The sequence below is a fragment of the Hordeum vulgare genome, chromosome 5H, assembly GCF_904849725.1.
Source record: "Hordeum vulgare subsp. vulgare chromosome 5H, MorexV3_pseudomolecules_assembly, whole genome shotgun sequence".
Taxonomy (NCBI): Eukaryota; Viridiplantae; Streptophyta; class Magnoliopsida; order Poales; family Poaceae; genus Hordeum; species Hordeum vulgare.
In genome coordinates, this window is record NC_058522.1 from 355309687 (window position 1) to 355381775 (window position 72089).

A 72089-nucleotide genomic window follows, 5' to 3' on the forward strand; every position below is an offset into this window, starting at 1 on the left:
CGTTTGCGATACGGAGGCGCCGCCACATCCCGTTCTTCATCTGGAGGACAGATCTGGAGTCCGTTTTGGGCTCCGGAGAGGGGAAATCGTCGCCATCGTCATCATCAACCTTCTTCCCTCTCCAATTCCATGAAGCTCTTCATCATTCGTGAGTAATCTATTCGTAGGCTCGCTGGGCGGTGATGAGTAGGATGAGATCTATCATGTAATCGAGTTAGTTTTGATGGGGATTGATCCCTAGTATCCACTATGTTCTGAGATTGATGTTGCTACTACTTTGCCATGCTTAATGCTTGTCACTAGGGCCCGAGTGCCATGATTTTAGATCTGAAATTATTATGTTGTCACCAATATATGTGTGTTTTAGATTCGATCTTGCAAGTTGTAGTTACCTACTATGTGTTATGACCCGGCAACCCCGGAGTGACAATAACCGGAACCACTCCCGGTGATGATCATAGTTTGAGGAGTTCATGTGTTCACCAAGTGCTAATGCGTTGTTCCGGTTCTTTATTAAAAGTAGAACCTTAATATCCCGTAGTATCCTTTTGGACCCCGCTGCCATGGGTGGGATGGACAATAGATATCATGCAAGTTCTTTTCCCTAAGCACGTATGACTACACACGGAATGCATGCCTACATCACATTGACGAACGAGAGCTAGCCACATATCTCTCTGTGTTATAACTGTTGCATCATGAATATCATCCAAACGAATCACCGACCCATTCCCTACGAGTTTGTCCCACTGCTACTGTTACTATTGTGGCTGCTACTGTTACTTGCTGCTGCTATTACTTGCTTTGCTCGCTGTTGTTACTACTGTTGCTACTTGCTACTGCTTCTGTTACTACTGTTGCTACTTGCTACTGCTGTCACTACTGCTGTTCCTTACCACTTCTATTACTCGTTACACTGCTGCTACCTGTTACAATTTTGATTCGCTGGTCGTTGACGGGAACAGACAATTTCCGTCAACGGGCAACTTCGGGCGCCATTGATACAAGAGTTAGGAATAGTCTGCCGTCAACAAATCGTTTCTGACACCGTTGTTATCATACTACTTTGCTGCTGCCTCTTTGCTTGTAGATACTAATCTTTCAGGTGTGGTTGAATCTGATAAATTCAGCTGCTAATACTCGAGAGTATCCTCTCACCTCCTTTTGGCGTATCAACAAATTTGGGTCGAATACTCTACCCTCAAAAACTGTTGCGATCCCACGCGCTGGTGGCCCGTCAACAACATTCTTCTAGTTTCGTTGCCGGGGAGTGCTAGCAGCATTCTTCTGGTGCCGTTGCAGGGGAAGGTCTGTTGGCACGGAGTCAGCATTTTTCTGGCGCCGTTGCCGGGGAGGTATTGCTATATTCTCTGAGTCACTTGGGATTTTTATCTGCTAATCACTATGAAGAATCTAAAAGATCCAAAAACCAAAGTCTTGCCCTCAACTACAAGGGGAGGTAAAGAACTGCCATCTAGCTCTGCACTTGATTCACCTTCAGTTATGAGTAAGTTTGCGACATCACCTCCTGCTAGAAATCTTGATATGTCGCCTGTGCTTGATGATGCTTATGATGTTACTGCTAGAGATGCTATGATTGATACTATGCCTGATACTACTAGAGATGCTATGCCCGATACTGCTAGAGATGCTATGCCTGATACTGCTAGAGATGTTATGCCTGATACTGCTTTGCCTGATGATGCTAGAGATGCTATTTTGCCTGATGATGCTATGCTTAATACTGCTAGAGATACTACTTTGCCGGATGTGCCACTAGGGGTGTTCCTTGATGCTCATATTGCTAGAGTTACTGCCAATGCTCGTGATGCTTCTGAAACTGCCGATACTATTGAGATAGAACCTACTTTTGCTCCTGTTAGATCTAGCTCTCCTAGATATGAATTGCCTGATATACCTGAGGGTTACGTTATGGAGGGAGAGATAGCTGAGGATTTTCTTGCGTCTAAGGATGCCTATGACGCTGAGAAATTACTACTCAAGTGGAAGGAAAAATCTCTGAAAGCTAGGATGAAATACGACCCGAAGTTTGCCACTTCACCTATCTTTATCACCGATAAGGATTATGAATTCTCTGTCGACCCTGAGATAATCTCTCTAGTCGAATCTGATCCTTTTCATGGTTATGAGTCTGAGACGGTCGTAGCCCATCTTACCAAACTACACGATATAGCCACCCTTTTCACTAGTGAGGAGAAGATCCGCCACTACTATATCCTTAAGCTGTTTCCTTTCTCTCTAAAGGATGACTCTAAAGCCTGGTTCACTTCTCTTGCTCCTGGATGTGTGAGTAGTCCCCAAGATATGAGCTATTACTTCTGCGAGAAATATTTCCCTGCCCATAAGAAGCAAGCTGCCTTGCAGGAAATATACAACTTTGCTCAACTCAAAGAAGAGAGTCTCCCACAAGCTTGGGGGAGGCTCGTCCAGCTACAAAATGCTTTGCCTGATCACCCTCTTAAGAAGAACGAGATACTTGATATCTTCTATAACGGACTTACCGATGCCTCTAGAGACCACCTAGATAGTTGTGCCGGTTGTGTTTTTAGGGAATGAACTGTAGAACAAGCTGAGAGTCTACTGAATAACATCTTGATTAATGATAATGCTTGGACTATTCCCGAACCACCTCCTAAGCCAACTCCGAAGAAAAGAGGTATTCTATTCCTCAGTCCTGAAGATATGCAAGAAGACAAGAAATCTATGCAAGAGAAAGGCATTAGATCTGAAGATGTCAAAAATCTACCACCTATCGAAGAGATCCATGGTCTCGATAACCCGATACAGGTAGTGGAAGTAAATTCTCTGTGTAGGTTTGATGAGAGTGATATTCCTTTTGATAAACATGCTAGCTTATGCTTTGATGAATTTGACAACTTTGTTGCCAAACAACAGAGTTTCAATGATTATGTTAGCAGACATTTGGAACAAATCACTCGTATGCTTAGCCATTTAAGTGCTTGTGTAGACAGAAATGTCAACGATCTGAAGCTTCTGAGTAAACATGCCTCTATGATTACTACTCAGGTAGAACAAGTACTTAAAGCTCAGAAGGACCCGCTCAATGAACTAAATGAGAACTCTGTCAGAGTCATTACTAGAGGAGGCAAAATGACTCAGGAACCTTTGTATCCTGAAGGTCATTGCTACTGCAACAAAAGACCTTCCAACGGCGCCAGAAACGTGCTACGACACCAGGAATCCTTCTGTTACGGCTATGCCTTAAGGGACTTCCTAGGCAAATATGCAAAGGATTTCCCCCGTGACCTTGGAGCCTTGCGTTGGTGTTCCCTCGAAGCGGAAAGGGTGATGTAGCGCAGCGGTGGTAAGTATTTCCCTCAGTTTGAGAACCAAGGTATCGATCCAGTGAAGGAGTATCACAAGTGCCTGCACAAACACAAAAAGCTTGCTCCTAACGCTATGAAGGGGTTGTCAATCCCTTATAGATTGTTCGCCAAGTGAGAACTGAAAGCAACAAAGTAACAAAGCAAAGTAAAAGTGGAAACGATAGGTGTGAATAGACCCGGGGGCCGTAGTGTTTACTAGTGGCTTCTCTCATGAAAGCAAGTAGACGGTGGGTGAAAATTACTTTTGAGCAATTGATAGAACCATGCAAAGTCGTGACGTCATCTATGGCAATGATTATATCTATAGGCATCACTTCCAAAACTAGTAGACCGATACTTTCTGCATCTACTACTATTACTCCACACGTCGACCGCTATCCAGCATGCATCTAGTGTATTAAGTCCAAAAGAACAGAGTAACGCCTTAAGCAAGATGACATGATGTTGATGGACAATCTCATATCTACGACAAAGCCCACCTTGTTACCCTTGATGGCAACTACATGATGTGTGCCTTGCTGCCCCTACTGTCACTAGGAAACGTCACCACACGGTAAGAACCCAAAACCAAGCACTTCTCCCATTGCAAGGATCATAGATCTAGTTGGCCAAACAAAACACAAGACTCGGAAGATTTACAAGGATATCAAATCATGCATATAAGAAATCAGCAAAGACTCAAATATATATCATAGATAATCTGATCACAAATCAACAATTCGTCGGATCTCGACAAACACACCGCCAAAGAGGATTACATCGGATAGATCTCCATGAAGATCATGGAGAACTTTGTATTGAAGATCCAAGAGAGAGAAGAAGCCATCTAGCTACTAACTACGGACCCGTAGTTCTGAAGTGAACTACTCATGAGTCATTGGAGGGGCAATGATATTGATGTAGAAGCCCTCCAACTCCAAAGTCCCCTCCGGCAGGGCACCGGAAGGGTCTCCAGATGAGATCTCGCGGAAACGGAAGATTGCGGCGGCGGAAAAGTATTTTCGTGGATCCCTTGATTTATTTCTGTATTTTAGGGAATATATAGGCGAAGGAGCTAGGTCACGGGGGCGCCAGGGAGGCCACAAGCCTGCTGGCCGCTATCCCCTGGTGGCGGATAGGGGGCTTGTGGACCCCATGTAGCCCTCCTGGCTTGGCCCTCAAGCCCCCTGATCTTCTTCCGTTCAGGAAAAATTTATTTCGGGGATTTTATTCTGTTTGGACTCCGTTCCAAAATCAGATCTGAAAAGAGCCGAAAACACAGAAAAAACAGGAATTGGCACTTGGCACTGAATTAATAAGTTAGTCCCAAAAAAGATATAAAAGGTACATAAAACATCCAAAGATGACAAGATAACAACATGAAACCATAAAAAATCATATATACGTTTGAGACGTATCAGTCATCCTAAGAGAATTGATCAAGATTCTCAAGGAATCAATGCAGATGCACCCAGTCATCCTAAGGAGAAGAAGAAGGATGATAGAAACCTGCATGTTAGTTCACCAAATACTGTCACACCTGAAGAACCAAATGATATTTCTGCGTCTGATTCAGAAACACAATCTGGTGATGAACATGAACCTGGTGACAATGCGGACATCGATGTTCATAATGATGCTCAACCTAGCAATGATGAGGATGTGGAGATTGAACCTACGGTTAATCCTGATGACCCACAACCTAAGAGATACGATAAGAATGACTTCACTGCTAGGAAGCATGGTAAAGAAAGAGAGCCATGGGTTCAGAGACCTATGCCCTTTCCTCCTAAGCCATCCAAGAAAAAGGATAATGAGGATTTTGAGCGCTTTATTGAAATGATAAGACCCGTCTTTCTGCAGATGCGGTTAGTTGATATGCTCAAAATGTCTCCACATGCCAAGTACATGAAATATATCGTGACCAATAAACGGAAGATACTAGATCTTGAGATCTCCACCATGCTTGCCAATTACACTTTCAAAGGTGGAACTCCTAAGAAACTTGGTGATCCAGGAGTGCCCACTATGTTGGGGAACGTCGCACGGGAAACAAAAATTTTCCTACGCACACGAAGACCTATCATGGTGATGTCCATCTACGAGAGGGGATGAGTGATCTACGTACCCTTGTAGACCGTACAACAGAAGCGTTAGTGAACGCGGTTGATGTAGTGGAACGTCTTCACGTCCCTCGATCCGCCCCGCGAACTATCCCGCGAACAGTCCCACGATCTAGTGCCGAACGGACGGCACCTCCGCGTTCAGCACACGTACAGCTCGACGATGATCTCGTCCTTCTTGATCCAGCAAGAGAGACGGAGAGGTAGAAGAGTTCTCCGGCAGCGTGACGGCGCTCCGGAGGTTGGTGATGATCTTGTCTCAGCAGGGCTCCGCCCGAGCTCCGCAGAAACGCGATCTAGAGGTGAAACCGTGGAGATATGTGGTCGGGCTGCCGTGGCAAAGTTGTGTCAAATCAGCCCTAAAACCCCACTATATATAGGAGGAGGAGGGGGGAGACTTGCCTTGGGGTCCAAGGACTCCCAAGGGAGTCGGACGAGCCAAGGGGGAAGGCCTCCCCCTCCCAAACAGAAATCCACTTGGTTTGGAAGGTGGAGTCCTTCTTCCCTTTCCCACCTCCTTCTTTTTTTTCCTTTCCTCTTTGATTTACTTTCCTATGCGCATAGGCCTCTCTTGGGCTGTCTCACCAGCCCACTAAGGGCTGGTGCGGCACTCCAAACACCCATGGGCTTCCCCGGGGTGGGTGGGCCCCCCCGGTGAACTCCCGGAACCCATTCATCATTCCCGGTACATTCCCGGTAACTCCGAAAACCTTCCGGTAATCAAATGAGGTCATCCTATATATCAATCTTCGTTTCCGGACTATTCCGGAAACCCTCGTGACGTCCGTGATCTCATTCGGGACTCCGAACAACATTCGGTAACCAACCATATAACTCAAATACGCATAAAACAACGTCGAACCTTAAGTGTGCAGACCCTACGGGTTCGAGAACTATGTAGACATGACCCGAGAGACTCCTCGGTCAATATCCAATAGCGGGACCTGGATGCCCATATTGGATCCTAAATATTCTATGAAGATCTTATCGTTTGAACCTCAGTGCCAAGGATTCATATAATCCCGTATGTCATTCCCTTTGTCCTTCGGTATGTTACTTGCCCGAGATTCGATCGTCAGTATCCGCATACCTATTTCAATCTCGTTTACCGGCAAGTCTCTTTACTCGTTCCGTAATACAAGATCCCGCAACTTACACTAAGTCACATTGCTTGCAAGGCTTGTGTGTGATGTTGTATTACCGAGTGGGCCCCGAGATACCTCTCCGTCACACGGAGTGACAAATCCCAGTCTCGATCCATACTAACTTAACGAACACCTTCGGAGATACCTGTAGAGCATCTTTATAGTCACCCAGTTACGTTGCGACGTTTGATACACACAAAGTATTCCTCCGGTGTTAGTAAGTTATATGATCTCATGGTCATAGGAATAAATACTTGACACGCAGAAAACAGTAGCAATAAAATGACACGATCAACATGCTACGTCTATTAGTTTGGGTCTAGTCCATCACGTGATTCTCCTAATGACGTGATCCAGTTATCAAGGAACAACACCTTGTTCATAATCAGAAGACACTGACTATCGTTGATCAACTGGCTAGCCAACTAGAGGCTTGCTAGGGACAGTGTTTTGTCTATGTATCCACACATGTAAATGAGTCTTTATTCAATACAATTATAGCATGGATAATAAACGATTATCTTGATACAGGAATTATAATAACAACTATATTTATTATTGCCTCTAGGGCATAATTCCAACAGTCTCCCACTTGCACTAGAGTCAATAATCTAGCCCTCACATCATCATGCGAATTACATTGTAAAAGATCTAACACCCATACAGTTCTGGTGTTGATCATGCTTTGCCCGTGGAAGAGGTTTAGTCAGCGGGTCTGCTACATTCAGATCCGTGTGCACTTTGCATATATTTACGTCCTCTCCTTCGACGTAGTCGCGGATGAGGTTGAAGCGTCGTTTGATGTGTCTGGACTTCTTGTGAAACCGTGGTTCCTTTGCTAAGGCAATGGCACCCGTGTTGTCACAGAACAAGGTTATTGGATTCAGTGCGCTTTGCACCACTCCAAGATCCGTCATGAACTGCTTCATCCAGACACCCTCCTTAGCCGCCTCCGAGGCAGCCATGTACTCCGCTTCACATGTAGAATCTGCTACGACGCTTTGCTTGGAACTGCACCAGCTTACCGCACCCCCATTAAGAATAAATACGTATCCGGTTTGCGACTTAGAGTCGTCCGGATTTGTGTCAAAGCTTGCATCAACGTAACCTTTTACGGCGAGCTCTTCGTCGCCTCCATACACGAGAAACATCTCCTTAGTCCTTTTCAGGTACTTCAGGATATTCTTGACCGCTGTCCAGTGATCCACTCCTGGATTACTCTGGAACCTACCTGCCATACTTATGGCCAGGCTAACGTCCGGTCTACTGCACAGCATTGCATACATGATAGAACCTATGGCTGAAGCATAGGGGACGAAGCGCATATGCTCTCTATCTTCATCAGTTGCTGGGCACTGAGTCTTACTCAATCTCGTACCTTGTAAAACTGGCAAGAACCCCTTCTTGGACTGTTCCATTTTGAACCTCTTCAAAACTTTATCAAGGTATGTGCTTTGTGAAAGTCATATCAGGCGTTTTGATCTATCCCTATAGATCTTAATGCCTAGAATGTAAGAAGCTTCTCCTAGGTCCTTCATAGAGAAACTTTTATTCAAGTAATCCTCTATGCTCTCCAAAAACTCTACATTGTTTCCAATCAGCAATATGTCATCCACATATAATATTAGAAACGCCACAGAGCTCCCACTCACTTTCTTGTAAATACAAGATTCTCCAACCACTTGTATAAACCCAAATGCTTTGATCACCTCATCAAAGCGTTTGTTCCAACTCCGAGATGCTTGCACCAGTCCATAAATGGATCGCTGGAGCTTGCACACCTTGTTAGCATTCTTAGGATCGACAAAACCTTCGGGTTGCATCATATACAATTCTTCCTTAAGGAAACCGTTAAGGAACGCCGTTTTGACATCCATCTGCCAGATTTCGTAATCGAAAAATGCAGCTATTGCTAACATGATTCTGACGGACTTAAGCATCGCTACGGGTGAGAATGTCTCATCGTAGTCAACTCCTTGAACTTGTGAAAAACCCTTCGCCACAAGTCGATCTTTATAAACGGTCACATTGCCGTCAGCGTCCGTCTTCCTCTTAAAGATCCATTTGTTCTGAATAGCCTTGCGGCCCTCAGGCAGTACCTCCAAAGTCCACACTTTGTTCTCATACATGGATCCTATCTCGGACTTCATGGCTTCTAGCCATTTGTTGGAATCTGGGCCCACCATTGCTTCTTCATAATTTGCAGGTTCATTGTTGTCCAACAACATGATTGATAAGACGGGATTACCGTACCACTCTGGAGCAGCACGTGGTCTCGTCGACCTGCGTGGTTCGACAGAAACTTGAACTGGAGTTTCATGATCATCATCATTAACTTCCTCCTCAACCGGCGTCGCAACGACAGAGGTTTCCCCTTGCCCTGCGCCACCATCCAGAGGGATGAGAGGTTCGACAACCTCGTCAAGTTCTATCTTCCTCCCACACAAATCTCTCGAGAGAAACTCCTTCTCGAGAAAAGCTACGTTTTTAGCAACAAACACTTTGCCCTCGGATCTGAGATAGAAGGTGTACCCAACTGTCTCTTTTGGGTAACCTATGAAGATGCACTTTTCCGCTTTGGGTTCCAGCTTTTCAGGCTGAAGCTTTTTGACATAAGCATCACATCCCCAAACTTTAAGAAACGAGAACTTTGGCCTTTTGCCATACCACAGATCGTATGGTGTCGTCTCAACGGATTTTGATGGTGCCCTATTTAAAGTGAATGCAGCTGTTTCTAATGCATAACCCCAAAATGATAATGGCAAATCGGTAAGAGACATCATAGATCGCACCATCTCTAATAAAGTACGATTACGACGTTCGGACACACCATTACGCTGTGGTGTTCCAGGCGGTGTTAACTGTGAAACAATTCCACATTGTCTTAAGTGAGCACCAAACTCGAAACTCAGATATTCACCCCCACAATCAGACCGTAGGAACTTGATCTTCTTGTTACGATGGTTTTCAACTTCACTCTGAAATTGCTTGAACTTTTCAAATGTTTCAGACTTGTGTTTCATTAAGTGGACATAACCATATCTACTCAAATCGTCAGTGAAGGTGAGAAAATAACGATATCCGCCGCGTGCCTCTACGCTCATCGAACCACACACATCAGCATGTATGATTTCCAACTAGTCACTTGCACGCTCCATTGTTCCGGAGAACGGAGTTTTAGTCATCTTGCCCATGAGGCATGGTTCGCATGTGTCAAGTGAATCAAAGTGAAGTGACTCCAAAAGTCCATCGGCATGGAGTTTCTTCATGCGCTTTACACCAATATGACCTAAGCGGCAGTGCCACAAAAATATGGCGCTATCATTGTTAACTCTAACTCTTTTGGTCTCAATGTTATGTATGTGTGTATCACTATCAAGATTCAATATGAACAATCCTCTCACATTGGGTGCATGACCATAAAAGATGTTACTCATAGAAATAGAACAACCATTATTCTCTGACTTAAAAGAGTAACCGTCTCTCAATAAACAAGATCCAGATATAATGTTCATGCTTAACGCAGGCACTAAATAACAATGATTTAAGTTCATAACTAATCCTGACAGTAACTGAAGTGAGACTGTGCCGACGGCGATTGCATCAACCTTGGAACCATTTCCCACGCGCATCGTCACTTCATCTTTCGCCAGCCTTCGTCTATTCCGCAGTTCCTGTTTCGAGTTGCAAATATGAGCAACAGAACCGGTATCAAATACCCAGGCACTACTACGAGAGCCGGTTAAGTACACATCAATAACATGTATATCAAATATACCTGATTTTTCTTTGGCCGCCTTCTTATCAGCCAGATACTTGGGGCAATTGCGCTTCCAGTGACCCATACCCTTGCAATAGTAACACTCCGTTACAGGCTTAGGTCCAGCTTTGGGTTTCTTCGTCGGATTGGCAACAGGCTTGCCGCTCTTCTTCGAATTACCCTTCTTGCCTTTGCCGTTTCTCTTGAAACTAGTGGTCTTATTCACCATCAACACTTGATGCTCTTTACGGAGTTCAGACTCCGCGACTTTCAGCATCGCAAACAACTCGCCGGGAGACTTGTTCATCCCTTGCATGTTGTAGTTCAACACAAAGCCTTTATAGCTTGGCGGCAGTGATTGAAGGATTCTGTCAGTGATAGCTTCTTGCGGGAGTTCAATCCCCAGCTCAGCTAGACGGTTTGAGTACCCAGACATTTTGAGCACATGTTCACTGACAGACGAGTTCTCCTCCATCTTGCAAGCATAGAATTTATCGGAGGTCTCATACCTCTCGATCCAGGCGTTCTTCTGAAAGATAAACTTCAACTCCTGGAACATCTCAAATGCTCCATGACGCTCAAAGCATCGTTGAAGTCCCGGTTCTAAGCCATACAAGACTGCACATTGAACTATTGAGTAGTCCTCCTTACGTGCTAACCAAGCGTTCTTGACATCCTGATCAGCCGTAGCGGGTGGTTCATCTCCTAGCGCAGCATTAAGGACATAATCCTTCTTCCTAGCTTGTAAGATTAGCTTAAGATTACGAGCCCAGTCTACAAAGTTGCTTCCATCATCTTTCAACTTAGCTTTCTCTAGGAACGTATTAAAATTCAGGATGACTGTAGCGTGAGCCATGATCTACAACACAAATATATTCAAAGTGGACTTAGACTATGTTCAAGATAATTAGAGTTTAACTTAATCAAATTATTCGCTAAACTCCCACTCAAAAAGAACATCTCTCTAGTCATTCGAGTGGTTCATGATCCACTTACACTATCTCAAGTCCGATCATCACGTGAGTTGAGTATAGTTTCAGTGGTAAGCATCCCTATGCTAATCATATCATCTATATGATTCATGATCGACCTTTCGGTCTCATGTGGTCCGAGGCCATGTCTGCACATGCTAGGCTCGTCAAGCTTAACCCGAGTGTTCCGCGTGCGCAACTGTTTTGCACCCGTTGTATGTGAACGTTGAGTCTATCACACCCGATCATCACATGGTGTCTCGAAACGATGAACTGTAGCAACGGTGCACAGTCGGGGAGAACACAATTTCGTCTTGAAATTTTAGTGAGAGATCACCTCATAATGCTACCGTCGTTCTAAGCAAAGTAAGGTGCATGAAAGGATTAACATCACATGCAATTCATAAGTGACATGATATGGCCATCATCACGTGCTCCTTGATCTCCATCACGAAAGCACCGGCACGATCTTCTTGTCACCGGCGCCACACCATGATCTCCATCGACGTGTCGCCATCGGGGTTGTCGTGCTACTCATGCTATTACTACTAAAGCTACATCCTAGCAAAATAGTAAACGCATCTGCAAGCACAAACATTAGTATAAAGACAACCCTATGGCTCCTGCCGGTTGCCGTACCATCGACGTGCAAGTCGATATTATCTATTACAACATGATCATATCATACATCCAATATATCACATCACATCGTTTGACCATATCACATCACAAGCATACCCTGCAAAAACAAGTTAGACGTCCTCTAATTTTGTTGTTGCATGTTTTACGTGGTGACCATGGGTATCTAGTAGGATCGCATCTTACTTACGCAAACACCACAACGAAGATATATGAGTTGCTATTTAACCTCATCCAAGGACCTCCTCGGTCAAATCCGATTCAACTAAAGTTGGAGAAACTGAAACCCCCAGTCATCTTTGAGCAACGGAGTTACTCGTAGCGATGAAACCAGTCTCTCGTAAGCGTACGAGTAATGTCAGTCCGAGCCGCTTCGATCCAACAATACCGCGGAATCAAGAAAAGACTAAGGAGGGCAGAAAAACGCACATCACCGCCCACAAAAACTTTTGTGTTCTACTCGAGAAGACATCTACGCATGAACCTAGCTCATGATGCCACTGTTGGGGAACGTCGCATGGGAAACAAAATTTTTCCTACGCACACGAAGACCTATCATGGTGATGTCCATCTACGAGAGGGGATGAGTGATCTACGTACCCTTGTAGACCGTACAGCAGAAGCGTTAGTGAACGCGGTTGATGTAGTGGAACGTCTTCACGTCCCTCGATCCGCCCCGCGAACTATCCCGCGAACAGTCCCATGATCTAGTGCCGAACGGACGGCACCTCCGCGTTCAGCACACGTACAACTCGACGATGATCTCGTCCTTCTTGATCCAGCAAGAGAGACGGAGAGGTAGAAGAGTTCTCCGGCAGCGTGACGACGCTCCGGAGGTTGGTGATGATCTTGTCTCAGTAGGGCTCCGCCCGAGCTCCGCAGAAACGCGATCTAGAGGTGAAACCGTGGAGATATGTGGTCGGGCTGCCGTGGCAAAGTTGTGTCAAATCAGCCCTAAACCCCCACTATATATAGGAGGAGGAGGGGGGAGACTTGCCTTGGGGTCCAAGGACTCCCAAGGGAGTCGGCCGAGCCAAGGGGGAAGGCCTCCGCCTCCCAAACCGAAATCCACTTGGTTTGGAAGGTGGAGTCCTTCTTCCCTTTCCCACCTCCTTCTTTTTTTTCTTTCCTCTTTGATTTTCTTTCCTATGCACATAGGCCTCTCTTGGGCTGTCTCACCAGCCCACTAAGGGATGGTGCGGCACCCCAAACACCCATGGGCTTCCCCGGGGTGGGTGGGCCCCCCCGGTGAACTCCCGGAACCCATTCGTCATTCCCGGTACATTCCCGGTAACTCCGAAAACCTTCCGGTAATCAAATGAGGTCATCCTATATATCAATCTTCGTTTCCGGACTATTCCGGAAACCCTCGTGACGTCCGTGATCTCATCCGGGACTCCGAAAAACATTCGGTAACCAACCATATAACTCAAATACGCATAAAACAACGTCGAACCTTAAGTGTGCAGACCCTGCGGGTTCGAGAACTATGTAGACATGACCCGAGAGACTCCTCGGTCAATATCCAATAGAGGGACCTGGATGCCCATATTGGATCCTACATATTCTACGAAGATCTTATCGTTTGAACCTCAGTGCCAAGGATTCATATAATCCCGTATGTCATTCCCTTTGTCCTTCGGTATGTTACTTGCCCGAGATTTGATCGTCAGTATCCGCATACCTATTTCAATCTCGTTTACCGGCAAGTCTCTTTACTCGTTCCGTAATACAAGATCCCGCAACTTACACTAAGTCACATTGCTTGCAAGCCAGTTGTCAGATGTTGTATTACCGAGTGGGCCCCGAGATACCTCTCCGTCACACGGAGTGACAAATCCCAGTCTCGATCCATACTAACTTAACGAACACCTTCGGAGATACCTGTAGAGCATCTTTATAGTCACCCAGTTACGTTGCGACGTTTGATACACACAAAGTATTCCTCCGGTGTTAGTAAGTTATATGATCTCATGGTCATAGGAATAAATACTTGACACGCAGAAAACAGTAGCAATAAAATGACACGATCAACATGCTACGTCTATTAGTTTGGGTCTAGTCCATCACGTGATTCTCCTAATGACGTGATCCAGTTATCAAGGAACAACACCTTGTTCATAATCAGAAGACACTGACTATCGTTGATCAACTGGCTAGCCAACTAGAGGCTTGCTAGGGACAGTGTTTTGTCTATGTATCCACACATGTAAATGAGTCTTTATTCAATACAATTATAGCATGGATAATAAACGATTATCTTGATACAGGAATTATAATAACAACTATATTTATTATTGCCTCTAGGGCATAATTCCAACAGTCTCCCACTTGCACTAGAGTCAATAATCTAGCCCTCACATCATCATGCGAATTACATTGTAAAAGATCTAACACCCATACAGTTCTGGTGTTGATCATGCTTTGCCCGTGGAAGAGGTTTAGTCAGCGGGTCTGCTACATTCAGATCCGTGTGCACTTTGCATATATTTACGTCCTCTCCTTCGACGTAGTCGCGGATGAGGTTGAAGCGTCGTTTGATGTGTCTGGACTTCTTGTGAAACCGTGGTTCCTTTGCTAAGGCAATGGCACCCGTGTTGTCACAGAACAAGGTTATTGGATTCAGTGCGCTTTGCACCACTCCAAGATCCGTCATGAACTGCTTCATCCAGACACCCTCCTTAGCCGCCTCCGAGGCAGCCATGTACTCCGCTTCACATGTAGAATCTGCTACGACGCTTTGCTTGGAACTGCACCAGCTTACCGCACCCCCATTAAGAATAAATACGTATCCGGTTTGCGACTTAGAGTCGTCCGGATTTGTGTCAAAGCTTGCATCAACGTAACCTTTTACGGCGAGCTCTTCGTCGCCTCCATACACGAGAAACATCTCCTTAGTCCTTTTCAGGTACTTCAGGATATTCTTGACCGCTGTCCAGTGATCCACTCCTGGATTACTCTGGAACCTACCTGCCATACTTATGGCCAGGCTAACGTCCGGTCTACTGCACAGCATTGCATACATGATAGAACCTATGGCTGAAGCATAGGGGACGAAGCGCATATGCTCTCTATCTTCATCAGTTGCTGGGCACTGAGTCTTACTCAATCTCGTACCTTGTAAAACTGGCAAGAACCCCTTCTTGGACTGTTCCATTTTGAACCTCTTCAAAACTTTATCAAGGTATGTGCTTTGTGAAAGTCATATCAGGCGTTTTGATCTATCCCTATAGATCTTAATGCCTAGAATGTAAGAAGCTTCTCCTAGGTCCTTCATAGAGAAACTTTTATTCAAGTAATCCTCTATGCTCTCCAAAAACTCTACATTGTTTCCAATCAGCAATATGTCATCCACATATAATATTAGAAACGCCACAGAGCTCCCACTCACTTTCTTGTAAATACAAGATTCTCCAACCACTTGTATAAACCCAAATGCTTTGATCACCTCATCAAAGCGTTTGTTCCAACTCCGAGATGCTTGCACCAGTCCATAAATGGATCGCTGGAGCTTGCACACCTTGTTAGCATTCTTAGGATCGACAAAACCTTCGGGTTGCATCATATACAATTCTTCCTTAAGGAAACCGTTAAGGAACGCCGTTTTGACATCCATCTGCCAGATTTCGTAATCGAAAAATGCAGCTATTGCTAACATGATTCTGACGGACTTAAGCATCGCTACGGGTGAGAATGTCTCATCGTAGTCAACTCCTTGAACTTGTGAAAAACCCTTCGCCACAAGTCGATCTTTATAAACGGTCACATTGCCGTCAGCGTCCGTCTTCCTCTTAAAGATCCATTTGTTCTGAATAGCCTTGCGGCCCTCAGGCAGTACCTCCAAAGTCCACACTTTGTTCTCATACATGGATCCTATCTCGGACTTCATGGCTTCTAGCCATTTGTTGGAATCTGGGCCCACCATTGCTTCTTCATAATTTGCAGGTTCATTGTTGTCCAACAACATGATTGATAAGACGGGATTACCGTACCACTCTGGAGCAGCACGTGGTCTCGTCGACCTGCGTGGTTCGACAGAAACTTGAACTGGAGTTTCATGATCATCATCATTAACTTCCTCCTCAACCGGCGTCGCAACGACAGAGGTTTCCCCTTGCCCTGCGCCACCATCCAGAGGGATGAGAGGTTCGACAACCTCGTCAAGTTCTATCTTCCTCCCACACAAATCTCTCGAGAGAAACTCCTTCTCGAGAAAAGCTACGTTTTTAGCAACAAACACTTTGCCCTCGGATCTGAGATAGAAGGTGTACCCAACTGTCTCTTTTGGGTAACCTATGAAGATGCACTTTTCCGCTTTGGGTTCCAGCTTTTCAGGCTGAAGCTTTTTGACATAAGCATCACATCCCCAAACTTTAAGAAACGAGAACTTTGGCCTTTTGCCATACCACAGATCGTATGGTGTCGTCTCAACGGATTTTGATGGTGCCCTATTTAAAGTGAATGCAGCTGTTTCTAATGCATAACCCCAAAATGATAATGGCAAATCGGTAAGAGACATCATAGATCGCACCATCTCTAATAAAGTACGATTACGACGTTCGGACACACCATTACGCTGTGGTGTTCCAGGCGGTGTTAACTGTGAAACAATTCCACATTGTCTTAAGTGAGCACCAAACTCGAAACTCAGATATTCACCCCCACAATCAGACCGTAGGAACTTGATCTTCTTGTTACGATGGTTTTCAACTTCACTCTGAAATTGCTTGAACTTTTCAAATGTTTCAGACTTGTGTTTCATTAAGTGGACATAACCATATCTACTCAAATCGTCAGTGAAGGTGAGAAAATAACGATATCCGCCGCGTGCCTCTACGCTCATCGAACCACACACATCAGCATGTATGATTTCCAACTAGTCACTTGCACGCTCCATTGTTCCGGAGAACGGAGTTTTAGTCATCTTGCCCATGAGGCATGGTTCGCATGTGTCAAGTGAATCAAAGTGAAGTGACTCCAAAAGTCCATCGGCATGGAGTTTCTTCATGCGCTTTACACCAATATGACCTAAGCGGCAGTGCCACAAAAATATGGCGCTATCATTGTTAACTCTAACTCTTTTGGTCTCAATGTTATGTATGTGTGTATCACTATCAAGATTCAATATGAACAATCCTCTCACATTGGGTGCATGACCATAAAAGATGTTACTCATAGAAATAGAACAACCATTATTCTCTGACTTAAAAGAGTAACCGTCTCTCAATAAACAAGATCCAGATATAATGTTCATGCTTAACGCAGGCACTAAATAACAATGATTTAAGTTCATAACTAATCCTGACAGTAACTGAAGTGAGACTGTGCCGACGGCGATTGCATCAACCTTGGAACCATTTCCCACGCGCATCGTCACTTCATCTTTCGCCAGCCTTCGTCTATTCCGCAGTTCCTGTTTCGAGTTGCAAATATGAGCAACAGAACCGGTATCAAATACCCAGGCACTACTACGAGAGCCGGTTAAGTACACATCAATAACATGTATATCAAATATACCTGATTTTTCTTTGGCCGCCTTCTTATCAGCCAGATACTTGGGGCAATTGCGCTTCCAGTGACCCATACCCTTGCAATAGTAACACTCCGTTACAGGCTTAGGTCCAGCTTTGGGTTTCTTCGTCGGATTGGCAACAGGCTTGCCGCTCTTCTTCGAATTACCCTTCTTGCCTTTGCCGTTTCTCTTGAAACTAGTGGTCTTATTCACCATCAACACTTGATGCTCTTTACGGAGTTCAGACTCCGCGACTTTCAGCATCGCAAACAACTCGCCGGGAGACTTGTTCATCCCTTGCATGTTGTAGTTCAACACAAAGCCTTTATAGCTTGGCGGCAGTGATTGAAGGATTCTGTCAGTGATAGCTTCTTGCGGGAGTTCAATCCCCAGCTCAGCTAGACGGTTTGAGTACCCAGACATTTTGAGCACATGTTCACTGACAGACGAGTTCTCCTCCATCTTGCAAGCATAGAATTTATCGGAGGTCTCATACCTCTCGATCCAGGCGTTCTTCTGAAAGATAAACTTCAACTCCTGGAACATCTCAAATGCTCCATGACGCTCAAAGCATCGTTGAAGTCCCGGTTCTAAGCCATACAAGACTGCACATTGAACTATTGAGTAGTCCTCCTTACGTGCTAACCAAGCGTTCTTGACATCCTGATCAGCCGTAGCGGGTGGTTCATCTCCTAGCGCAGCATTAAGGACATAATCCTTCTTCCTAGCTTGTAAGATTAGCTTAAGATTACGAGCCCAGTCTACAAAGTTGCTTCCATCATCTTTCAACTTAGCTTTCTCTAGGAACGTATTAAAATTCAGGATGACTGTAGCGTGAGCCATGATCTACAACACAAATATATTCAAAGTGGACTTAGACTATGTTCAAGATAATTAGAGTTTAACTTAATCAAATTATTCGCTAAACTCCCACTCAAAAAGAACATCTCTCTAGTCATTCGAGTGGTTCATGATCCACTTACACTATCTCAAGTCCGATCATCACGTGAGTTGAGTATAGTTTCAGTGGTAAGCATCCCTATGCTAATCATATCATCTATATGATTCATGATCGACCTTTCGGTCTCATGTGGTCCGAGGCCATGTCTGCACATGCTAGGCTCGTCAAGCTTAACCCGAGTGTTCCGCGTGCGCAACTGTTTTGCACCCGTTGTATGTGAACGTTGAGTCTATCACACCCGATCATCACATGGTGTCTCGAAACGATGAACTGTAGCAACGGTGCACAGTCGGGGAGAACACAATTTCGTCTTGAAATTTTAGTGAGAGATCACCTCATAATGCTACCGTCGTTCTAAGCAAAGTAAGGTGCATGAAAGGATTAACATCACATGCAATTCATAAGTGACATGATATGGCCATCATCACGTGCTCCTTGATCTCCATCACGAAAGCACCGGCACGATCTTCTTGTCACCGGCGCCACACCATGATCTCCATCGACGTGTCGCCATCGGGGTTGTCGTGCTACTCATGCTATTACTACTAAAGCTACATCCTAGCAAAATAGTAAACGCATCTGCAAGCACAAACATTAGTATAAAGACAACCCTATGGCTCCTGCCGGTTGCCGTACCATCGACGTGCAAGTCGATATTATCTATTACAACATGATCATATCATACATCCAATATATCACATCACATCGTTTGACCATATCACATCACAAGCATACCCTGCAAAAACAAGTTAGACGTCCTCTAATTTTGTTGTTGCATGTTTTACGTGGTGACCATGGGTATCTAGTAGGATCGCATCTTACTTACGCAAACACCACAACGAAGATATATGAGTTGCTATTTAACCTCATCCAAGGACCTCCTCGGTCAAATCCGATTCAACTAAAGTTGGAGAAACTGAAACCCCCAGTCATCTTTGAGCAACGGAGTTACTCGTAGCGATGAAACCAGTCTCTCGTAAGCGTACGAGTAATGTCAGTCCGAGCCGCTTCGATCCAACAATACCGCGGAATCAAGAAAAGACTAAGGAGGGCAGAAAAACGCACATCACCGCCCACAAAAACTTTTGTGTTCTACTCGAGAAGACATCTACGCATGAACCTAGCTCATGATGCCACTGTTGGGGAACGTCGCATGGGAAACAAAATTTTTCCTACGCACACGAAGACCTATCATGGTGATGTCCATCTACGAGAGGGGATGAGTGATCTACGTACCCTTGTAGACCGTACAGCAGAAGCGTTAGTGAACGCGGTTGATGTAGTGGAACGTCTTCACGTCCCTCGATCCGCCCCGCGAACTATCCCGCGAACAGTCCCATGATCTAGTGCCGAACGGACGGCACCTCCGCGTTCAGCACACGTACAACTCGACGATGATCTCGTCCTTCTTGATCCAGCAAGAGAGACGGAGAGGTAGAAGAGTTCTCCGGCAGCGTGACGACGCTCCGGAGGTTGGTGATGATCTTGTCTCAGTAGGGCTCCGCCCGAGCTCCGCAGAAACGCGATCTAGAGGTGAAACCGTGGAGATATGTGGTCGGGCTGCCGTGGCAAAGTTGTGTCAAATCAGCCCTAAACCCCCACTATATATAGGAGGAGGAGGGGGGAGACTTGCCTTGGGGTCCAAGGACTCCCAAGGGAGTCGGCCGAGCCAAGGGGGAAGGCCTCCGCCTCCCAAACCGAAATCCACTTGGTTTGGAAGGTGGAGTCCTTCTTCCCTTTCCCACCTCCTTCTTTTTTTTCTTTCCTCTTTGATTTTCTTTCCTATGCACATAGGCCTCTCTTGGGCTGTCTCACCAGCCCACTAAGGGATGGTGCGGCACCCCAAACACCCATGGGCTTCCCCGGGGTGGGTGGGCCCCCCCGGTGAACTCCCGGAACCCATTCGTCATTCCCGGTACATTCCCGGTAACTCCGAAAACCTTCCGGTAATCAAATGAGGTCATCCTATATATCAATCTTCGTTTCCGGACTATTCCGGAAACCCTCGTGACGTCCGTGATCTCATCCGGGACTCCGAAAAACATTCGGTAACCAACCATATAACTCAAATACGCATAAAACAACGTCGAACCTTAAGTGTGCAGACCCTGCGGGTTCGAGAACTATGTAGACATGACCCGAGAGACTCCTCGGTCAATATCCAATAGAGGGACCTGGATGCCCATATTGGATCCTACATATTCTACGAAGATCTTATCGTTTGAACCTCAGTGCCAAGGATTCATATAATCCCGTATGTCATTCCCTTTGTCCTTCGGTATGTTACTTGCCCGAGATTTGATCGTCAGTATCCGCATACCTATTTCAATCTCGTTTACCGGCAAGTCTCTTTACTCGTTCCGTAATACAAGATCCCGCAACTTACACTAAGTCACATTGCTTGCAAGCCAGTTGTCAGATGTTGTATTACCGAGTGGGCCCCGAGATACCTCTCCGTCACACGGAGTGACAAATCCCAGTCTCGATCCATACTAACTTAACGAACACCTTCGGAGATACCTGTAGAGCATCTTTATAGTCACCCAGTTACGTTGCGACGTTTGATACACACAAAGTATTCCTCCGGTGTTAGTAAGTTATATGATCTCATGGTCATAGGAATAAATACTTGACACGCAGAAAACAGTAGCAATAAAATGACACGATCAACATGCTACGTCTATTAGTTTGGGTCTAGTCCATCACGTGATTCTCCTAATGACGTGATCCAGTTATCAAGGAACAACACCTTATTCATAATCAGAAGACACTGACTATCGTTGATCAACTGGCTAGCCAACTAGAGGCTTGCTAGGGACAGTGTTTTGTCTATGTATCCACACATGTAAATGAGTCTTTATTCAATACAATTATAGCATGGATAATAAACGATTATCTTGATACAGGAATTATAATAACAACTATATTTATTATTGCCTCTAGGGCATAATTCCAACAAACTATACCTTGATCCATTAAAGGAAACTACGTAAGAACTGCCTTATGTGACCTCGGAGCCGGAGTTAGTATTATGCCTCTCTCTCTTTATCGTAGACTTGAACTGGATAAGTTGACACCCACTAAAATCTCTCTGCAAATGGCCGACAAATCAACTGCTTTCCCTGTTGGCATTTGCGAGGATGTGTCTGTTGTGGTTGCTAATACCAGTATCTTAATAGACTTTGTTATCTTGGATATTCCCGAGGACGATGCCGTGGCGGTCATCCTCGGAAGACCCTTTTTAAACACTTCAGGGGCTGTTATAGATTGCAACAAAGGCAATGTCACTTTCCACATCAACGGTAATGAGCATACCGTGCACTTTCCAAAGAAACGATATCCAGTATATTGCATCAATGCTATCGGAAAAACTTCATCGATTCTTATTGGGAGCTTTGAATGCCCTATTCCTCGTTTCAAGATGAAGTATTATTTGCTTGTTGGGGAGATTCATATCCCCATTGAGGTGACTTAGTGACTATCCGAGAATTCTCCGTTCTCTCTTGCGATTCGAGAAAGTTTTGTCATAAGGATTTGATCAACCCCATTGACAGATTTCTTTTGATGACCATGAAATGGATGAATCAAAGAGTCACATACCTCTGTTTTAAGCTTTCACTTTCTTTTTCTTAGAAGAAAAATGATAGGTTTAGTTTAGTTTTCCCTGTTTTCTATTTTAGCGTCCCGGAGAAAAATACCTCGAAAATAAAAGTTCTCCGATGGTCCTGAAAATCTAGTATGATTTTTTCTGGAATATTTGAAAAATACTAGGACAGAGAGCTGGCCTGGGGGCCACCCCAGTGGGTCACAAGCCCTGTCACCGCGGGGTACCCCTTGGCCGCGGGGAGCAAGCTTGTGGGGCCCACAGGCCCCCCTCCACTCATTCCAGCTCCCATCCTCTTCTTCTTCCTCCAAAAAAAATTGTTTCGCATCTCAAACCCGTGTTCTTGCTCATTCGGCTGTGACTTTCGATCTCCTTGCTCAAAGCATCATTCTCCGAACCGTTTTGGGGAAATTGCTCCTTGGTAAGTGACTCCTCCATTGGTCCAATTAGTTTTTGCTCTAGTGCTTTATCCTTCGCGTATTCTTGCTACCTTGGTGACCCTGTTCTTGAGCTTGAAATGTTGATTTTAGCTGGTCCCAAGTAGTTTTAGCGCGTGATAGGGTCTCTAGGCACTAGTAGGAGTAGTTGCTAGTAGTTGGGTTAATCCTTACTCACTTTTCTTTCGAAGTCTCTAAAAATTTCAGAATTTTTCAGAGCTAGAAAAGGAAAAAAGATGAGGAGGTTCTTGAGAGGATCTTCAAGCCGTAACCCCAAGGAGAATGAGAAGAACCTCCCCAAGTACGTCGTTCCTCGAGTCACGGAAGTTCGAGCATGCGAGTGGCAAGTGATGAATTTTTGCGCGCCGCCAGGCTTTATGAAGACTTTTATCACTTGGTGGAGAACGCAGGTCTTACTGCGTTCGTTGAAGATAAGTGCTCACAATACCTCCTCCTCACCAATATTTTCGTTCAAAGCTTCAACTTTTATCCGAGGAAGAATCCTCTCATGGTTGAGTTCATGTTGTATGATATCCCCCAGTGCATGACACTACAGGATTTTTGCAATGCATGCAAATTACCTTATGTTGGGGATATTCATGATCCTCGTCCACGGGACTTGGAGGATTTCATAGGTACTATTGCTGTTGGAGAGGAGAGAGGAGTGTCTCGCGCTAGAATTGCTAGCATACATTTCCCTGTGCTTCGGTACTTATCATTATTTGTGGGAAAATGTTTGATTGGCCGTGGGGAGACTGGATCACTTAGTTCTCCAGACCTTGTGGTTTTGCACGAAGGCCTTTATAGCACTAAGACTTATAGCCTAGGTGCTATAGTAGCTCAGCGGTTGAACACTAACCGTTCCAAAGGTGTCGTCTATGGAGGTATCTATGCTACTTGTCTCGCTAGACACTTTGAGATACCCATTAGACTTCGCGAGGAAGAAGAGATGCTTCTTCCTGAGAAATATCTGGATTATGACAGCATGGTTCGCCATGATTTTCTGGATAGAGATGCTAGTAGACGGATGATTTATAACCTGGTATTTAGTCAGGGTACTCGAGAGACTATTACTTTGCCTACTCCTTCTTTGTTCGATCTTCATGCAGGCGGGTACAATATTATGCCCTCGGACATCTACGCATATTGGGGCTTAACCCAACCACAGGTGCCCGTGCCCGAGCCGCCAGTCGAGTACCAGACGCCAGTTTATCAGTGGGAGCCAGAGGAGCTCACACAGCAGTGGCATCCACAGTCCGCTCCAGAGTATCCCGGAGCTGGTTATTTCCCGCCTTGGGAGTAGACCAAGCTAGGCCAAAAGCCTAAGTTTGGGGGAGTACGTGTTCTCACCGATCTTGCATTCATGCTTATGCTTTTACTTTGTTCGTCGGTGTTTACACTTTGCCACTGTATTATCCATGCTAGTTTATTTTTGTTTTCTTGTTTTTTGTCCTTTTGAGAAAACCCAAAAATATTTTCCTTTCTTCTTTTTGCTTGTTGGGAGCTTTCCCGTGTAAATAGTTTTCTTTTTCTTTGGGTCAAGGTAGAAGATATTGGTTACAATGTTTAGTGGCTCTTACATGCATACCTGTTTAGCTTTCAAAGAGCCATATTACTTTGTATTCTCCTTTGTGTTTGCCTGCAGATGCAGCTTAGTCCAATGCACGAGCACTCTTATTATTGTTCACATCGTTCGATTGTGCAAGTGAAAGGCAATAATGATGATATATGATGAAGTGACTGAGACTAGAAAAGCTGGTATGAACTCTATCTATTTTGTTTTTGTAAATATGACTAGCTTGTCGTCCTAGATTCAACTTTGTTGTGAGAGAACCATGTTTGCAATGAAAATTTAGAGATCATAGTTTCTGATGCCATGCTTATTTAGCTAGGAGCTTATAATGGTTTGTCTTGAATGCCAACATAGATTTTGAGATGACTATGACGTAGTATGATAGGATGGTATTCTCCTTTGAATGATTCAAGTGGCGTGACTTGGCGCATGTTCATGCATGTAGTTGAAACAAAATCAACATAGCCTCTATGATGTTCGTGCTCATGGTGATTTATATCCTGTTCATGCTTGCACTCCAGGTTAGTCAAACTCATTGCATCCTGATGACCGTTGTCGCTCTCTAGTTGGTCGCTTCCCAGTCTTTTGCTAGCCTTCACTTGTACTAAGCGGAATAATGCTTGTGCATCCAATTCCATAAACCCAAAAGTTTTTTCTATGAGAGTCCACCATACCTACCTATTTGCGGTATTTACCTGCCGTTCCAAGTAAATTTGCATGTGCCATTCTCTAAACCTTCTAGAACTATTCTGTTTTGCATGCCCGAACCGCTCATGTGGTGACAAAGAGCTATTGGTATCTTCCATGTTAGGCGTGCTATCCTCGACATGTGTTTATTCACTGTCATTCACGAGAAAGGGGCCGGTAATTGGAATGCCCAGTCCCACGCTTAAATTGAAAACATAACTGTAAAACAATACTCTCGCTGGATTGATGTTAGTATGGACGGTACCCGAGGATTCGGCTAGCCGTGGAGTGTGATTGACTGGTTGTGGGGGAGTTAAAACATTACTTTTCTGTTTGGGAACCACCTATAGCATGAGTGGCATGGAAGATATTGAGAACTCTTGGTCATTGCGCTGACAATGAAAGCATGGCACCCAAAATTATTATCTCTGTTTTCAAAGCTTGAGCTCTGGCACCTCTGCAAATCAATGCTTCCCTCTGCGAAGGGTCTGCCTGTTTATTTTCCTGTTGAGTCATCCTCTTCTTATATTAGCACCAATTAGATAGAACGTGTGTCATTTTTATGCTTTGCTTTTGATTGATATTGAGTATGACTATGACTGGATCTTCGTTGCTATGAATTACAATGTTTAGTCAGCACTTGATCTTTGAAAGTGCTCTGCATTTATGTTTTGCGGTCTCAGAAAGAGCTAGCGAGATACCGCCTATTCATATTGCTTCATGCTTGTTTTGATTGAATTGTTGGTATCTAAAACTCATTATTATTTGCTCGCTAGCTGATTATGCCATTGATATTAGTTTACCGTGAGACCTTTGTGTCACTTGCTTATGTGGTTAACTTGTGATCTTGCTGAAATTCTGGTTATGAGTTAGACATAGTTGCAACAACAAGATCAAACAGAGTTTGTCAAAGTTTTTTTTCTTTCTCTCTCAGTTTGTCAACTGAGTTGCTTGAGGACAAGCAAGGTTTTAAGCTTGGGGGAGTTTGATACGTCTCCATCGTATCTACTTTTCCAAACTCTTTTGCCCTTGTTTTGGACTCTAATTTGCATGATTTGAATGGAACTAACCCGGACTAACGCTGTTTTCAGCAGAATTGCCATGGTGTTGTTTTTGTGCAGAAATGAAAGTTCTCAGAACGTCATGAAAATTTACGGAGAATTTTTCTGGAAAATATGAAAAATACCTGCGCAAAGATCCACCAGAGGGGGTGGGCCAGTGGGCCACAAGCCCTGTTTCCGTGGCCTCCCCCTGGCCGCGGCAACCAAGCTTGTGGGGCCCACGTGGCTCTGCCGCCCCAATCTCAGCTCTATAAATTCACTTTCGCCCAGAAAAAAAAAATCAGAAGAGAAGATTTCGTCGCGTTTGCGATACGGAGGCGCCGCCACATCCTGTTCTTCATCTGGAGGACATATCTGGAGTCCGTTTTGGGCTCCGGAGAGGGGAAATCGTTGCCATCGTCATCATCAACCTTCTTCCCTCTCCACTTCCATGAAGCTCTTCATCGTTCGTGAGTAATCTATTCGTAGGCTCACTAGGCGGTGATGAGTAGGATGAGATCTATCATGTAATCGAGTTAGTTTTGACGGGGATTGATCCCTAGTATCCACTATGTTCTGAGATTGATGTTGCTACTACTTTGCCATGCTTAATGCTTGTCACTAAGGCCCGAGTGCCATGATTTCAGATCTGAAATTATTACGTTGTCACCAATATATGTGTGTTTTAGATCCGATGTTGCAAGTTGTAGTTACCTACTATGTGTTATGACCCGGCAACCCCGGAGTGACAATAACCGGAGCCACTCCCGGTGATGATCATAGTTTGAGGAGTTCATGTGTTCACCAAGTGCTAATGCATTGTTCTAGTTCTTTATTAAAAGGAGAACCTTAATATCCCGTAGTATCCTTTTGGACCCCGCTGCCATGGGAGGGATGGACAATAGATGTCATGCAAGTTCTTTTCCCTAAGCACGTATGACTACACACGGAATGCATGCCTACATCACATTGACAACGGGAGCTAGCCACATATCTCTTCGTGTTATAACTGTTGCATGATGAATATCATCCAAACGAATCACCGACCCATTGGCTACGAGTTTGTCCCACTACTGATGTTACTACTGTTGCTACTACTGTTACTTGTTGCTGCTGTTACTTGCTTTGCTCTGCTGCTGTTACTACTGTTGCTACTTGCTACTGCTGCTGTTACTACTGTTGCTACTTGCTACTGCTGTCACTACTACTGTTCCTTGCCACTCCTATTACTCGTTACAGTGCTGCTACGTGCTACAATTTTGATTCGCTGGTCGTTGACGGGAACAGAAAATTTCCGTCAACGGGCAACTTCTGGTGCCATTGATATGACAGTTAGGAATAGTCTGCCATCAACAGATCGTTTCTGACACCGTTTTTATCATACTACTTTGCTGCTGACTCTTTGCTTGCACATACTAATCTTTCAGGTGTGGTTGATTCTGATAAATTCAGCTGCTAATACTCGAGAGTATCCTCTCACCTCCTTTTGGCGTATCAACAAATTTGGGTCGAATACTCTACCCTCGAAAACTGTTGCGATCCCAGGCGCTGGTGGGCCGTCAACAACGTTCTTCTAGTTTTGTTGCCGGGGAGTGCTAGCAGCATTCTTCTGGTGCCGTTGCAGGGGAAGGTCTGTTGTCACGGAGTCACCTATGATTTAGGAAAAGTCGGGCATAGGATCGCAGAAGCGTGTATGCTCTTACTACAAAACGACTTGGGAACTGGTAGCCCCCAAGTAAGCCGGCTTAATTCTCAAAATCGTATAAGGCACCTATGTTTGAACCGTGCACGTGGCGACTGGTCCTCTTTGGCTTTATCAAGGCCCAGTTTTGTAATAAGTGCAACATGGAGACTTACGCTCTTTGGCTTTGATAGAGTCCATGTTTAGACGACTTATAGAACAATAAAGACTCATGCTTTCAAAAGCTGAAACGGCAAAGGACCCCAAAGTTCTTGGGTGTCGGCTTTATTGCTTTCATAATAATGAATTACAATTTTGTGAAATTTGGAAAAAGGAGCCCATGGCTCTAAGTGTAGTAAGGCCGCAGGTGGGCTATGTTCCAGGGTGAGTTGTCACAACCTCTGTAGTTAGAGGATCTGGGTGAAGATCCACCAAGTAGTATGAGCCGTTTCAAAGATTCTTGCTGATGACAAACGGTCCTTCCCACGGAGGTGATAGTTTGTGCATACCAGTGTGATCTTGAATCAAATGGAGCACCAAGTTGCCCTCTTGAAAAGTCTGGCTCTTGACCCGGCGGCTATGGTAGCGTCGCAAGTCTTGTTGGTAGATCACCGACCGTGACGCAGCCAAGTTACGTTCTTCCTCCAAAGCATCCAACAAGTCTTGTCTTGCCAGGTCGTTGTCCGGTTCCACATAGGCGGTGACTCGCGGTGAATCGTGTCTGATGTCACTTGGTAACACCGCTTCTGCCCCGTAGACCAGAAAGAAAGGAGTAAAACCCATGGAGCGATTTGGAGTTGTCCTGATGCTCCATAATACCGAGGGCAATTCTTCCACCCAACACCCTGGGGTGCGTTCCAAAGGTACCATGAGCCGAGGCTTAATTCCCCACAATATTTCTTGATTCGCCCTTTCCGCCTACCCATTAGACTGGGGATGTGCAACCGCGTAGACGTCAAGCCGGATATGCTCTCGTGAACAAAACTCTTGCATTGCACCTTTGGATAGATTAGTACCATTCTTAGTAATGATACTATGAGGGTATCCAAATATGAAAATCAATTTTATCAAGAATTTGACAGCTGTGTCTGCATCACAGCTACTAACGGGCCCTGCCTCAACCCACTTGGCAAACTTGTCAACCGCCACCAGTAGGCGAGTCTTTTTGTTGGATGACATCTTGAAAGGGCCAACCATGTCAAGCCCCCAGACTGCAAATGGCCAAGTGATTGGTGTCATACGCAATTCTTGAGCCGGCACGTGCATCAGACATCCAATTTTTTGGCAGCCATCACATCGGCGAACAATCTCCTCCGCGTCTGCATGAGCCGTCAGCCAATAGAACCCATGTCTGAAGGCTTTAGAAACCAAGGATCGTGACCTAGCATGATGACCACAGTCGCCTGCGTGAATCTAATTAAGAATCATGCATCCTTATTCAAGAGAGACGCACCTTTGAAATACCCCTCAGGTGCTTCATTTGTGCAACTCGCCATTGTCTATGACCATGGATTTACACCGACGGACGATTTGGTGAGCCGATAATTCATCGGCAGGTAACTCGCCTCTGGTGAGATATGCGACATAAGGAGCCGCCCAATCCGGAGTAGCATGAAGAGCCGCCACGAGTTGAGACTCGGGGTCCGGCACCGCCAAGTCTTCCTCTGAAGGTAGTCTCACCGAGGGGTTATGTAATATATCCAAAAAGACATGGGAGGAACCGGCTTACGTTGCGAACCGAGAGGGGAAAGAGCGTCTGCTGCTTCATTAAGTCGCCGGTCGATGTGATCCACTTAATAACCATGGAAATGACCCGCTACATCTGACACAACTCGTCTATAAGCCGCCATCAAGGGGTCTCTTGAATCCCAGTTGCCAGAAACCTGCTGTGCCACCAAATCCGAGTCGCCCAGACATCTGACTCACGTGAGGTTCATCTGTTTGGCGAGTCACAACCGATGGAGCAAAGCTTCATATTCTGCTGCATTATTGGTACATGGGAACATGAGCCGAAGGACATAGCAGAACTTGTCACCTTGAGGCGAAGGTATCACCACGCCAGCCCCCGAGCCTTCCAATTGCCTGGATCCATCGGAATAGATGGTCCAATAAGTATGATCGGGCCTATCCTCTGGGATTTGCAACTCGGTCCAATCATTGATGAAGTCCACGAGTGCTTGAGATTTGATGGCCGTCCGGGGCGTATACCGCACATGATGGGGCCCTAACTTGATGGCCCACTTAGCAATCCGTCCAGTTGCCTCTCGATTCTGTATGATGTCACCAAGGGGGGGGGCAGAACTGACGACCGTGATTGGATGTTCCTAGAAGTAGTGCTTCAGCTTCCGACTTGCCATAAACACCCCAAAAACCAGCTTCTGCCAATGCGGGTAACGTTGCTTGGAGAGGGTTAGGACTTCGCTGATAAAATACACCAGTCGTTGGACCGGATATTCCTTCCCCTCTTCCTTCCGCTCGACAACCACTGCCACGCTAACCGCCTTGGAATTGGCGGCGATGTACAGGAGCATAGGTTCCTTGTCTGTCGAAGCCGCCAATACTGGCGGGTTAACTAATTGTCGCTTCAAGGCTTCAAAGGCTTCGTTGGCTTCGTCCGTCCATACGAATCGATCAGTTTTCTTTAGCAGCTGATAGAGAGGGATGGCCTTCTCCCTGAGGCAACTTATAAAGCGGCCCAGAGCTGCGATTCGACCCGCCTTGCGCTAGACTTGGTTAATGTTAGCCGGTTTCCCCAGCGAAGTACTTGCTTCAATTTTGTTCGGGTTAGCTTCAATGCCACGTTCCGAGACCAAAAAGCCCAATAATTTCCCTGCAGGAACACCAAACACACACTTTGTGGGATTAAGCCTCATCTGGTAGACGCACAGGTTGTCAAAAGTTTCCTTGAGATCCTCCAAGAGCGACTCCTTCTGTCGAGATCTGACCACGATGTCGCCGACATAAGCGTGGACATTAAGACCGATCTGGTTGTGCAAACAACTTTGGATGCAATGCTGATAAGTCGCCCCCGCACTCTTGAGCCCGAACGACATAGACACGTAACAGAAAGCTCCGAAGGGGGTTATGAAGGATGTCTTCTCCTGATCCACCACCGCCATCTTTATCTGGTGGTATCCTGAATAAGCATCCAAGAAACACAAACACTCACAACCCGCCGTCGAATCAATAACTTGATCAATGCGGGGAAGGGCAAAGGGATCCTTCGGACATGCTCTGTTGAGGTCAGTGTAGTCGATGCACATGCAGAAAGTGCCGTTCTTTTTTAGCACCAGGACCAGGTTAGCCAGCCATTCAGGATGGAAAACCTCGATGATAAACCCGGCGGCCAAAAGCCGGGCGAGTTCCTCTCCGATCGCCTTACGACGCTCTTCATTAAACCTGCGAAGGTACTGCCGGACTGGCTTAACTTTGGGGTCAGTATTAAGATGGTGCTCAGGGAATTCTCTTGGTACACCTGGCATATCAGAAGGTTTCCATGCGAAGATGTCCCAATTCTCACGGATGAATTTGATGAGCGCACTTTCCTATTTGGGATCCAGACCCACCCCAATAGTGAACTGCTTGGTGGAGTCGCCAGGCGTGAAGTCTATGACCTTGGTATCATCCGTTAGTTTAAACTTGAGGGGTGGCTCAGAGTCGATGGTTGGCCTCTTGAGCCGCGTCATGTCTGCCAGGTCAACATTAGCTTGGTGAAACTTGAGCTCTTCGGCAACGCAAGCTGACTCAGCGTAAGCTGCGTCTCCTTCTTCACATTCTTGAGCTATCTTCCTGTCTTCGCTGATGGTATACGCCGACTTACCAGGGACGATGCCGTGGAAGACCGTGGACGATGGCATCAAGTCTTTCTCCAAGAGATTCATCCGTCAGAAGGTATCAAAGTATAAGATGTTAATGCTGCTGCCTCCATCCACGAGGACCTTGGAAAGGGTGTAACCCCTGACTTGGGGAGCCATGACCAAAGCCAAGTCGCCAGGGTTATCTACTTGGGGCGGGTGGTCCTCCCTGCTCCAAGTTATGGGCTATTCAGACCTGTGAAGGTATCGGGGGAGCGCCGGCTCGACCACGCTGAAGGTTCTATGTTTCACCTTATGATCCCGCTTGCAGGTGCTGGTGGTGAACACGTGATATTGCCCGCTGTTCAGTTGCTTAGGGTTATTCTGAAAGCCGCCACGATCTTCCTGTCGCTGGGGATCCCCTTGCGGGGGTGGTTGCTGAAACACTCCTGGCGGGTTGTACTGCTGGTTGTGAACTTGGTATTACCCAGCGTTGGGCTGCGACCCGGCCTATGGTCCCGGGTTAGGAAAGCCGCCGAACGGGATCTGGCGTGACCCAGGCGCGCCGGGTAGCTCCTGTCACTGGCCCTGATCACCGCCCTGACCTCTTCTGAGCGCCTCGGCCCGGAATTCCTGCATCATGTAGCAATCCTCCCAAGAGTGTGTCGTCAGTCCCTCCGCCGTGGCATGCTGCAGACAAGGGCCTTTGAGCATATCGTGATAGTTGCGCGGTTTATTCCCACTAAAGCCCCACTTCTTCTGGCGCGGGTTTCCGTTGCTGGTATTGGTATTAGCGACAAAATCTGTAGGACCTTCCTGTTGTCTCCTTTTGCCGTGCCCACCATGGCGGTGGTTGCCCCAGCCCTGAAACTGAGAATGGCCCTTCGGTAACTCGCCCTTCCTGGCGGTACTAACTTTGTCGTCGTCCTCTCTAGGATCCTTGGTGTCATCCGACTCAGCATACCTAGTGAGGGTATCCATTAACTCGCCCATGTTCTGTACTTTTCGCTTAAGTCGCCCCAGCTTCAGTACCAGAGGTTCGTAATGGCAGTTTTTCTCCAGGATCAATACTGCCTGAGCCGCCGAGATGCCTTCTGATGAATGAATAACTTCCGCGACACGCTGAGTCCAATGATGGGCCGACTCATCCGGCCGCTGAACGCAGTGCTGCAAGTCGACAATGGTCATCGGGCGTTTGCAAGTCCGTGTGAAATTCTTGATGAAGCGCTCTTTTAGCTCTGCCCAGGTATTGATCGAGTTAGGCGGTAAGTTCTTTAACCACGCACGCGTCGTTCCTTCAAGCATCATAGTGAAATACTTGGCGCAAACCGCCTCATTGACGTCGAGCATGTCCATCGCGAGTTCGTAACTCTCTATCCATGACCCTGGTTCGAGATCTGGCGAGTAATTAGGGACCTTCCTGGGTCCTTTGAAGTCCTTTGGAATCCGCTCATTGCGTAGAGCCGACGCAAGACATGACACTCCAAAGTGCTTGCCTCCGGCATCAAGGGGCGCGGGAGGTGTCGAGGTGTAAGCGGGGTAAACCTGACCCGCCGCGGCTGCTGCTTCTATCTAACGAGCAGCTTGCGCTGCGTCCACGATGTCTTGGGCTCGTGTGTCAGGCATCCCAAGCGGGTTGTTTTGAGGAAGGCGCCGTGGTCCGCTGGTTACTGTGGGTAAGTCCTCATGGCGACTCCTGGTGTGGCTAGCCTTAGGCGTGGAGTGTAACTGGCCGAGGCTATGAGAATACTATGCATGCTGGACCATGGCCGTCTTTAGCATTTCAATGGCGTTTCTAGCCTCTATCTCGGCCGGGGAGTTTCTGTAAATCGGGAGGGACTCCAGGTGGCGAGTTGCCGCCAGCACATTATCCACGGGATTCGAGAAGTGACCTCGTGGCGTCTGGAAACGAGTCACATGGGCATCCATTGGTTGAGGCGGCGGTGGGTTAGGTGGTTGAGCCGGACCTCCCCTCGGAACAGCTTGTAACGGTCGATCAGGACCTGCCCCGGGGGTGCGCGGGGTGTCGAAGAGGCGAGTCGGGTGTAAGTTGGCCGGGATGCGTCCGTGGTGTCTACTTTGGTGAATGGTGCCGGACGCGTGCTACTGTCTCTCGAGCCGCCAGCCTTCGGTGTTCAGCCGCTCCGTCTCCACTACGATCGCAGTCTGCTGCGTCTCTACCCTGGCGGCTTGTGCTTCCATGTCCCGTTGTGCTTTGTCCATCGCCTCCCGCAGCTTCGCTAGCTCAGCGTTGATAGACTCCTGATTCTCGGGCGTGACAGCGGTCAGCATGATGCTGGCGACCTCCGCCACCAACTCCGCCATGGTTTGAGCTGGGGTGTTCGACGTCCCGCCAGTTTCGTTGTTGCCGGCCGGGTTTTGCTGAGGCTGTGCCAACCCGGCCATATAGATGGCGATTTGTCGACGGGATCTCTCAAGGATCTCAGGGTCCATTGCCAGTGACAGCCCTCCAAGTTGTCCTTCGTGAAGAGGATGGATTGAATCTGTCTCGCCCATGGACGAATCGCCGTCAGAATTGACGGGGGTGATCTCCTGGGTCGCCGATTCGTCTTGTACGTCGTTTCCCTGCGTAAAACCGACGATGGCGTGGCGACTTCTGTCCTGTCGTATGATGGGGAGGACGTACCTGGCCGGCTCAACGATGTCGGAGGAGGTGTCCGGCTCAGGCACGGGTGTCCCAATCATGCCGATGAAGATGTTGATCTTGCTGAAGGGGACTCTATAACCAGATTCGACTGAATCGGTTTCTGGCCCCCACAACGAGTTGTCGATGTAGTACTTTCCGTGGCGGCTCTTCGTCATGATGCCGACCGCATAGCTTCCTGACCCTGGTAGGGCTCCCATCGAGAACTCAACTCCACCGTGCGGTAGCCCCACGGTGGGCGCCAACTGTCATGGTTTTATCACGACAGATGTGCTCGTGAAAGGACTTAAAGATGGAGCCATCGCACCTTGGTGGCGACTCGAAGGGGGTGAGCGAAAGCGGGACTCAGATTAACCCAGGTTCAGCCCCTCGTGTGGAGGTAAAAGCCTACGTCCTGTTTGTGTGGATTGATGATGGTTTCGATTACAAGGAGGGTGTAACTCGCCTGACCTAGCTCTCGATAATTCCTAACTCGCCTGACCTTTCCCCGGGACTCGCCTTTATATACAGGTCGAGACCCTAGGGTTTACAAGAGTCCTGGCCATGCTACCCATCGTAGCTTTCCCTATCTCTAAGTCGCCGTGTCTTCCAAGATTGGGAACTCCTTTGGTAGTCTATCACCTGCATAGTTCCTCGAACCGCCATCCGGCTTCTGGGCCAAGGGCCACACTTCTAATGTTGAGTAGCCCTTTGATGACCCGGCCCACCAAGGGCGGGTTACCCACAGGTAATATCCCCAACAGTAGAGAAACTGCTGGCTAATCCTTATAACATTTCAACTCATCGTGATTATCATTTAATATATGTCGATGAGATTTGTGGATTGTTTAAGCTCTCAGGTCTACCCGAAGACAAAGTCAAGAAGAAAGTTTTCCCTTTACCTTTGGAGGGAAAATGGCTATTGTGGTACATGATATTGGATCATGGCATTGGAATCGCTCGAAGCTGGAAGTTCTTTAGAAGTTTTTCCTATGCACTTGATTCATCATGATCAGAATTTTGTTTATAATTATTGGCCTCGTGAATGAGAAAGCATCAATCAAGCTTGGGGAAGGCTTAAATCTATGATGCACACGTGCCCCAACCATGAACTCCCAACAGAATTTATCATACACAAATTTTATGCTCGGCTTTCCCATGATGATCAAATATTGCTTGACGCTTGTGCGGTTGGTTCCTATATGAAGGAGACTATTGAATTCAGATGGAATCTTGTAGAAAATATTAAACAAAAGTGTTAAGACCCGGAACTCGATAGAGGTAAAGCATCAAGTATAAAATTCAATTTTGAGTGCAACAAATCTTTCATGGAAACTTCTCCTTTTCATGATTTTAGCAACAAATATGGTCTTGATCCTGAGATAGTAGCTACCTTCTGTGAAACTTTTGCCACTTACGTAGATCTCCCCAAGGAGAATTGGTTTCAATTCCATCCTCCTACTAAAAAATTGCACGATGAACTTGATGATATAAAGAAGGAAGAACTAATTATTAACCATGTAGATCCAGTTGTTCCAACTGCTTACATTGAGAAACCCCCTTTTGTTGTTAAGATTAGAGAGTATGCTAGGGCTGCAACAGTGGTTAATAAAAGTCATGTTAGGACACATAAACCTTCCGAGCAAATAAATGTTGAGCCTAAGGTTTCTATGGTTAAAGATCTCCTAGATGATAACATTGATGGGAAAGTTATTTACCTCTGTGATGAAGCTGCTAGAATTGCAAACCTTATTAGAAATAAACAAGATGAACTTGATAAAAATAAACTAGTGGTAGGCACACCTGTTATCTCGGTTAAGATTGGAGAACATTGCTACCATGGCCTCTATGATATAGTTGGTAGCATTAATGCTATACCATTTACATTGCATCAAGAAATTATGCATGATATACCATCCGTTTTGATTGAAGACATAGATGTTACTATTAAGCTTGCGAACCAAGATACTATATCTCCACTTGGTATTGTTAGGGATGCTGAAGTATTCTGTGGAAAAGTCAAATATCCCACTAATTTCTTAGTACTTGCTTTAGAACAAGATAACTTTTCCCCATTATATTCGGTAGACCTTTCTTGAATATTGTTAATGCTGAAATTAATTATGCTACCCAGAAGGTCAAAGTTACCTTTGGTGATATATCTCATGTGTTCAATTTTTCGAAGTTTGGTAAACAATCACATGAAAAGGAATTGCCTAATAAAGATGAAATAATTGGTCTTGCTTCTATTGTTGTACCTTTCACAGATCCATTAGAACAGTATTAGCTAGACCATGAGAATGATATGCAACTGAATGAAAGGAATGAATTAGATATGATACTTCTTGATCAGCAACCTATTCTTAAGAACAACTTACACATTGAAATTTTAGGTGTTCCTCCGCCACCCAAAGGAGACCCCGTGTTTGAACTCAAGGCTTTACCTGATACTTTGAAATATGCTTACCTTGATGACAAGAAGATATATCCTATTATTATTTGTTCTAACCTTTCACAGCATGAAGAAAAGACATTACTCAAAACCTTAAAGAAGCACATGGCTGCTGTTGGCTATACTCTTGGTGATCTTAAAGGCATAAGCCCTACTCTCTGTCAGCACAAGATCAACATGGAACTTGATGCCAAACCAGTCGTTAATCATCAACGCCACCTCAATCCTAAAATGAAGGAGGTGGAAAGAGCTGAAATACTAAAAATTCTGGAAGCATGTATAATTTATCCTATTGCTGATAGTAGATGGGTAAGTAATGTTCATTGTGTTCCTAAGAAAGGTGGTTTAACTGTTGTTCCCAATGATAGAAATGAACTTATTCCACAAAGGATAGTAACTGGTTATAGGTTGGTGGTTGATTTTAGGAAATCTAATAAAGCTACCCTGAAAGATCACTACCCTCTACCTTTTATTGATAAAATGCTAGAAAGATTATGTAAGCACACACACTCTTTTGTTTCTTTGATGGCTACTCTGCATTTTCTCAAATACATGTGTCAAAAGAGGACCAAGAGAAAACTACCTTTACTTGCCTTTTTGGAACTTATGCTTATATGTGTATGCCTTTTGGTCTATCCAATGCACCTGCTACCTTTCAAAGATGTATGACTGCTATATTGTCTAACTTTTGTGAAAAGATTGTTGAGGTTTTCATTGATGATTTCTCTGTTTACTGGAGTTCTTTTGATGATTGCTTGAGCAACCTTGATCGAGTGTTATAGAGATACGAAAAAACTAATCTTGTCTTGAATTGGGAGAAATGCAACTTTATGGTGAACGAAGGTATAATGCTTGGGCATAAAATTCACGGATGTGGTATTGAGGTGGATAAAGCCAACGTTGATGCAATAGATAAAATGCCTTGCCCAAAATATATCAAAGGTATAAGAAGTTTCCTTGGCCATGGTGGTATCTATAGGCATTTCATTAAAGATTTTTCAAATATTTCTAGGGCATTAACTTATCTTCTTCAAAAATATCTTCCCTTTGTTTTTTGATGATGATTGTGTAGAATTATTTGAAATGCTTAAGAAATCCTTAATTTCTACGCCTATCGTTCAACCACCGATTGGAATTTACCCTTTGAAATCATGTGTGATGCTAGTGATTATGCTGTTGGTTCTGTCCTAGGGCAAATAATAGATAAGAAATTTAATGTTATTCATTATGCTAGTAAGACCCTAGATACCACTCAAAAGAATTATGCTACTGCTAAAAAAGAATTTTTAGCAGTTGTGTTTGCATGTGATAAGTTTAGACCTTACATTGTTGATTCTAAAGTAACTATTCACCCTGATCATGCTGCTATTAAGTACATTATGGAAAAGAAAGATGCTAAACCTAGACTCATTAGATGGGTGTTACTACTCCAAGAATTTTATTTGCATATCGTTGATACGAAGGGAGATGATAACCCTATAGCAGATAACCTGTCTAGGATGGAAAATGTTCTTGATGACCCACTATCGATTAATGAAAATTTCCCTCACGAGGAACTTATTGTTATAAACACTTCACGTAGTACTCCTTGGTATGGCGATTATGCTAATTACATTGTTGCTAAATAAATTCCGCCTAGTTTCACCTATTAACAAAAGAAAAAAAATATTCTATGATTTACGACATTACTTTGTGGATGATCCACATCTTTATAAAGGAGTAGATGGTGTTATTAGATGTTGTATACCTAAGCATGAACAAGACCAAATCCTAAGGAAATGTCACTCTGAAGCTTATGGAGGACATCATGCTGGTGACCGAACGACACACAAGGTATAACAATCCATTTTTATTGGCCTACTCTTTTTAAATATGCTCGTTGGTATGTCATTTCTTGTGATGAATGCCAAAGAGTTGGTAATATTGGTAAACGTTAGGAAATTCCTCTGAATTATTCACTAGCTATTGAACCATTTGATGTATGGGGTTCTCACTTTATGGGACATTTTCCTTCTTCGAATGGATATACTTATATTCTAGTTGTCGTTGATTACGTTACTAAATGGGTAGAAACTATTGCAACTAGTAGTGATGATCATAACACTTCTATTAAAATGCTAAAAGATATGATCTTTCCGAGGTTTGGTGTCCCTAGATACTTAATGATTGATGCTGGTTCACATTTTATTCATGGTGCTTTTTGTAAACTTGTAGCTAAATATGATGTTAACCATAGGATTGCATCACCTTATCATCCTCAATCTAGTGGGCAATTTGAGCTGACCAATCGCGAAATAAAATTAATCTTGCAAAAGACTGTCAATAGATCCAAGAAGAATTGGTCTAAGAAACTAGATGATGCTCTTTGGGCCTATAGGACTGCTTATAAGAATCCTATGGGGATGTCCCCGTACAAAATTGGGCAATTACCTCTAGAGCTAGAACATAAAGCTTATAGGGAAATTAAGGAACTTAACTATGATTTCAAACTTGCCGGTGAAAAGAGGTTGTTTGATATTAGCTCATCAGATGAATGGAGGATGCATGCTTATGAAAATGCTAAGTTATTTAAATAAAAAAATTTAGAGATGGCATGACAAGATAATTCAAAAAGGAGAATTCAATGTAGGATACCTATTGCTTTTGTATAATTATCATTTCAGATTTTTTACATGTAAACTCCTCTCCAAATGTGAAGGACTCTATGTTGTCGAGGAGGTTTATCGCTCCGGTGCCATAAAAATTAATAACTTTTAAGTTAAAAACCGAGAGTGGTGAATGGGCAAAGAATCAAACACTATATTTCAGGTGCACCCATTAATGAGGAGACCAGTATCATCCAAGTCATAACACCGAAAGAACACATAAAGGAAGTCTTCCGGAACACTCTAGAAACCAGAAAAGGGGAAGGTAAGTGGTACGGTAATTAGACTGACTCAAAAAATTCCAAAAAGAATAGTTTCTGTCGGTTTTGGTATTTAGAAAAATACAAAAATAAAAAGGAGTCCATTGGACCCACGAGGGAGGCACAAGCCAACATGGAATGGCCCCCTTGGCCGCACCCTGATGGCTTGTGGGGCCCCGTGTGCCTCCCAAGCTCTCACTTCTTCCCGATCATGTATTATGATCAAGAAAAATCATTATATATACTCCCGGTTGTTTTGACTATTGCATGAGAAGATTTGCCCCTGTTCTTGTTCTGGGTTGTTTGTCTGACAGATCTACATCGCCATGACTTCACCAAGACCTTCCAAGGACAAGTTCTTTGAGAAGGTCATCAACGCCTACCTGCCGCAGGTGATGAGGCACCCTCAAGCCATTGATATGCATGAGGGGGTGCTTCACATCCGGGATGTTCAAGGTCCCAAGAAGGAGGGACGCAAGAAGGCAAGGCTTGCAACGGTGGAACATGAGATCTTCAAGTGCAAAGCGATGGTTGAACGTGGTTTGAGTGCTAACCACTCCATGAGCACGATCTTCATCTGGGAGAACAAGCTCGATACCTAGAAAGTGGGGGAGGTTCTTTTCAAGCTTCGAGAGTGGGTCGATCACCTCCAAGGTCAAGTCTATGAACTCCAAAGCCAAAGCTGTGAGTATGAATCTAGGTTTCAGAGCATGGGATTTGCTGCTGGTTTTAGGACTCTCGAGACAAAATTTCTTATTATGATGGGGAGTATACACCTTGGAAGGCAAAGGCCACCTCGACTACACCACCATCATCACCTGAGAAGGACGTTGAGTACATGGGTATGGACATCAGCTTTGGCTTACTACAAGCTTGGGGGATATGCCCCAGTATCGTACACCATCACTTCCATCATCATTACTATCTATATTTGTTTGATCTTTAGTTCTCATGGATTAGAAATTTAAAATTTCAGATTTGCTTTGCTTAGTATTTTTTCTGTGAGTTCCATATAAATCGAGTATTCGAGATATATAATAAAGATTAGTTGAGTTTTTGTGGTTTACCCGTGGGAACCTGTCATCATAGCATGTCAACAAAAAGAAAAATATAGATCGTACACTTATCCCATAAGGAGTAATGACTTAACATAATAAAGAGTATAAGTGATGAAGGTTGTTTAATAAACAAACATAGTATTAGTCATGGTTACAATCTAAGCAAGAATATGAAAGAGGAGAGGGGATTCTCATATAAGTATACTATCTTGGACATCTTTTATGATTGTGAGCCTCATCAAATATTATATAATGATCAAGTGTTTACGTATGACATGGAAGACAACATAATGGCGATGGTATTTCACATTCATATATAAGTTATATGGTCCTAGATCCTTTAACATGTGATGCTTGATTTAGACCTTTTACTAGCCCAAAAACTTCGCACTAAGTAGAGATATTACTTGTGCATCCGTAACCATGAAACCCAATTTCTGTCATGAGAATCCACCATACCTACCCATGGATTGAGTAAGATCCTTCAAGTAAGTTGTCATCAGTCCCAAGCAATATAAAGTTGCTCCAAAATATGTATGATCTTTTATTGCAAGGGATAATAAAATTTACACAATATTGTGATGTCAAAGAAATAAAAGCGACTGACTGCATAATAAAGTTTGCTATCACAAGGGGCAATATAAAGTGACATTCCTTTGCATTAAGATTCTGCACATTCAAAAACCTGAAAGCACATGACAACCTATGCTTTCATCTACGAAGGGCCTATCTATCTTTGAAGTTCACTCTTTTGCGTGAATCACTAAATTCATTCTTATTTGTACCTATTAATTCTATAGTGGTAAGCATCATGTGTTGACCAAAGATTCAGATTTATATATCCAAGTGAATGTAGATTATCATGATTCATTATTGTTGACATTATCCTTGAGGTAAATGAGTTGGGAGGCGAATCATTCAAGCCCCTATCTTCCTATGTGTCCTATGAACACATGATCTCCAAAAATATGACTTGAGTATGAGCAATCATATAAGAATAAATGATAGTTGAGTATGTGAACTTGCTAAGAAGAAAGCTCTTACATAGACTCTCCTCTGATATATGTTTAATTATGATTGTCCCAGTGACTGAGAACATAGTTTGTTGTTTGCCAATAAAGTTTATGCTTCATACTCCAATATTTGTGAATTGATTGTTACTTGTTTATGAGAAGATATGTGATAAAATAGTTGCTGAAATGCCAATATTCATGATGCTCTCATGACCGTATTTTATCTTTATCGACTTCTCCCTCTCAAATCATGCGGCCATTATTCTCGAGCTCGGTTTTCGCTTGAGGACAAGTGAGGTCTACATGACCGTATTTTGCATCATGAATCTTTATTGATATTTGTCTTATTATTGTCCATTATTACCTATTATTATGTAATTCTTATGCCTCTTCTCTCTGATTATGCAAGGTACATCACGAAGAGAGAAGTATTTGGAAACTTGAACTCTATACCGAGAAACCGAGAAAAAGGCAGAAAAATGAAGTTGCTCCAAATGACTTGGAAATTCACAAAGAATTTTTCTAGAATATATAAGAATTATTGGTCCAAAAATATAACGAAGAGGGGCAGCCAGCTGGGCACAAGCCAATAGGCGCCCCCGAGGTCGCGCTTTGATGCCTTTTGGGGCCCCTACTAATCCTCCGACGCCTCTCTTCTCCTATATGGCGTGTTTTATGCTACAAAAAATAAAGACATAACTTTCGGGATGAAGCGCCGCCGTCTCATGGCGGAAACCTGGGAAGAGGCCCTTTTTCTCTCCAACAGAGCGATTCTTCCGGAGGAATCCCTCTCCGGGAGGGGGAGATCGAAACCATCATCATCACCAACGCTTCCTCCTTTGTGGGAGGAACAATGTTCATAAAAATCTTCACCAATACCATATCATGTCCAACCCTACTTCATCACGTGTATTCAATCTTTGTCTCAAAACCTCAGATTGGTACATGTGGGTTGCTAGTTGTGTTAATTGCATCTTGTAGTTGATGCTAGTTGGATTACGTTGTGAAATACATTATGTTCATATCCTTAATCATTACTATTATACCTCTGATGTTGAAGATGTTGATGAGGTGTGAGTAGTTACTATTGTTCATGGGAACATGGGAGAAGTCTAGTCATAAGTAATCATAGAAAGTTGGTATTCATTCGATATTTTCATGATATGTATGTTGTTACTTCCTTTAGTGGTGTCATGTGAACGTCGACTACATGAGACTTCACCACATTATGGGCCTAAGGCAAGTCATTGTGTAGTAATAAGTAGATGATGGGTTGCGAGAGTGACAGAAGCTTAAACCCCAGTTCATGCGTTGCTCCTTAAGGGGCTGATTTCGATCCACATGTTTCATGCTATGGTTAGATTTATGTTAATTCTTCTTTCGTAGTTGCGGATGCTTGCAAGAGGGGTTAATCATAAGTAGGTTGTTAGTTCAAGCAAGAACAACACCATAGCACCAGTCCACCCACATATCAATTTATCAAAGTAGCAAAAGTGAATCAACTTAATATGATGAACATGACTAGACATATATTCCCATGTGTCCTCGGGACCACTTGCTTCATATAAGAGTACTTTGAGGTATGTGCTTTGATATTAAAAGGATCGGGCTACCTTGCTGGACCTTTGCTACTATTGTTACTTGTCACTAGTTCTGAATTATCTTGCTACAAAACTATCTAACGCTGCTACTTACATCACTTGCAGACAATCCCTTGCTGAAAACTGCTTATCATTTCCCTCTGCTCCTCGTTGGGTTCGACACTCTAACTTATTGAAAGGACTACGATTGATCCCCTATACTTGTGGGTCATCAACTATCATGTTGTGGCATTAGTTTCCATGAATAGACTTTGCATCATATTTATTTTTAGTCCCAAACTTGTCAACTTGTTAAAAGTTGTTGCTCATGTGTGCCCTAATTTTCACTAAGTTTTGAGAATTTGTAATTTTCAACATTGCATCTTGTGTGGATAATAGCCATGATTCTGTGAACATGCTTATGTTGAATGAAATGAAATCCACGTTGCCTACTAGCACAAAAAGTTTTGTAGCTTATTTAAATATTACCATGAATATGGCTTCATGTTAACTATGTTTGTGAAAATCTATGATTTTCACTAACTCCTTATGCCCTATGTTTTCGAGACATGTTGTACGCTTCGTAGCAATTAATCCATGACCCTTTTGACCATGTTACCTTTTTCTAAAATGAAGTACATATAACATACAACTGTCCCGTGTCTTGTTTGTGCATTTTAAGTGCCTATAGCTTGCTGTTTTGATGGTTGCAAATTGCTATATTGCTGTTTTGGGCAGATTATAACTAAAAACTTGTGTTGGTTGTTATTGTTGAACCGTTGCTCTATTTTGAACATGTTGCACAAGAAAATTCCCTAGAATTTCATGTAGTTTCATAATATCTTGTTGCATCCATGATTTAAAATGTGTGTGGTTGTTGTTTGCATGCATTTTGCATTCATGACATAATTATCTTGTCCTGGTCATATTTTAATAACCGTGGCTCCGTTTTAAATGATCTATATATGTAAATCGTCTAGAATTTCATGAAGAATCACATGGTGCATTTTGTCTTCTTTTTAATAAATATAAAATATGTTTAGTGCAGATACGGAATAAATTCGTAATTTCCATATTGGGTCATTTAGAAAATACTATACGTTCTTTCCAGCCTAATTTAAAATGCCTAGTTATTTAGTCTAATTATGCTTCACCTCTTGCCATAGATACATTTCTACTTGTTGGATAAATAAATGAAAGTGAATTAAAGAATTCGAACGTGAAGTTTCGTCAATATGCAACTCGTTCCTTATTGAGCTTCACTTAATGTGTATAAGTTGGCTGTTGTGCTTGCATAATCACATGGACATGCATCACATTTGGTTGCACATCTTGTCATGAATATGTTGTGGTGTTTACCGTGTGATTTGTTTGTTTATGGATTGCTTCATTTCGATAGATTTGTGAAAGCATTTTGGAGTTTGAGGACTCGTTCAAGTATCGTTCATCTACTTCACGGATTTGTTCTTCTTCCAAGCTAGATTTTAGGCACGATGATCATTTCCCTGGATACCACTACTATCATTGCTATGCTAGTTGTCTCGTTACTATCGGTATGTCTCGCTACGTACCAGTTGTTTGTCAAGCCTCCCAAAATGCCATGATAAGCGTCTAACCGTCCACATCCTAGTAAACCATTGTTTGGCTAATTTACCGCTTGCTCGGGTTGAGGATTTCGAGGATACTTTGGGCTATCTTGAGGTTGAGGTTTTCCACTGCAGCTTGTGGTTGTTTTGTGATGGATGAGTTGGATCTCCCTTGCAGGGTTAAATCTTTTGGAAAGAGGTGCCTATAGTTACGTGGCAACTTGGAAATTTTTAGCACCCAGTTATAGCAAACTTTGGAGTAAACTAAACGAAAATACTCCAACCGTGTGTGTAACCGTGGCCATCTCTTCTTGTGAGGTTTGAACCACGAAGAGAACATGGTAGAACAAGGAGGAGTTATGTTTGGCTCGTAAGTAGGTGTTCAGGATCACATCTTGATCAATACTAGTTCACGTCCATTTAAGCGTAGATCACTATTCTTATTCTTGTACTTGTAAGTTAGCCAGATACCAAATGCTTAGTCTTGATGCAGCCTCACCACTTAACCATGCCTCCCCCATTAAGTCTTGCTAGTCTTGATACCGTTGGAAATGAGATTGCTGAGTCCCCATGGCTCACAGATTACTACAACAATAGGTGCAGGTATAGGTAAACCGACACTTTGACATGAGAGCGATGCTTGTTCTATTTGTAGTTTCTTGTTCTTATTCATCAATCAAAGGATGGGTTCCAGACCGACACCCTCAGATAGCGGGGTGGTGATCATCTCTTTTTCATTTGTTTTCATCCGTAGTTGGGTCCTGCTCTTCTGTATGATGATTGAACATATTGATGTATTAATGTATTCATATATTCATGTTGTAGCTTGTGTTAATTGTAAGCCAATATCTTGTATACTCTTCTCTTCAGTACATGTACTTGTGATGATATCCACCTTGCAAAAGCATCTCCGATATGTGCTTCTATCCATGTTGATACTTTCTAGTTTTCACGAGGATATGAATGCATATTGGACGTGATAAGTTGGTATGAGAGCAGTATCAACCTAGGAGCCCCCATGATTGATCGAACTTGGCCTTTGTCGGGTCTAGTGGAAAAACTATATTCCAAGTCTAGTTATATATCGAAGAGTAGGAATTATTTTTACTCCTCTTCCCTTCCTTGCTCTCATGAGGAATCTTGGCATAGGAATTTTAAATCAACCCCTCTTCTCACTAAATTTTCTTAAAATGGCGCAGGTATTTGGAACCTCTATGATGTCAATGTGGCGGTATTTTGTACTTGGCTCGAGGGGGTTCTTGACACACCGTTATCGTTCAGTTTTCTTAGTATCTTAGGACGAGGATGTTCGAAATTGCTTCAATACTATTTGTGGCGAGAGGCGTTTGGAATCACCGAGTACTATGGAGAGCATCAAGATGTACCGCCATAATTAGAATCATTGTGATTACGAGGGTCTAAGGTAGATGAATTTCCAAGACCTCTGTTTATGTGTTGACATATGTGATACATGTTGGGGAATGTTGCATGGGAAACAAACAATTTCCTACGCACACGAAGACCTATCATGCTTATGTTCATCTATGAGAGGATATTAGATCCACATGCCCTTGTAGATCGCTAAGCGGGAAGCGTTAAGAAACGCGGTTGATGTAGCGGTATAGCTTCGTGATTCAAATCACCGTCGACCCACGATCCGTCCCACGATCCGTTCCAATCTAGCGCCGAACGGACGACACCTCCGCATTCAGCACACGTACAACTCGATGACGATCTCAGCCTTCTTGATCTAGCAAGAGATACGGAGAAGTAGATGAGTTCTCCGGCAGCGTGACAGCGCGCCGATGGTGGTAAGGATCTACTCCTGCACGGCTCCGCCAGAGCTCCGCAGAAGTACGTGGTATAGGTTTGAGCTGCACGTGGCAAAGTTGTGTCTCAAAAGCCCTAAAACCACCAATATATATAGGAGGAGGGGAGGGGATAGCCTTGGGGCTCAAGGGAACCCCAAGGGCACCGGCCAAGGAGGAGGAGGTGGACTCCCACCCCAATTCGGTTTGAGGGAAGGAGTCCACTCCTTCCTTCCCACCTCCATCTTTCCTTGTTTTTCTTTTTCCTTTGGATTTTTTCTTCTTTTGGCACCATAGCCCTCTTGGGCTGGCCTCACCATCCCACTAAGGGTTGGTGCGCCACCCTAGGGTCACTAGACTCACTCCCGGGTGGGTGGGGCCCTCCCGGTGAATACCCGGAACCCATTCGTCACTCCCGGTACACTGCCGGTAATGCCTGAAACTTTACGGTGACCAAATGAAACCATCCTAGATATCAATCTTCATTTCCGGACCATTCTGGAAACCCTCGTGACATTCGTGATCTCATCCGGGACTCCGAACAACCTTCGGTCACCAACACATGTAACTCAACTATACTAAAACATCATCGAACCTTAAGTGTGCAGACCCTGCGGGTTCGAGAACTATGCAGACATGACCAGAGGCACTCCTCGGTCAATATTCAATAGCGGGACCTGGATTTACATATTGGATCCTACATATTCTACGAAGATCTTATCGGTTGAACCTCTGTGCCAAGGATTCATATAATCCCGTATATCATTCCCTTTGTCCTTCGGTATGTTACTTGCCCAAGATTTGATCGTCGGTATCCCTATACCTATTTCAATCTCGTTACGTGCAAGTCTCTTTACTTGTTCTGTAATACAAGATCCCGTGACTAACACTCGAGTCACATTGCTTGCAAGGCTTGTATGTTATGTTGTTTGACCGAGTGAGACTCGAGATACCTCTCCGTCACACGGAGTGACAAATACCAGTCTTGATCCATGCTAACTGAACGGACACCTTCGGAGATACCTGTAGAGCACCTTTATAGTCACCCAGTAACGTTGTGACGTTTGATACACACAAGGTATTCCTCCGACGTCAGTGAGTTACATGATCTCATGGTCATCGGAACGAAGACTTGACACGCAGAAAACAATAGCAACAAAATGACACGATCACATGCTACGTTTATAATTTAGGTCTTGTCCATCACATGATTCTCCTAATGATGTGATCCCGTTATCAAGTGACAACACTTGCCTATGGCCAGGAAACCTTGACCATCTTTGATCAATGAACTAGTCAACTAGAGGCTCACTAGGGACAATGTGTTGTCTATGTATCCACACATGTATTTGAGTTTCCAATCAATACAATTCTAGCATGGATAATAAACGATTATTATGAACAAGGAAATATAATAATAACTAATTTATTATTGCCTCTAGGTCATATTTCCAACAGTCTCCCACTTGCACTAGAGTCAATAATCTAGTTCACATCACTATGTGATTGTAATGAATCTAACACCTATACAATTCTGGGTTTGATCATGTCTTGCTTGTGAGAGAGGTTTCAGTCAACGGTTCTGAACCTTTCGGATCCATGTGTGCTTTACAAATCTTTATGTCATCTTATAGATGTTGCTACTACATGCTATTCGGAAATATTCCAAATATCTAGTCTACTGTACGAATCCGTTTTACTACTCAGAGTTATTCAGATTAGTGTCAAAGCTTGCATCGACGTAACCCTTTACGACGAACTCTTTAATCACCTCCATAATCGAGAAAAATTCCTTAGTCCATTAGTTACTAAGGATAACTATGACCGCTGTTTAGTGATTCAATAATGGATCACTCTTTGTACCCCTTAACAGACTCATGGCAAGGCACACATCAGGTGCGGTACACAGCTTGGCATACTTTAGAGTCTACGGCTAAAGCATAGGGGACGACCTTTGTCCTTTCTCTTTCTTCTGTCATGGTTGGGCTTTGAGTGTTACTCAAATTCACACCTTACAACACAACCAAGAACTCCTTCTTTGCTGATCTATTTTGAACTCCTTCAAAAACCTGACAGGCATGCATTTCATTGAAAGTTCTATTTAGCGTTTTGATCTATCTCTATAGATCTTGATACTCAATATTCAAGTAGTTCTATCCAGGTCTTCCTTTGAAAAACACCTTTCAAACAACCCTTTATGCTTTACAGAAATTCTACATTACTTCCGATCAACAATATGTCAACCACATACTTATCAGAAATTCTATAGTGCTCCCACTCACTTCTTTGGAAATACAAGTTTCTCATAAACCTTGTATGAACCCAAAAGCTTTGATCATCTAAACAAAGCATATATTCCAACTCCGAGATGCTTGCACCAGTCCATAGAAGGATCACTGGAGCTTGCATACTTCTTAGCATTCTTAGGATTGACAAAACCTTGTGGTTGTATGACATACAACCTTTCCTCAAGGAAACCATCGAGGAAACAATGTTTTGACATCCTATGTTCAATATTTCATAAATAATGCAGCAACTGCTAACATAATTCCAACAGAACTTTAGCATCGCTACGAGTGAGAAAGTCTCATCATAGTCAACTCTTTGAACTTGTCGGAAACATCTTTGCGACAAGTCGAGCTTTTCTTAACGGTGCCTTTGCACCATCATCGTCTGTCTTCCTTTTAAAGATCCATATGTATTTAATAGTCTTACGCCCATTAAGTAGTTCTTCCAAAGTCTACACTTTGTTTTATGCACGGATCCTCTCTCGGATTTCATGGCCTCCAGCCATTTGTTGGAATACGGGACCACCATTGCTTCTCCATAGCTCGTAGGTTCATTGTTGATCAACAACATGACCTCCAAGATAGGGTTACCATACCACTCTGTAGTAGTACGCGATCTTGTCGACCTATGAGTTTTGTAGTAACTTGATCCGAAGCTCAATGATTACCATCATCAGTTTCTACTTCAATTGGTGTAGGCGCCACATGAACAACTTCCTGCGCCCTGCTACACACTGGTTGAAGTGACAGTTCAATAACCTTATAAAGTTCCACCACCCTCCCACTCAATTCTTTTGAGAGAAACCTTTCCTCGAGAAAGGACCCATTTTTAGAAACAAACACTTTGCTTCCAGATTTGAGATAGGAGATGTATCCAACTGTTTTGGATATCCTATGAAGATGCATTTATCCGCTTTGGGTTCGAGCTTATCAGACTGAAACTTTTTCACATAAGCGTCGCAGCCCCAAACTTTCAAGAAACGACATCCGAGGTTTCTCCAAACCATAGTTCATACTGTGTCATTTCAACGGAAATACGTGGTGCCCTATTTAAAGTGAATGCGGTTGTCTCTAATGCATAACCCATAAACGATAGTGGTAATTCGATAAGAGACATCATAGTATGCACCATATTAAATAGGGCGCGTTTATGAAGTTCAGACACACCATCACACTATGGTATTCTAGGTGGCAGGAATTGCGAAACAACTTCCACATTGTCTTAACTTTGTACCAAAACTCGCAACTCAGATATTCATCTCTATGATCATATAGTAGACAATTTACCCTCTTGTCATGACGATCTTCACTCTGAAATAGCTTTGAACTTTTCAACATATCAGACTTTGTGATTCATCAAGTAAATACTCATGTATCTTACTCAATTCGTCAGTGAAGTAAGAACATAATGATATCCACATCATGCCTCAGCACTCATTGGACTGCACACATAAATTTTTTTTTGCTTCAAACAAGCTACTTTCTTGTTCCATGTGATATGATTTTGCATGTCTCAAGTGATTCAAAATCAACTGAATCCAAACGATCCATCCACATTGAGTTTCTTCATGCGTTTACACCAACAGGTGTGGTTTGCATGTCTCAAACGTTTCAAAAATGAGTGAGTACAAAGATCCATCAGCATGGAGCTTCTTCATGCATTTTACACCAACATGACTCAAGTGGCAGTGCCACAAGTAAGTGGTAATATCATTATTACTTTGTATCTTTTGGCACCAATATTATGAACATGTGTAGCACTATGATACTTCTCCATCGTATCTACTTTTCCAAACTCTTTTGCCCTTATTTTGGACTCTAATTTGCATGATTTGAATGGAACTAACCTGGACTGACGCTGTTTTCAACAGAATTGCCTTGGTGTTATTTTTGTGTAGAAATCAAAGTTCTCAGAACGTCCTGAAAATTTACAGGGAATATTTTTTGAAAATATGAAAAATACCTGCGCAAAGATCCACCTGAGGGGGTGGGCCAGTGGGCCACAAGCCCTGCCACCGCCACCCCCTGGTCGCGGATGGCAAGCTTGTGGGGCCCACGTGGCTCTGCCGCCCCAATGTCACCTGTATATGTTCACTTTCGTTCCAAAAAATCAAGAGAGAAGATTTCGTCGTGTTTGCAATACGGAGGCGCCGCCACAACCTGTTCTTCATCTGGAGGGCAGATCTGGAGTCCGTTTTGGGCTCCGGAGAGGGGAAATCGTCGCCATCATCATCATCAACCTTCTTCCCTCTCCAATTCCATGAAGCTCTTCGTCGTTCGTGAGTAATCTATTCGCAGGCTCGCTGGGCGGTGATGAGTAGGATGAGATCTATCATGTAATCAAGTTAGTTTTGATGGGGATTGATCCCTAGTATCCACTATGTTCTGAGATTGATGTTGCTACTACTTTGCCATTCTTAATGCTTGTCACTAGGGCCCGAGTGCCATGATTTCAGATCTGAAATTATTATGTTGTCACCAATATATGTGTGTTTTAGAACCGATCTTGCAAGTTGTAGTTACCTACTATGTGTTATGATTCGGCAACCCCGGAGTGACAATAACCGGAACCACTCCCGGTGATGACCATAGTTTGAGGAGTTCATGTGTTCACCAAGTGCTAATGCGTTTGTCCGGTTCTTTATTAAAAGGAGAACCTTAATATCCCGTAGTTTCCTTTTGGACCCCGCTGCCACGGTAGGGATGGACAATAGATGTCATGCAAGTTCTTTTCCCTAAGCACGTATGACGACACACAGAATGCATGCCTACATCACATTGACGAACGGGAGCTAGCCACATATCTCTCCGTGTTATAAATGTTGCATGATGATATCATCCAAACAAATCACCGACCCATTGCCTACGAGTTTGTCCTACTGCTGCTGTTACTTGTCTTGCTCTACTGCTGTTACTTGTCTTGCTCTGCTGCTACTGTTGCTACTACTGTCGACTACTTTGCTGTTACTACTTTGCTTGCAGATACTAATCTTTCAGGTGTGGTTGAATCTGACACATTCAGCTGCTAATACTTGAGAGTATCCTCTCACCTCCTATAGGCGTATTAAAAAATTTGGGTCGAATACTCTACCCTCGAAAACTGATGCGATCCCAAGCGCTGGTGGGCCATCAACAACATTCTTCTAGTTTCGATTGCGGGAGAGTGCTAGGAGCATTCTTCTGGTGCCGTTGGAGGGGAAGGTCTACTGTCACGGAATCACACTACGCTCGAGATTCAATAAACCATTGAAGGTAATTATTCAAGCAAATAGAATAACCATTATTCTCTTTAAATGAATAATCGTATTGCAATAAACATGATACAATCATGTTCATGCTCAACGCAAACATCAAATAACAATTATTTAGGTTTAACACCAATCCCGATGGTACACGGAGTGTGCGATGTTTGATCACATCAACCTTGGAAACACTTCCAACATGGAGTGTGCGATGTTTGATCACATCAACCTTTAGCTAGTCTCCTTTTATTCCGTAGCTTTTATTTCGAGTTACTAATCACTTAGCAACCGAACCAGTATCTAATACCCTTGTGCTACTAGGAGTACTAGTAAAGTACACATCAATATCATGCATATCAAATATACTTCTGTCAACTTTCCAGCCTTCTCATCTACCAAGTATCTAGGGTAGCTCTGCCTCAGTGACCGTTCCCCTCATAACAGTAGCACTTAGTCTCGGGTTTGGATTCAATCATGGGTTATTTCATTAGAGCAGCAACTGGTTTTCCGTTTCATGAAGTATCCCTTCTAGCCCTTGCCTTTCTTGAAACTAGTGGTTTTACTAACCATCAACAATTGATGCTCCTAGCACCCAAGTGTTTGATTAGCGGTGCGGGTAATGCACATAGACAATGGGCCTAAATTTTGGCTGAGGATGATCATCTACTAAGGAGACTCTCTTGCTAAAATTTTAGCTCAAATGGATGAACCTAGGTGACACTTGCTTTGCAAAGTACCACACTGTGCAGAAATATGGATGTTGAAGTTGGGATCAAATGAATCAATGGATTGAGCTGAAATTTGGTGTATGGTGTTAATTTTGGCATATCAAGGCACTGTAAAAAACTTATACCATTTGGATATGACAAAGTGACACTTCCTTCACAATGTGCCAATCTAGACAGAAAATGGTAATTGAAACTGGGCTCACATAGATGATTGGATTGAGCTGAAATTTGGAGGAGGATGATAATTTGGGCACATTAAGGCACTGTAAAATTTTCATAAAATTTGGATAAACAAAAATTGTACTTCCTTCACAATGCTCTCTACTGAACAGAATATTGGGAAAAATATTGAGGGAAACTGGCTGAATTAAATGAGCGAAAATTTGGTGGAGTGAGGTTATATGGCCAGTTTCATTCCGTGGTAAATTTTCATCAACTATAAAGCAATATAAAATGTAGTTGCTTCACAAACTGAAAATATTACCAGAAACAAAGATTGGATGATGAGCTCACATGGATTGTTAGATGGGGCTAAAATTTTGTGGAAAGCTATGTTTTGGGCATATAGAAGATGTGGAAAAAATTCAACTCATCAGGATATTCCTATCTAGTACTTCCTTCACAAAGCTGTTAGCTGAACACAAACTTTGGAAATTTGCTGAGAAAGATTTACTAGGCTAATGGTTACGAAAGTTTTCATGAGGCAATGATTTGGATAGGAAAGAGTTCCCAAAAACTTTGAGGGTAATCAAAGAAACACAAATAACACTTCCTTCACAATGTGCTATTGTGAACAGAATAGGAAAATGAATATTGCTGAATTATTTTCGGACTATGGAAGGAAGTGTTTTCACATATTTGAGGAATATATGATCCAAAGTATTTATGAGATTTTTTCAAGAATTTTTGGAATGACGGAATACTAGGTTGCTTCACAAACTAGGCAAAAATTCACACATGGACATGACACGTAGGCAAAACTGATGATGTGGCAACTAGTCGTAGCTATGACCATCTATATTGGTCGTAATTAGCTACAAATTAGGCAGAGGAACAGGGCTATCCGCTTTATGACCATTTCCAGTAAGGAAGTTACGACCTTTCTGATGAAAATGGTCGTTAGTTTTTGGGGTTAGGACCCCTCCGGACAGCTTACGACCAATTGGTCTCAAATGGTCGTAGATTTACGACCAATTCTGCGAGTGTCACTAACAGAAGGTCGTTAGTTGACATATTTCTTGTAGTGAAGCGACACCTAACCAATCTAGGAGGCACCAACGCCCAAAAGGTAATAGATGTTGTAGATCAATGAACTCTTTGATCTTGTGATTCTAAAGATAGTCTCCTCGACACAAAATCACTCTCTCACAGAATATGCATGGGTAGGAGAGGTTGATTTGGTGGAAAGCTATTTGGGAAGGCTGGAGATCAAGTTTCAAATGATTGGATTGGAATATCTTGGTCTCAACACATGAGTAGGTGGTTCTCTCTCAGAAAATGGATCCAGCAATGAAGTGTGCGTTCTAAGTGCTTCTCCCATGAATGAGAGGTGTGTGAATAGGTATATATAGACATCACACAAAATCCAACCGTTGCACACAAAATAGCAAACTCGGGGAGACCAAAGTTGGAAACTCGGTGGTACCGATTAGCACTAAAGGTGTGAACTTTTGAATCTCGGTGAGACCTATATATGAAACTCGGTGGCACCGAAAATGTGGCGAACGATTAGATGGCCAAACTCGGTAGCACCAATACTCCAACTCGGGAATCCTGATTTTGTTTATCAATGCACCCGAAAGTTGGTCACCCAAACTCGGTAGCACCGATATGTATTCAGTTGCACCGATTTGGTGTGACTGGCTAGGATTTCTATGTGAGTTCAAACTGAGTGGGTATGAAATATGAAAGTTGGTGACATCGAGTTTGAGTATGTGGAATTCGACAGAATGGTTATGTGGGAAAAATGACTGAGTATTTTGGTGGCTAACTTTGAGCACTTTGAGCAATCAATTCATTTTGCTGCCTCAGTCCCTTTTAATAGTATTGGCTTTCCTATGAACTCAATTGTGATTTCTCACAAATATAAAATGAAGAGTCTTCTATCTTGAAGATTGAGCCAATCCTATTCCTTTCTTGCATCAAGGGGCATCTCCACATAAGCCTTTAGCCATAGCATCTTATGAACTTTTCTGAAATATACTTGGAAAAATATTAGTCCAATGATGCATATGTTGTGATAAATTACCAAAACCACCCTAGGGAGCAATTGTTCTTTCAGAAAGCACCAATGACGGTGTCAAAACCAGCAGATCTTGGGTAGGGGGTCTCGAACTATGGACCTTCGATCGATGGGTTGCACGAGAGAGAGAGGGGAGACAATGTTTACCGAGGTTCGGGCTCTCTTGAGGAGGTAAAACCCCATGTCCTTCTTGATTATATTTATGTGGATAATGATTACCGAGTCTACCTCGAGATCGTGTATACTCAACCCTAGGTGGAATCCTATCCTACATGGACGAGGACCCCCGGTTTATATAGTCACCGGGAGGGCCTAGGCAACATGCAACGGACCTAGTCTACTTTACTTGGTCGCCACACTAGTCTTTGGGGTTATCCTTGTTGAATATGAGATAATCATGCAACCCAGTCCATGATAGGCGTAGCCCATCAGGCCGACCTCTATGTAATAAGCCAACTACCTGAGGACCCCTTATTCCTGGACTCCCTCAAGGAGGCCTTAATATCCCTTAGTTTCCCTTAGGAACCCGCTGCCATACGAGGGTAGGACAAAAGATGTCATGCAAGTTCTTGTTATTAGCATGTATGAATATATATGGAATACATGCCTACATTACATTGGTAAATTGGAGCTAATTTTGTGTTGGTCTAGGTTGTGGTTGTTACATGATGAATGTCATCAAACACAAATATCCATCGTTGATCAAATGCCTATGCTTTTCTCATATTGATCTTTGTTAAGTTACTATTGTTTTTGTTGATATTACAATCACTACAAACTGTTACTTCTATGGTTCCTATTACTTCTGCTCCTAAAAACTTTGCTGCAAAAAGAAATTCTAGGTGTGGTTCAATTGACAACTCAACTTCTAAGACTCTGAATTCTTTGCCCCCCTTGTGTTGTGTCGATAAATTTGGGTGAAGTACTATCCTCGAAGACTGTCACGATCCCCTATACCTGTGTGTAATCAAAACATTTTGCTGGTGTCATTGTCGGGGAGCATAGCTCTATTTATCAAGTTCACTTGGGATTTTATTAATCAATAGGAAGAATCTGAAAGATGCTAAGTCCAAGATCATACCCTCACTACTGCATGATGGTCCAAAAGCGATACTACAATCAGAGGCCCTTCGATGAAACTATGTGTGATGCAATAAATGCAAACAATGCTATAAAAACCTCAAAAAAGATGCAAAACGTTTGCGATGGCAGAGACATCAAACACGATTCATATTAGAGTTGCATGTGCGATGCGTGGCATACGGTTCCCTCCAACGAACTATTTGCGATGAGGAAGAACAACAGAAACGGGCAGCCAGAAGAAGGTGTGTGTGATATACGGCATACCGTTCACTCATACGAACTATTTGCGCTTAGGAAACACAATAGAAATGGTAAGCCATATTAGGTGTGTGCGATATACGGTATACGGTTCACTCGAACAAACTATTTTCTATTAGGAAACACAACAGAAACGGTTCAGTTTAGCAAGATGTGTGTGATATGCAGCATACAGTTCACATAGATGAACTGTTTGCAATGAGCCATAAGAATGCAAACGATTTGCGATGAGAAAATATAACACAAACGATTACTACTGTTAATATGTGTGTGATTGTCTATGTGGAAATTTTTTGCAAAATGCAAACTAGTTAAGCATCCAAATAACAACATGATTGCATAACCTAACTAAGCATCCAAATACATAAGTGACTACACACATAACATTGGCGCACACCTCAATACACTATTACATGCATAATAAACTTAACGTACTAAAAGTATAAATATTTTGACACGGAGTGAGTATGGGAAACGATCAACACATCATCTACTTCGTGTGATGCTTACCGCCACTGCTCTGCTTGTGGCTCGATCCCTCGATGTATTCAGGTAGGAGGCAGTTCCTCATGTCAACAATTTGCGTGAACATCTCGTAGCATGTATACGCTTCCTTGGTCGTGGTCTGGAGGTGATGTTCATCCAGTCTCTTCACCCAAGCCATGTGCGAGACAACATTGTTCTTCTCGCACCCAGTCTTCATGCCTCCGTAGTAGGGGTCGATGATGGGCTTGGCCAAGTGAACATGGGAGTCCATGTTCTTATTGCTTCCCCAGATCTTGTAGTGCCGACGGATGTCGACAAGCTTCTAGCAGACCAAGACCCAAGTCTTGAACACCTGTCGATCGTTGGTGGTGTCCACTCCAGCGAACACGTAGTTTGGGCTGTTGACAAGCCTGGCGAAATGCTCTCAAGGCAGTGTGGCCAGGGAGTAGTGGTAGAGAAGAACATGATGGTGCACACACAACTGGCCGACGACAACCATCTCATCATACCCGGCGCGACCGTCAGTGTAAGCAAGGTCAAAGCCGGCCACTTGGTACTTGTGTAACATCCCAAATTTTCTATTTGGAATGTTTTACAATTGTAGCTAAGCATCTATGCATTTCATTTGTATGAATGTGGCATTTGAATTTATTTTCGGTTTTAGTTTTGAGTATTATTTTTGGCACAAGATTTCAACCACAAAATTTTTCCTAACAATATACTTGCCAAGCAAGAAAGAGAGGAGGTAACATGACACCCCAAAAAAAGGTCAGAAGAAAAATAGTGCCAAAAATTTTAAAGACAAGATTTGGACTTTATTGGATTTTAAATAATAATATTTTGTATATAGTTTTTATTTTGTGAAAAAGAAAATTTCCACGTTGTGGGAAATATTTTTCTAATAATTTTGATATATAATACTTATATTTTTGGAAAAGGATTTAATTCCTTTTTATAGCTTTCTTGCATGTTTTAATAAAAGGGTACCAAATCGTTTTATTTTTGGAAACCTATCTTGGGCCCGATGGGAATAGGATCCGGCCCGATCACTTCTTCCCCTATCTCCTGATTTCCTTCCTTCCCCACGCAAGCTCGTGCCATGGAAACCAGGGCGCCAAATCCCTACCCGATTTCGCCGATTTCTTCCCTCCCCTCGCTCCCCGCCCCCTATATAAGATCCCCACCCTCTCCGCAATTCGTTCCCCTAGAGAACCCCGCCTACTCACGCCTCACGCCCCCTCGCCGGAGAGCACTTCGGTTGAGCTCCAGGAGCCCCCCTGCCGCGCCACTCGCCACCTCTAGCGCCTTCTGTCGCCACCAGGAGCGCGCCAGAGACCCTCTCCGCCGGTCGCACCCCTCAGCCGCCGCCTGCTGCCACTATAGCCGCCCCCCTCGCCACCCTCACCGTTGGCCAAGAGCACCTCGCTGGCGTTCCCACATCTCAGCCACGGTAAGAGCTCTCTCTCTCTCTCTCCCCCCCACCGTTAGGTCTATAATGTGCGGTTCAGATTAGACTAGGTATAACCCTTCGGTTTATTTAGAAAGATCGTGGTTTTTCCTGTTAGTTAGTTTTAACCGAATGAAATTTTCTTATATTGCGACCGTACGCTAGTTAGAGTAAAATGCGCACGCTTTCAACCACTCACAGCCTGCCACGTAGCTATTCTTTTTCTGTTTTTAATTCTGAAAACAGATTTGAACCTGATTTTAGATTGCTTATAACTTTTATTCTATAACTACAAATTAGGTGATTCTTTTTGCATTGGATCAAAAAATTTATGTAGTATCTGTAGATATAAAAGTTGACCATGTTTGAAAATTTAAAGTTTGAATTTAAATAGATTTGGTTTAAATCTTGTTTTGTTAATATCTGGAGTTTAAAAATAGATTTCTAGTTGATTCTTTTTGCTACTGATCACTAGTGATCTTATTTATCAGTAGGTTTAATATCAGAATTTTTAGGATATTTGATATTGGGGTTTTGAATAAAACATATTCTGTTTTGGTTCTTGTAGGACATTTTCTCTCTCTTATGTTCTAGCTACTTTTTGCTTGTTGTTTTTATTTTGATTACTTGCTATTGTGATGCTTATTGTGTGAAATTATTGTTTCGTCAGATCATCCGGAGTGCGAAGCTTGTTATCTAGAAGCGCTCGAGTTCGACAGTCGTCAACAAGGCAAGTCATGTTGATCATGTTTTACCTATGTTTTATATGCATCTAGTTCTACCTTCTTCACCTATTGCATGCAAAGTAGGTACTCGGAAAATTGGTTCTTGATGTAGTATCATGTGGTAGGAACCCATCACCCTTGTTACATGGCCCGAGATGATAAAGTTTATTTTGCTATGCTTTCAGTAGACGGGGTTTTTGTTGAGTGTTATTCACGAGTGTTGTGAGAATTTACTGATCAAGATCGGATATTTCAAGACTATTCGAGACCTCGTGATGCAATACACATATGGGTTCAGATGGGCTCCCTGGGGAAAACCAGTGGAGGACCCGGGATGCATCAGCAAGTGCCATGATATCTTGTGGAAAGCTTCACCCAGGCACGAAGAGATGGATGGATGCTTCAGGACCCAAGGCTTACCTGCACAGCCACAAGCCATTATGGGCTCTGGCTTGGTTGGACAACGTGGTGACTCTGGACGGGCGGTGCTACGAGATGTAGAAGAATGGTAGGATTGGATGGGCACGAACAGTGGCTCAGAGGAACCCGTTGAAGGACCATGTTTTGATCATCCGGTTCTCAAACATCCTGAACCGTGAGGACTCCAACAGAGGCGATCAAATCTTGTGGGGAACGTGTGCAAAACTCTGTAGAGTACCCTAAACTAATCGATTAGCCGTGTCCACGGTCATGGACAACTTGAGCCGAAGGAACTAGAATTATCTGGAATTCTCAACACAAATAATATTAATGATGTGGGTATTATTGACAACTTGGGTATGAGATATGGTTGGTGGAACCATCTCATTAACAACCAACAATGTAGTAAAATTTTGCTTTTAGCCCTCTCTTGTTGTAGGAGAAAACTTTGCTTTCCGCTAAAAACTCACACCCCCACCTGCCATATATGCATATAGTATAGATGATACTTTTACACCTCTCTCTTTTGTGACTTGCGGGCATATTCAATATGCTGACCCACACGGCTGCAACGTGTCATGTTGCAGAGTACTTTTCCGACCAGGAGTGACGTCACGATCTACGCTCGGTGATATGCCCTGGAGTCAGATGGACTCAACTACCTTTGAAGCTTCCGCTAGTCTTCGTTTAGTTATCTCATGAGTTGGCCTTCAGCCTATTTATTGTAATATTTATTGTAATAAAGTACTCGATATGAGATCCGATTAATAAAGTTGTGTGATTGAACTCTCGATATATACATTAATGTACTGTGTGTGTACTAGCGTGAGCTTGGGATGGTACAGAAACACCAGAGACTTGGCCGTTTCAGGTTGGGTCGCTACAACTTGTCATCCTCACCAAGCAACCGCTGCATAGTGTTGATGGAGTCCTCCACCATGACTGGATCATTTGTTTACACCATCGCGAGGTTCAACTTCCTCATGTGGGTATCCACAAGATGCACGCCGAACTCCATAGCAGCGCTGCTGGATATCCTCTTTGTATGTATCGTCAAGGGTGTCCTTATTGTGTTGTGGGGCTTGATCGAAAGCGTGAAGAGATTATGGTTAATGGTTGCGGGTATAAATGGGGGCGGGTATCCTGGAAAAGCGGCATGAGGCGACACTTGTGGCACAACCGCATGCATATAGAGCCCCAAACGTGATCCTGGACAGGCCCCAACTGTTGGCACAACGTCATACGGTTGACTCACATGGACTGTTTCTGATTAGGGAACACAACATAAACGGTTCAACTTAACAAGATGGATTGTGTGTCGGCCCCAACCTATACCAGACCGTCTGCAGAGGGACGCGACCCGAGTGCGAGTTGGTGCCTAAACGGCGAGCAGAGTGCGGGGTGGGGCACGAGCACAAAGCATCACGACCGCCTAAACGACGAGCAAGCGCATGCCTAATTATTGCATATAGCGGTTGAACATATCCATATGAAGGTGTGTTTCGGGATTCGAGCCTAGAACCATCAATGAGTTTTTAGCTTGTTTCTCATCACAATCCAAATTACCATGCAATAAGTAATTGCAAATCTGTTCACACTAATCAAACCTAAATGTGTTCACACATAGCACCGGGCTATAAAAACTACCCACTCAAAAATTACTTCACATTTTCTCTCCTCATCACCCACTAAACAGGTCTTTCATGTCAAGTCATTTCGCCAAGACCGGTAGGAGGAGTTTCGGGTTGACATATAACCAGGGAGCAAAGACCAAAGCCATGGAAGCACTACAGAGGTCTCGCTGCTACACGGCAAATGCAACAAAGATGTCATGGCGAGCCGTGGAGCCCTCGAACAATCTCTCACTGGCGGGAGAGGGCTCTGGCAAGCGCATACGCCTCATCGGCGAACGAAAAGAAATGGTGGTGCTGACGTCTTCGGCCATCGATGATGCTAGTCTCGCTTGCCTAATTAGGCATGATGAGTTGGTCAACAGATTGGTGAAGCTGCTCAAGATTAGAGATGCCTCGGCTAAGAAGGTGATCGGCCTCGTCATGCGACACATGGGTGACAATGCAAAGATCCTCAAGAAGCTCTCCAAGAAGGAGGAGGAGGCCGCCGGCTGGAAGAAGCTGCATGTGTTGAGCAGTTCCTCTAGGATGACGCTGAAAGCGGTCGTTGAGGAACTTATGGGTGACCCGAGGAAGCTCCGCATCAAGCGCGAGCAAAAGGTGGAGGAATCCGTGGCTGCTGTCAAGCAAAGTCATGATTGTTTGAAGAAGGAGCTGGAGGAACTCGTCGCCCGGGGATCCATCGAGGAGTAGAGACAGTAGCGACCCAGATCCTTGTCTGCGATTTCCTTCTTCTCTTGCTCGTGTGTCTTTCGTGCCTTGCAGTGTGTGGCATTTAAAATTATTGGGAATATGTAAAACAATTATTATCCGCGTCATGGTACATTTTTCCTTGTATTATTCATTGTCATTTAATTTTCTCATCGTATTATCCGTTGCCGCATGTGCCATTTTAAATTACCAAGAATACGAGTTCGAAATAAGCTAAAATCACGTTCTCAGCGAGGCACGAACAAAGCAAATGCTTAATGTTGAGAGGGGCCATGGGATCACAAGCAAACACCCTTCATCCAGGTGCTTTAGTTAACCGCATGTTAAACAACGGCTCGAGCTATTCGCATGCATCTCATCGAGCCTCCACGGCGGACTACTCGCACTCATCGTGTCAAATCAAACAGCTACACACACGCCATCGACTATGGTTAAATTTTTACACAAAATACAAAGAGGACCAATGAACCAAGATCGAGATAGTACTCTCCAATAAAAAGATGGACGCGTGGCCACACTTAAATCGGTACAGGAACACACACGGCTCACAAAACACAACCGTTTGTGATAGTAACGTGTCGGCTATTTGTTCCAAAGGACCGCGTTGGGTATTAATGTGAGCCTTGTCCGAAATTGGACCATTTTTTTACCATGACATATATGTGCCATGTCATGAAACCATGCCAAGTTTCATGATTTTTGGATGAGGTTTTGATTTACTGGGATTTATAAACCAAGATTCTTAATGTTTCATGATGACAAGACCTATGTAATTCATTCCCATTCCTTCAATGCGACCAAAACGTGCACCCAAGGACACATGTACTATTTTTCTAGCCATTTTGGTGGACTGGAGCATGTATTTGTAGTTCAAGTTTGAATTAGAAAAAATACAATGCGAGAAGAGGCAGCAATTATCGTTTCGCCCACAAGGGGGGCATGTTTCCCTATCGGAACCACGAGGGTTCTTGCGATAAGCTCCAGTTTGTAAGAGGTTTGTAATAAAGATAGGCCCAAATTGGACAATTCTATTACCATGACATATATGTGCCATGTTGTGAGACCATCCCAAGTTTCATGATTTTCTGCTGAGTTTTGGATTTACAGGGACATAAAAACCGAGATTCCCGGTGTTTGAAGTCGAGCCAGGACACCAATACAATTGTACTCCATTCCCATTCCTTGCATGGGACTTAATCATGCATCCAAGGACACATGTACGATTTTGCTAGACATTTTAATGCAGTGGAGCATGTATTTGTAGTTCAGGTTTGAATTATGGACATTAAATGCCTAGAAAACTCAATTAATGTACAAAAAGGCCAAACGAACCTTGAATAATCTAAAATTTCAGCACAAATCTCATGTTGTCCCATGTTGCTTGTAGAAAAAATACAATGCGAGAAGAGGCAACAATTAACGTTTCGCCCACAAGGGTGGCACGTTTCCCTATCGGAACCACAAGGGTTCTTGCAATAAGCTCCGGTTTGTAAGAGGTTTGTAATAAAGATTGGCCCAAATTGGACAACTCTTTTAACACGACATATATGTGCCATGTTGTGACACCATACCAAGTTTCACGATTTTGTGGTGAGTTTTGGATTTACGGGGAGATAAAAACCGAGATTCGCAGTGTTTGAGGCCCAGCCAAGACACCGATACAGTTGTAATCCATTCCCATTCCTTGCATGGGACTTAAAATGCACCCAAGGACACATGTACAATTTTTCTAGACATTTTAATGCATCGGAGCATGTATTTATAGTTTAGATTTGAATTATGGACATTAAAAGCCTAGAAAACTCAACTAATATATAAAAGGCCAAACAAACCCTGAAAAATTTCAAATTTCAGCACGATCTCCTATTGTACCATGTTGCCTCTAGAAAAAAATACAAGGCGAGAAGAGGCATCAATTATCATTTCGCCCACAAGGTGGACACATTTCCCTACCGAAACCACGAGGCTTCTTGAGAGAGAAGCTCGGGTTTGTAAGAGGCTTGTAATAAAGATTACCCCAAAATGGAAAACTTTTTTCCACGACAGATGTGTGTCATGTTGTGACTCCATTCCAAGTTTCATGATTTTTGGATGTGTTTTGGATTTACGGGGATTTAAAACTGACATTCTCGTTGTTCGAGGCCAAGCCAGACGCCAAGACTATTCTATTTCATTCCAGTTCTTTGCATGGGACCTAAACAAGCATCAAAGGACACATGTATGAGTCCTGTAGCCATTTTCGTGCACGGGAGCACGTATTTTTAGTTCAGATTTGAATTATGGACATTAAATGCCTAGAAAACTCAATGAATTTGGAAAAAACGCCAAACGAACCATGAATAATTTCAAATTTCAGCACGAATGTCCATGTCGCCTTTATAAACAAATACAAGGCAAGAAGATGCCGCGATTATCGTTTCGCCTATAAGGTGGACAGATTTACCTATCGAAACCACGAGGCTTCTTAAGAGAGAAGCTCCAGTTTGTAAGAGGCGCGTAATAAAGCTTGCCCCAAAATGGACAAAAAAAATCTTCTAGGACAGATATGTGTGCTACTTCTCAAACAACAGCGCCAAAATTTGACACGTTGACGGACACTTGCTTGCGTTTGTTTTTCCCTTGAAGAGGAAAGGGTGATGCAGCACAGGAGCAGTAAATATTTCCCTCAGTTTGAGAACCAAGGTATCAATCCAGTAGGAGAATCTCGTCAAGTCCAGAGTACCTGCACAAACACAAAAGAGCTTGCACACAACGCTATAAAGGGGTTGTCAATCCCTTCAAGATTGACTGCAAAGTGAGATCTGAAGGCGAAAAGTGCAACGAAGTAAAAGAGTAAGGCTGAAAATATGGTGTGGAGTAAACCCGGGGGCCATAGTGTTCACTAGAGGCTTCTCTCAAAATAGCAAATATTACGGTGGGTGAACAAATTACTGTCGAGCAATCGATAGAACCACGCAAAGTCATGACGATATCTAAGGCAATGATCATACATATAGGCATCACGTCCGAGACAAGTAGACCGATACTTTCTGCATCTACTACTATTACTCCACACATCGACCGCTATCCAGCATGCATCTAGTGTATTGAGTTCATGACGAACAGAGTAACGCCTTAAGCAAGATGACATGATGTAGAGGGATAAACTCAAACCAATGATGAAAACCCCATCTTTTTACCCTTGATGGCAACAACACGATGCATGCCTCGCTACCCCTTCTGTCACTGGGTGAGATCAACACATGGTATGAACCCAAAACCAAGCACTTCTCCCATTGCAAGAATCATAGATCTAGTTGGCCAAACAAAACCCACAACTTGAAGAGAATTACAAGGATATGAAATCATGCATAAGAGAGATCAGAAGAAACTCAAATAAGATTCATAGATAATCTGATCATAAATCCACAATTCATCGGATCTCGACAAACACACCGCAAAATAAGATTACATCGGATAGATCTCCATGAAGATCATGGAGAACTTTGTATTGAAGATCCAAGAGAGAGAAGAAGCCATCTAGCTACTAGCTATGGACCCGTAGGTCTATGGTGAACTACTCACGCATCATCGGAGAGGTCATTGTGTTGATGATGAAGCCCTCCGTATCCGAATCCCCCCTTCGGCAGGGCACCAGAACATGCCCCAGATGGGATCTTGCGGAGACAGAAGCTTGCTGCAGCGGAAAAGTACTTTCGATGATCTCCTGATTTTTTCAGGGATTTTAGGGAATTTATAGGCGGAAAACATAGGGCAGATGAGGCCCAGGGAGCCCACAAGCCCGCGGCCTGGGGGCTTGTGGGGTCCCTGGTGACCTCCTTCCCTGATTCTCAGGCTTCCAGATCTTTTTCTGTTTCGGAAAAAATCTTTTTGGCAATTTCGTTCCGTTTGGACTTTGTTTAAAATCCTCCTCTAAAAGGGGTCTAAAACATGGAAAAAACAGGAACTTGCACTTGGCACTGAGTTACTAAGTTAGTCCCCAAAAAATATAAAAGGCATACAAAACATCCAAAGTTTGACAAGATAATAACAGGAAACCATAAAAAATTATAGATACGTTGGAGACGTATCAAGCATCCCCAAGCTTAACTCCTGCTCGTCCTCGAGTAGGGAAGTGATAAAGAATGAATTTTTGATGTGTAATACTACCTAGCATAGTTGTCCTTTGCAACTTCTTTCATGTGACATGAATGTTCAGGTCCGTAAGATTCAAAACAATAGTTTGCTATTGACATGAAAACAATAATACTTCAAGCAAACTAGCAAGGTAATCATGAACTTTCGAAATAACAAGGCCAAAGAAAGTTATCCCTACAAAATCATATAGTCTGGCTATGCTCCATCATCCTCACACAACTAATGTAAATCATGCACAACCCCAATATTGGCCAAGTAATTATTTTCGCACTCTTACTTTCTCAAACTTTTTATAACTATCACGCAATACATGAGCGTGAGCCATGGATATAGCACTATAGGTGGAATAGAGTGTGGTGGTGGTTGTGAGATAAAAAGGAGGAGATGGTCACATTGACTCGGCGTATCAAAGGGCTATGGAGATGCCCATTAATAGATATCAATGTGAAGGAGTAGGGATTGCCATAGAAAGGATGCACTAGATCTATAAGTATGTGAAAGCTCAAAAGGAGAACTAGTGGGTGTGATCCAACTTGCTTGCTCACGAAGACCTAGGGCAATTTTGAGGAAGCCCATCATTGGAATATACAAGCCAAGTTATTTAATGAAGATTCCCAATAACATATGGTGGGGACGAAACGAGAGGCTCTAAATCATGAAGAACATGGTGCTATTATGAAGCACAAGTGTGGAAAAAGATAGTAGCATTGTCCCTTCTCTCTTTTTCTCTTTTTTTTATTTGGGCTCTTAGGCCTCTCTCTTTTTTCTTTTTTTATTTGGGCTCTTTGGCCTCTTTTTTTTATTTCCTCACATGGGACAATGCTCTAATAATGATGATCATCACACTTTTATTTACTCATAGCTCAAAGCTTAGAAATGAATCTATTGGAAATGCCTCCGACAGTGTACCGGGATATGCAACGATCTAGCTTGGCGTATGATGTTGAAACATCTCGCTAGCTATCTTAAGATCATGCAATGGCAATATGAGAGTGACGACACAAGTCATGAGACGAAACGGTGGGAGTTGCATGGCAATACATCTCGGAATGACTATGAAAATGCCATAGTAGGTAGATATGGTGGCTGTTTTGAGGAAGGCATTTGGTGGGTTTGTGCACCGGCGAGAATTGCATGGCACTAGAGAGGCTAGCAATCGTGGAAGGTGAAAGTGCATCTATACCATGGACTGGTATTAGTCATGAAGAACTCACATACTTGTTGCGAAATTTTTTATTACTAATCGAAACAAGGTGCTAAACGCATACTCCTAGGGGAAGGGTTGGTAGGTGTTAACCATCGCGCGATCCCGACCTGAACACAAAGGATGACAATCAATAGATCAATTATGCTTCGACTTCCTAACATAGCGGTTCACCATACGTGCATGCTACGAGAATCACTAACTTCAACACAAGTATTTCTAGATTCACAACACCCTACTAACATAAATCTTAATATTAACAAATCCGCATCTCATAACTAATTGAGAGGAATCAAGACTTCTCTTTCTACTCAATGTACATGAAGATGGAGGTTTTTGTATCCTCTTTGGGTACCCATCACCTTTGGGACTACTTTCAAAGCATAAGCCAACTACCAAGTCTCGCACCGCCGTGCTCTAAAAGATCTAAGTGAAGCACATAGAGCAAAATTATCTAGCTCAAAAGATATAAGTGAAGCACAATGAGCATTCTAGCCAAATCACGATGAGTGCATGTCTCTCTCTAAAGGTGTGCAGTAAGGATGATTGTGACACAACAAAAAAAGACTCGTAAGATACAAGACGCTCCAAGAAAAACACATATCATGTGGTGAATAAAAATATAGCTCCAAGTAATGTTACCGATGGATTGAAGACGAAAGAGGGGATGCCTTCCCGGGGCATCCCCAAGCTTAGGCTTTTTGGTGTCCTTGAATTTGGCTTGGGATGACTTGGGCATCCCCAAGCTTGAGCTCTTTCCGCTCCTTATCTCTTTGTGCATGAGAACATCACCCAAAACTTGAAAACTTCACAACACAAAACGTAAACAGAAACTCGTGATAACATTAGCACAAGAAAACAAACTACCACCTCTTTAGGTCTGTAGGAATCTTGATTCCTATTTATATTGGTGTTGGATTAATGTATTCTCACTTTTCCATGGCTAGTAACCCCCGATACTAACCATAGTTTCATCAAAACAAGCAACCAACTCAACAAAAACATAATCTGTCAAAAACAGACCAGCCTGTAGCAATCTGTATACTTCGTATACTTCTGGTAACTCAAAAATTCTGAAAAATTACGAATGCCTGGGCAAAAGGCATATCAACCAGAAGAAAATGGAACCAACTCAAAAGCTCTTTCTGAATAAAAACTAAAAATCATCTCGTGAGCAAAAAGTTTCTGTCTTTTTCCACCAGGATCAAACAACCATCACCAAGACTAGTCATAAAGGTTTTACTTGGCTCAAACACAAAAAGAAACACAAAATACACAATCATAACAGAATTATGATGGTGTGGAAGCATCAAAACAGAAAGAAAAAGAAATAAATTCATTGGGTTGCCTCCCAACAAGCGCTATTGTTTAACGCCCTTAGCTAGGCATTGATAATTCAATGATGCTCACATAAAAGATAGCAATCAGACATGAAGAGAGCATCATGAAACATGTGAAAATCACATCTAAGTCTAACATACTTCCTATGCATAGGCATTTTATAGGAAAACAGATTGTCAAGACAACCAATAGTTACCATATGCAAGGAAGAAGAAAGAGACAATATCAATCTCAATATAACGAGAGGTGATTTGGTAACATGAAAGTTTCTACCACAATATTTTCCTCTCTCATAGAAATTACATGTGGGATCATAATGAAATTCAACAATATAGCTATCACAAAGGATATTCTTTTCATGATCCACATGCAGGCAAAGTTGACGCTCTTCAAAAATAGTGGGATTATCATCAACTAAAGTCATGACTTCTCCAAACCCAGTTTCAATATTATTGCAAACATCATATTCATCATGAGGCTTAAACACATTTTCAAGATCATAAGAAAAATCATTACCCCAATCATGATCATTGCAACAAGTAGTGGACATAGCAAAACTAGCATCCCCAAGCTTAGGGTTTTGCATATTTTTAGCATGATTGTCATTAATAGAATTTATAATGAAATCATTGCAATCATGCTTTTCATTCAAGGAGCCCTCGTGAATCATTTCATAAATTTCTTCATCATGATTTTCAGATTCACGCATCTCAAGCAAAACTCCATAGAGAAAGTCAAGTGCACTCAACTCACTAGCAATTGGATCTCTTAAAGAGATTAGCAAGTGGATGAGGATCCATATCAATAGATTTTCAGCAAGCGAAGATGCAAGCATATTGAAGGCACATAACACACAAGCAAAGGAAAGGCAAACGAAAAAGGCAAATTGGTGAAGTGGGAGAGAGGAAAACGAGAGGCAACTGGCAAACAAAGTAAATGCAAGAGATGAGTTTGCGACACTTACTTGGATGAGTTCTTGACTTGATCCTCCCCGGCAACGGCGCCAGAAATCCTTCTGCTACTTCCCAAACAACAGCGCCAAAATTTGACACGTTGACAGAGACTTGCTTCCGTTGCTTTTTCCCTTGAAGAGGAAAGGGTGATGCAGCATAGGAGCAGTAAGTATTTCCCTCAGTTTGAGAGCCAAGGTATCAATCCAGTAGGAGAATCACGTCAAGTCCAGAGCACCTACACAAACACGAAAGAGCTTGCACCCAACGCTATAAAGGGGTTGTCAATCCCTTCAAGATTGATTGCAAAGTGAGATCTGAAGGCGGAAAGTGCAACGAAGTAAAAGAGTAAGGCTAAAAGTATGGTGTGGAGTAGACCCGGGGGCCATAGTGTTCACTAGAGGCTTATCTCAAAATAGCAAATATTACGGTGGGTGAACAAATTACTGTCGAGCAATTGATAGAACCTCGCAAAGTCATGACGATAACTAAGGCAATGATCATACATATAGGCATCACGTCCGAGACAAGTAGACCGATACTTTCTGCATCTACTACTATTACTCCACACATCGACTGCTATCCAGCATGCATCTAGTGTATTGAGTTCATGACGAACAGAGTAACTCCTTAAGCAAGATGACATGATGTAGAGGGATAAACTCAAACCAATAATGAAAACCCCATCCTTTTACCCTTGATGGCAACAACACGATGCATGCCTCGCTACCCCTTCTGTCACTGGGTGAGGTCACCGCATGGTATGAACCCAAAACCAAGCACTTCTCCCATTGCAAGAATCATAGATCTAGTTGGCCAAACAAAACCCACAACTCGAAGAGAATTACAAGGATATGAAATCATGCATAAGAGAGATCAGAAGAAACTCAAATAAGATTCATAGATAATATGATCATAAATCCACAATTCATCGGATCTCGACAAACACACCGCAAAAGAAGATTACATCGGATAGACTCCATGAAGATCATGGAGAAGTTTGTATTGAAGATCCAAGATAGAGAAGAAGTCATCTAGCTACTAGCTATGGACCCATAGGTCTATGGTGAACTACTCACGCATCATCGAAGAGGTCATGGTGTTGATGAAGAAGCCATGTGTATCCTTATCCCCCCTCCGACAGGGCACCAGAACGTGCCCCAGATGGGATCTTGCGGAGACAGAAGCTTGCGGCGGCAGAAAAGTACTTTCGATGATCTCCTGATTTTTTCTAGGATATTAAGGAATTTATAGGCAGAAAACCTAGGGCAGAGGAGGCCCAGGTAGCCCACAAGCCTGGGAGGCGCAGGCCCCCTGGCCGCGGCTAGGGGGCTTGTGGGGTCCCTGGTGACCTCCTGCCCTGATTCTCAGGCTTCCCGATCTTTTTCTGTTTCGGAAAAAATCTTTTTGGCAATTTCATTCCGTTTGGGCTCTGTTTAAAATCCTCCTCTGAAAGGAGTCAAAAACATGGAAAAAAGGAACTGGCACTTGGCACTGAGTTAATAAGTTAGTCCCAAAAAATATATAAAACGCATACAAAACATCCAAAGTTTGACAAGATAATAGCATGAAACCATAAAAAATTATAGATATGTTGGAGACGTATCAATGTGCCATGTCGTGACACGATGCCAATTTTCATGATTTTCGGATGAGTTTTGGATTACAGGGATTTGAAAACCGAGATCCTCAATGTTCGAGGTCGAGCGAGACGCCGAGGCAGTTGTACTTCATTCCCATTCTTTGCATGGGACCTAAACAAGCATCGAAGGACAGGTGTATGATTTTTGTAGCCATTTTTGTGTACTGGAGCATGTATTTGTAGTTCAGATCTTAATTATAGAAATTAAATGCTGAGAAAACTCAATTAATGTATAAAAAAGGCCAAATGAACCATGAATAATTTCAAATTTCAATATGAATCTCCTCTTGTTTCATGTTGCCTCTAGAAAAATATACAAGGCAAGAAGAGGCAATGATTATTATTTTGCCCCAAAGGTGGACAAGTTTCCCTATCGGAACCATGAGGCTTCTTGAGAGATAAGCTCCGGGTTGTAAGAGGCTTGTAATAAAGCTTTCCCGAGAATGGAAAAAAATCCATGAAGATATGTTCCATGTCGTGACACCATACCAAGTTTCACGATTTGCGGATGAGTTCTGGATTTACGGGGATTTAAAAACCGAGTTTCTCAATGTTCGAGGCCGAGCGAGAAGCCGAGACGGTTGTATTTCATTCCCATTCTTTGCATGGGACCTAAACAAGCATCGAATGACACATGTATGATTTTTGTAGCCATTTTGGTGCACTCGAGCATGTATTTGTAGTTCAAATTTGAATTATGGACATTAAATGCCTAGAAAACTCAATTAATGTATAAAAGGCTAAATGAACCTTGAATAGTTTCAAATTTCAGCACAAATCTCCTGTTGTCCCACGTTTCCTCTAGAAAAAAAATACAAGGCGAGGAGAGGCAACAGTTATCATTTCGCCCACAAGGTGGACCCGTTTCCCTATCAGAACCACGAGGCTTCTTGAGAGAGAAGCTCAACTTTGTAAGAGGCTTGTAATAAAGCTTGCCCAAATTGTACAATGATTTTTCCACGTCACATATGTGCCATGTCGTGACACCATGCTAAGTTTCATGAGTTTTCGATTTACGGGGATTGAAAAACCGAAATTCTCAATGTTCGAGGCTGAGCGAGACGCCGAGATGGTTCTATTTCATTCCCATTCTTTGCACGGAACCTAAACAAGATTCAAAGGACACATGTATGATTTTTGTAGCCATTTTTGGGGCACTGGAGCATGTATTTGTAGTTCAAATTTAAATTATGCACATTAAATTAATGCTTAGAAAAATGAATTATAATGTATA